General features: G+C 41.8%; 1 protein-coding gene across 1 annotated transcript; it reads left to right on the top strand.

Moving 5' to 3' along the window:
• Positions 1 to 3002: 3002 nt before the first annotated feature.
• Positions 3003 to 17482, top strand: LOC129640421 (ARL14 effector protein-like). The gene is made up of 3 exons (XM_055565776.1): positions 3003 to 3125; positions 11568 to 11636; positions 17017 to 17482. The coding sequence occupies exon 3, from the start codon at positions 17027 to 17029 to the stop codon at positions 17480 to 17482; it is 456 nt and encodes a 151-aa protein (XP_055421751.1). The 5' UTR covers positions 3003 to 3125; positions 11568 to 11636; positions 17017 to 17026.
• The last annotated feature ends 54607 nt before the right edge of the window (positions 17483 to 72089 follow it).

Genomic DNA, 72089 nt, shown 5'->3' on the forward strand with positions numbered 1-72089 from the left:
TTTCTCCTCTTAATATAGGTAGCATGTTTTTGTGAACACAAGCTGATCTGGCTTAAAAATCCAAGCATTCTTTTAGCTCTACATAAATTAATAACTCAAAAGAAAATTTTTAAAGAACAAACTTCCATTTTGCTAAAATTACAGTCCATTAATGGATGCCTCTAAACTTAGCAAGCTCTCCAGCTGTCTTATCGGTGGGTTTTTGTTGTCTCCCTCAAATGCACACTGATAGCCAGATCTCAGCAGCATCAGATGGAATGAGATGGAGCTAGCCAACATTCCAGGACCACCTTCTTCCTGGGCTAGATATTAACCCTGCTATAGTGGACGTTTAATCCATTAACTAACAATGAAAAAGGAGGGATAAGAGTGTTATATCCTGACATCAATAGTTTCAAACAACCTAATGAGACTGTTTGGAAGGCATACTAGGATGCCTTCCAAAATTGATCAGCTCAACCATTGATGGGAGTAACTGAAGAAAACATTCAGCACACTTTGATTCAACAGTTCTTTACTGAACTGCCCATGAATCCTCAAACTGAAGTTCATTTGGAGTTTTTTTTATACCATGTTTACAGAGATCCTGAACCATGAAAAAGAACAGCTCCTTATCACCAACTGCTCCATCTGTTCATCTATTTATCCATCACTCTATCCATCCATTCATCCATCACCGATCCATCCATCCAGCTGCCCCACAAATACTTATTGAATGTTCTTCCTCTCATGGAGCTTAACAAGAATGATGAGATATAATATAGAGCTATTATTCTAGAGATAACAATAAATAAAATAAATGGGGAGGGGTGAAGGAATACAGTGCAGTACATGTGTGCAAATTTAAATAGGAGAGAAGGGATGGTCTCAGTAAGTAGGCAATATTTGGACAACGACCTGAAGGAGGTGAGGGAATAAACCATGCATATGTCTGAAAGAAGAATGTTCCATATAGAGAAACAGCATGTGCAAAGCTGAGTGTGTACTTTGTGAGATGGAGAAATACCAAGGAGGCCTAACATAGCACAATTCCACTGGTCTATGAGACCAGAAAGCCCTGATATTTTCCCACACTGTGTTATCCTGGGTTCCCTGGAAAACAGAGCCTGAAGAAAGGTTTAAATGCTCAAGCTTTCATGGGAGGTATAATCCATGGATCAAATACAAGGTGAGGGACTTCCCTGGTGGTCCAGTGGCTAAGACTCCACACTCGCAAAGCAGGGGGCCTGGGTTCAGTCCCTGGTCTGGGAACTAGATCCTACATGCCTCAAAGAAGAGTTCACACGCCACAACTAAAGATCCCATGTGCCACAACGAAGACTCCGAGCAGCCAAATAAATGAATCAATATTCAAATATAAGATGATGTCCTGTGATACTGGCCACTGCTTCCCAACAAACTTTCCATCAAACTCTATGAGAGAAACAGCTGCTTCTCTCAGGTGTGTCCACCTGGTACCAAGATGAAAAGAAAGGACTGTGCCCCATTACAGCCCATCAGAGAGGGAACGCATAGGGAACTTAGCTGCTGACTCCCTGCTGTCTCCTGTCTCTACACTGATCAGAGTTTGTCCCACAGGCACTAACTTCCCTGCACATCTACACAGAAAATCATAAGACCTGTGCACTTTATTCTCTGTAAAAATAAAGATAAATTTCTCTTGAATACTAACAAATGACAAATAGTCTGTTGCTTCAGCCTAGGTCCCAAAGAGAAGATGATGTGTGGCAGGACTAGTGAAATAAACCTTTGCTGATATACGCCACTGAAATTTTAGAGTCAATTTTTGTTGCAGCATAACCTAGCATATCCTGATTCACACAAGGAGTCACTGCCCCATTAGCACATTAATGACATGAGGTTTTCAGTAAAGACTCTACTTAATGTTATTTAATCCAGTATTCTCAAACTGTTCTGATTAGTGAATATTCTTTCCACAGAGCACCTTAATATAATGGAAGTAGTTTGACAAAACACCATCTGTATAATCTTCTGCAAGGAGATTGGGCAACACACCCTACTGTGCAATAATTAAAATATTCCCAGATCTTAGCAGTTTGGGAATGAATGATGTCACATTTTTATGCTCAAACTGGACTTCTCTGGTGACGTAGTGGAAAAGAATGCATCTGCCAATGCAGGGACACTGGTTCAATCCCTCCCTGTCCGTTTGCCCTGGAGCAACTAAGCCGGTGAACCACAACTACTCAGCCCACGTGCCCTAGAGCCAGTGCTCCGCGAGAGAAGCCACTGCCAGGAGAAGCCCCGGCTCTCCCCAGCTAGAGAAAGCCCCTGAGCAGCAACAAAAATCCAGCACGACCAAAAGCTAACTAAATAAAATTTTAAACACACACACATTTATGCCTAAATTAAGGATTCCTAGCCCAAGACTACTGTTCTGCTGCATCCCACAGGCAGCAAGGCCTCACTTGCCCAGTTTCACGACCAAAGAAAAGGCCCTAAGTCAGCGACAGAGACGAAGACATCATGGTTTACCTGATGGAGGACCCTGCCTGTCTCAAGCAAGGTCCTGGAACAACATCCCATCGTGTGCAACGCTGGAGCAAGCAGGCAGGACGGACACGTTGGCAGGTTTCACTGCTGGGGGCTGGGGAAGCCAGGATTACCAATTGTATGGGAATTGACCTCAGGTGATTCCTGCCAGGCAGACGCCCTGGAGAAGGAAATGGCTATGCTCGGCTGGAGAATGCCTGGCAGGCTACAGTCAAAGACTGGGACATGGCTGAACATGTACGTGTGCAAGCACGCAGGCACCCACGAACCCAGTCGCCCATGCATGCAAGCACTCAGGCACCCGCTTACACACGTAGGAGGCCAAACACGCAGCCACGCACACACGCACGCTGCCACGAACGCACACATGCACACACGCACGCAAGCACATACGTAGACACACACCCATGCACGCATTCGGGCACCCACAGATGCACGCGGACGTCCACGAGAGTACGCATGCGCACACAACACACACGCACACAAGCGCGCACTCACCGCGCACGCATGCGCACATAAGAACCCATACTCCTGGGCACCAAGTCTACCGTTGCGCAGAAACAGCTGATCGCGGAAACCAGTTGAGGTGCCGATTCCTCATCAGCCGTTTGGTAAGCTATAGTTAGCTGGGCCGTGGGGCAAGGAGGTGGGAAGATTAGTCCTGCTGGTAGGGTGTAGGTGAAGTAGGCACTAGGCAGACAGAGGAGAGACAGAGAGCAAGAACACAGCCATTTTGAGTGGCTCGATCTTCCTACTGCCACTAGAAATTGCTCGATGCCCATGGGACTTCACAGGGCAAGTATCTTACAGGGAGTTAGGAAAACGCTTGCCCATGTTCTTCTGAGCTGTGTTTGTTGTCACGTACCTATTGCTACTTCGTGGTTGCCAGGTAGGCACCTATTTCTCTTCTATGACTTGCCATTCCCCAGCACTCTCTTTAAGGTCATATAGCCCCAGTAGGAGGAGCCTGGTAGGCTGCACTCCAAGGGGTCGCTAAGAGTCGGACATGACTGAGCGACTTCTCTTTCACTTTTCACTTGCATGCATTGGACAAGGAAATGGCAACCCACTCCAGTGTTCTTGCCTGGAGAATCCCAGGGACGGGGGTGCCTGGTGGGCTGCCGTCTCTGGGGCCGCACAGAGTCGGACACGACTGAAGCGACTTACCAGCAGCAGCAGAAGCCCCAGTGTTATGTGATGGTCTCAGGAAGAGTAGGTCTGGGGAGCATAACCCTTCTTGCCCTTTTTTACTTTATCTTGAGAAATTTTCTTTTCATGTTGTATCTCCTCTGCACAATAATCACATAACCCTTTCTTGGGCCCAACATGTCAGAACCTCTGATGAACAGAGCACCTTCCGCCATTAGGCACTGACCCCTCCCTCTAGGAGGCCACAGAACTCGCATCAGATGAGGCCCAGGGCAGACACCAGGTTAAGAATTTGTCTTCGGTCACCCCTCTATCCAGAGATCTTTCCTCTTTTGCCTCTCAGATGAAAGGGACCTTAAATCAACTCAGGTAAGGCCAGGACGGGCTTCCCTTGTGGCTCAGTGGTAAAGAACCTGCCTGCCAATGCAGGAGATGCAAGAGACACAGGTTCAATCCCTGGCTTGGAAAGGTCTCCTAGAGAAGGAAATGGTAACCCACTCCAGTATTCTTGCCTGGGAAATGCCATAAGCAGAGGAGCATGGCTGGCTACAGTCCATGGGGTCCCAAAGAGTCCAACACCTCTCCCGCTCCCACCCTCCCTTATTGCTTCTCACTGGAAGTCTTTCTTTCCCACAAGGGCTTAGTGGGACTAAGGGTAATCCCAGCATGGCTTCTGTGGTGGGAGAGGTGATGAGGAGAGGGAGGGGGGAATAAATCTGATTCTGAAAATAGATTGAAATTTAAAATGCAACTGGAAATAAGACCTAGAGCAAATTCACTAAATGATTGATGAATAAACTTAGTAATTAAGTCAACCTAGTTTCTTTACATACGACTTTCTCCCTGAGAATAATCAGCAGAATTCTAAGAAAAGTATTTGCCAAAGTTATGTTATATTTAATTATCCATAATTCTGTGCAGTGCACAGAGGAAGAAAAAGAAAACCTGGTAAGATGGCCAGGTTCATGTCTTGCCTGATAATAGAGGTGAATTTTGTGGCTGTTTTGATGATAATTTTTGAGCTAGAATCAAAAGTCCTTCTCTGTAGAATTTACCAGAAAGAACTTGGCTGACAGCATCTATAGTGATAAAAGGTTTTTGTAGGCATACTTTTTAGGCAAACAGAAGGTAGTGCTTTGACTGGTAAAGCATTGCCTTTGTGACAGTTAATGAAGTCTTTCTCTCCAAGGCAGAAGTGGGATAAACAGGCCATGGTGGATTGGGCTCTACCCCTCAAATATAAAGGGGTGGCTGATGAGTTGCTTACACAGGTGAGCAGGAGTAGTGAGAATTCCTACTGTGAGCTGGTCCACCTGCTCCCAGTGACTCTCTCCTCAGAGGGGATTGCCGTTAGGCAGAGTGTCATGTGGAGTCAGTCACTTCTTAGCGGAGACCTCAGTTTCCTCATTCTTGCAGATTTCTACAAAAGAAAGCTATTTCCACACCCTCAGGAGCGCTCCAGGAGATGCAAAGGGAGTGAGCCAGGGACCCTTTGTTTGATACCTCCTACCAACTGAAGTCGCTCAGTCGTGTCCGATTCTTTGTGACCCATGGACTGTAGCCTATCAGGCTCCTCCGTCCATGGGATTTTCCAAGCAAGAGTGCTGGAGTGGATTGCCATTTCCTTCTCCAGGGGATCTTCCTGGCCCAGGAATCAAACCCGGATCTCCCGCACTGCAGGCAGATGCTTTACCGTCTGAGCCACCAGGGAAGCCCCCTTACCAACCATACCTTCGTACAGCTCTCATTAGTTACCCTGCCTTTGAACTCCTGTCTGGAGGCAAGCACACAGAACCCGTTCCCGATACCTGACCCAGTTGGTCATTTCCTCTTATTATTAGTAAATCATCAGGTTGGCATTTGTGATGAAAAGCAGGAAAGTGGGGGAAGAACTAGAGATAGCAGAAACTTACTCTTTGATTGCCTGGAATGACTACTTTCTTTAAATATGCATTGTTTATTTGAAAGTATTTAATGAAATCTCCTAGGTAATATTTGATCACAAGTAGTACCCTTGCAAATTTTTTATTGATAGGTAGTGTACATACAGAAGAGTGCATGTAACCTAAATGTAAAGCTCACTGAACTTTCAGAACTTTAAACATGCTGTGGCCAATAACCAGATCAATAAAGAGGACTTGGGATTTCCCTAGCAGTCCAGTGGTTAGGACTCCATGTCTCTACTGCAGGGGGCACGGTTTCAATCCCTGGTCTGGGAACTAGATCCCACAAGCCACATAGCGCAAATAAGTAAATAAATCTTTACCCACAACCCCAGAAGCCCCCTCCCCCAAATACTCATTCCAGACACAGCTTCTCCCCCTTGGGGTAACCAATAGCCTGACCCCTAATAGCAGAGATTCCTTTTACCTGCCTCTGTACTTTACATAAATAGAAACATATAGCCTGTGCTCTTTTTTCCTGACTTCTCTCAGTCCGCATTCTGTTTGTGAGAGCCTTCCTTATTACTCTGTGTAGTGATACATTGTTTCTTCTCATTGCTGCACAGCAGTATAAATACACTAGAATGTGTTTATCCGCTTTCCTGTTGATGGACCTGTTTGTGAGAGCCTTCCTTATTACTCTGTGTAGTGATACATTGTTTCTTCTCATTGCTGCACAGTGGTATAAATACACTAGAACGTGTTTATCCGCTTCCTGTTGATGGACCTTTGGGTAGTTTCCAGTTCAGTGCTGTTGCAAACACCCAAATTCATGTCCTTTCATCAACACACGTATGCACTGCTTTGGGATATGTGCCCAGGGATTACTGGGTCTTAGGGTAAGCAGGTGTTCAGCTTTAGTAGGTATCAACTGTTAGCAAACAGTTTCTTTGTGCTTGTACCAGTTTGCACTTCCACTAGCATTGAGGAGACTACTGGTTGCTCTACAGCCTCTCCTAAAATGTACTCAGATCAGTCCCCTACCTACTAAGGGATGTGGTATTTCTAATGGCTCAAAATCCAGATTCTGGAACTAGACTTTCTGGGTTCAAATTCCTGCTTCATCCTTTAATAGGTGTGTGATCTTTGACACCTTACTTAAGTTTTCTGTGCCTCAGTTTTTTTCTTCTGTAAAATGAGGACAATAACTAGATCATCTACCTCATAGAGTTAAGGATTAAATGAGTTAATGCGTGTAGAACACTAAGATTAGTGCCTGGCATATAGACAATACTCCATAAATCTTAGATATTATTTTCATTCAAATGCATCGAAAAAAATCAGTTGCCACCAGTGCTGTAAGAGAGTCGTGTATCTTACTGTAAAAGAAATAGAACGTTTCCCACATATCCTGGGAGGCAGTCAGATAAGTGCCACAAGAGGTCTCTGTATGCAGGAGCAAGATAGCATGCATGTCTGAATCTCGGGCTATGCCAGTCACAGCTAATCCTTGGGAACTTGTATGTGCAAATTAAACTAGAATGTCAGTGCTCCAAAATATTCATAGGAGAGTATGAACCATGTATACAATCACTATAAATGACAGTCTGGGCTTTATTTATTTGGCCAATGAAGCCACTGACATCTCTCCTCTTTAAGTTAGCATATGAGAGTTTAGTGAATTCTTTACAAACTCTATAAACTTTTACAATCTCAGATCAGATCGGATCAGATCAGTCGCTCAGTCCTGTCCGATTCTTTGTGACCCCATGAATCGCAGCACGCCAGGCCTCCCTGTCCATCACCAACTCCCAGAGTTCACTGAGACTCACGTCCATCGAGTCAGTGATGCCATCCAGCCATCTCATCCTCTGTCGTCCCCTTCTCCTCTTGCCCCCAATCCCTCCAAGCATCAGAGTCTTTTCCAATGAGTCAACTCTTCGCATGAGGTGGCCAAAGTACTGGAGTTTCAGATTTAGCATCATTCCTTCCAAAGAAATCCCAGGGCTGATCTCCTTCAGAATGGACTGGTTGGATCTCCTTGTAGTCCAAGGGACTCTCAAGGGTCTTCTCCAACACCACAGTTCAAAAGCATCAATTCTTCGGCACTCAGCCTTCTTCACAGTCCAACTCTCACATCCATACATGACCATAGGAAAAACCATAGCCTTGACTAGACAAACCTTTGTTGACAAAGTAATGTCTCTGCTTTTTAATATGCTATCTAGGTTGGTCATAACTTTCCTTCCAAGGAGTAAGCGTCTTTTAATTTCATGGCTGCAGTTTTACAGTCTAGCCCTTGGCAAACACCACTTTAGGAATTAACATAGATGTGGATTTCAGTAAATAACTATAGATTCAGTAAATATTCCATGGAGGAAAGAGAAATGGTAAAGCATGATCACGGGAGAGTAGGTAAGAAGTCCAAAGACATGCAGAGCTGACACTGCAGTCTCCATGAGTGAGTCATTGGCTAGAATTGGCTTTTAATGTTAAATATCAGCAAATCAGCAAATACATTTTTTGTGTCCATCTTCTAGCTTTTGTTGTTGTTGTTGAGTCACTCCATCTTGTCTCTTTGCCACCCCGTGGACTGTAGCCCACCAGTCTCCTCTGTCCATGGGATTCTCCCGGCAAGAATACTGGAGTGGGTTACCACACTCTCCTCCAGGGGATCTTTTCAGCCTAGGGATTCAACCCAGGTCTCTAGCATCACAGGCAGAATTTTTACCCTCTGAGCCACCAGTGAAGCTTGCTGCTACTAAGTCACTTCAGTCGTGTCCGACCCTGTGAGACCCCATAGACAGCAGCACACCAGGCTCCACCATCCCTGGGATTCTCCAGGCAAGAACACTGGAGTGGCTTGCCATTTCCTTCTCCAATGCATGAAAGTGAAAAGTGAAAGTGAAGTGGCTCAGTCGTGTCCGACCCTTTGCAACCCCATGGACTGCAGCCTACCAGGCTCCTCTGTCCATGGGATTTTCCAGGCAAGAGTACTGGACTGGGTTGCCATTGCCTGCTCCACCAGTGTAGCTTAGGTGGGTCCCAACTCTGGTTGCCTATTAGAGTCACATGGGGGGAATTCCCTGGTGGTCCAATGGTTGGGACTCTACGCTTCCACTGCAGACAGGTGTAGGGGAGTGACCAGTGTTTGTTCCCTCATCTGGGAACTAGTATCCCACACACTACTCAGTGTGGTCAAAGAAAATAAAATTACCTGGGGAACTTTAAAAAACTCAAATTTCCCCCACCCGAAAAAAAAAAAAAATGCTCAGCTTCTAACCCAGAAATGTCGACTGAGTTTCTTTGTCATCAGGGCCCAGATTTTTTTTTTCTCAAGGTCTCCAAGTGATTCCAATGGGCAGCCAGAGACGGGAAATATTTCCTTCTGAGTGCCACTGCAACAATCCTGGCGCTGCTGTCTGAATGCTTGTCTCTTGCAGTGGGGTCACAGCGAGGATCCTGAGTAGTTTCTGTGGAGCCTGTCTGGTTTAGTCAAGAAAAGCTCAAAACACTGGCTCAACTGGTTTTTATCTGGTACATTTTCTCTCCTACCTATCACCTCAGAATATTCCAATCTATGTTAAGCCTTCCTGTGGTTTCTAAAGCACAATACTTTCTGAACTGAAGACTTACCATTTCCAATCTCATGGGCTATGATTCAATCTAGAGCAGAACGAAACAGAACTTAAGTATCCCAATCAGGAATTGGATTGAAAAAAGACCCAGGAAAGTGCCCTTCATAAAAGAGTGAAATTGTGCTTTATGTGGTGGTTGTTGCTATCACCTGTAGCTTCAACTGCAGGAAAAATAGGAAAAAGCCATGGAACAATCATTGTATTGGGTTGGCCAAAAAGTTCACTCTGGTTTTTCCATGAACTATCACAAGCAACCCAAATGAACTTTTTGGCCAATGCAATATTTGAACGTGGGTACACGTGAATTTGAGTTTCTGGCTCAGCCACTTGTTAGCTATGAGTCCTTGCCTTCTCTGAGCAGATGTTTCATGAAAGATGGAAGCAATAGCAGATCTCAGAAGGAAATTTTGTAGAGTAAAGGAGCTAATGTTAGTGGTGCTTGGCAAGGAGTGAGTCCCAAGTAAATGGCAGTTACCCTCATGTGTTATTTGGCTAAGGCTATGATCCTGTTGCATAGCAAACACCCCACCCCTAAATCTTAGTGGTTGACTAAGATACCACTGATGTTCTTACTCACGTGTCTGTGGGTCACTTATGGCAGCTCTGCTTAAGGCTATGAATCAGACTGAGGTCTGTTCATATGTGTCAGAGAATAGAAGGAAAAATTATGAACAAATAATACATTCTTCCACACTTCCCTTCTGCAGAGTGTCAACAGAGGAGACAAGAAGGGTGGGTAAGGAGGGAAGAAATAAATAGTTGGATCCCTTAGGAACTCGACCTTGTGCCTCATTTGTAAGTGCTTGGCTGGCCTCCTTTGTAGAACTGGTCCAGCACTCGTGGCAGGCACAGAAAAGCAGTTCTGTGGGCGTGGCAACTTTCTGGATCCTCCCCCACTCCAGGTATTTGTGATGAGGGACACACTACTCAGAGACAGTCTAGAATTCACCAGAAGCCTTCTTACATTCTGCTTGCAGGAACACATCTAATTTTATTTAGGAAGACAAACAGAAGCAAGAGCTGGTGAAATTCAGCAAAACAGACTATACTATATACCAGGTGTCAAAATAACCAGATCTTTGTCTAAATTCAACCCCTTCTCTTTACCCTTTCAACAACTTTTTAATGTATGGGCGCTGTCTCTTATGATTTGCTCCAAATGACATCTCTTCTCCAGTATATAATAAAGGGAAGTGGCTCAGTCGCGTCCCAACTCTTTGCGACCCCGTGAACTGTATCCTACCAGGCTCCTCTGTCCATGAGATTCTCCAGGCAAGAGTACTGGAGTGGGTTTTGATTTCCTTCTCCAGGGGATCTTCCCGGCCCAGGGATCCAACCCGGGTCTCCTGCATTGCAGGCAGGCACTTTAACCTCTGAGCCACCAGGGAACACCTCAGTATATAATGGTGGTAGGCTAAGAGTCCTTCATTTCAATTCTAATATTTCATTTGTATTTCAAATCTAGGTGAATAGGCAGCGCCACCTCTATTTAACCAGAGGGTTCTGGCTAAATACGTAGTATGGTTGTAGACAGTTACCAGATACTCCCTCATATATTCACTAATTTCAGGAGGAGTATAGTCAAAGGTGTTTAACTGTCATAACTGAAGATCACTCAGAATATATCTCAAGAGATCAAACTGTATGAAAGTCATCTCCCTAAAGATCTTTGTTGAAGGATATTTAGCAACGACTGTGTGAGTAGACGATGGCAGGCAGAGCTGGGCTCTTTTACAATCTCAGAAGGGTTACACAACCACCCTTCTCCGGGTGTGGTCCCTGGACAACCAACATCAGAATCACAGGGCTGTTTGTTAAAAAGGCAGAGTCACAGGCAACCCCCCAGACTTATTGAATTGGAATTTCTGGGTGCAGGACCTAAGAATTTCCACTTCTGTATACACCAAGGCTTTTGTATAACCTCAAATATAGACAAAGTTCCCATACATCTTTGATTCCCAGTATCAGTTATGGAAAATGTGATATTTTTCTAATGCCAAATTAATCATTCTCACTGTTAAACGAAAAGGATCTCTTTCATTATTACTATTACTGAAGGATTTTTAAAAGACTAAATTTGTTGAAACTTTCAGCCAGGGTACTACTGTAATAAGATTTCTTTTGCCCCCCTTCGCTTTTTTTTTTTAACATAATTTGAACATTTGAAACTATTTTTCATTAATACTATTTCAGTAATTACCATTTTCCTCCCATTTTCTCAAATACCAATGGCCTACAAAACTTGTATAAACATTTTTAGATGAAAGATGCAAGTTAAGAGACACAATTATTGGGAAGGACAGGAGATTTTATTCGTGTGTTACATTTAACACATTTTCCCCCTAATGAATAGATGATAAACTGCCTTTTGATGGTGTTTTAGGTAAAAGGACTGTCTTCGGTGAAAGTAGTGTAACCACCTAAATAAGGATTATCTTTCATCTTCCACTTAGTAAGTATATTTTAATATTTTTAATCTGTGTGCGTGGGATAATAAAAAGCATCAACTGCTTCAATAAGTGAATTAAACAAAAAGAGAGTTTTGAGAGCTGAGAGAAGTATGAAAAACATCAACCAAGAACAAGTCTAATGGACTCCTCCCTCCCTTTTCTACCTTCTTTCACCTCCTATTATTACATGTAAGTGTAAAGGGGTTCATCTTAACGGATTCCTGCTTCCAACTATGTGGAAAGTGAATTGGAATCATTTGGAATATTCTGAAAGCTTACTGTAATCATGAACACAAAGATGCAGAAAGATGTTGAAACATCTGTTTTCCAGATTAAGAATAATATCACCCAGATAGTTGGGGAAAAAAAAGTCTTCCGTTATCTCACCTTTAATTCAATTAGCAAATACATGTCATTCTAAAAGATTCTGGTAACCATTGCTCAGAGGGAGAACAATCCAGAAAAGAAACACAAAAAGGATATTTTCAGCACCATGACATTTAAGGACTAACAGAACTATGGTAAGAAAGATAAGACTTTTATGTGGTTGGGCTCAGAGTTTTTTCACTTTATTTTATGACAAGTAAATAAATAGTTGAGTGACAAGAAGAAAATAATGTTACCTTCAAAGTGATTTCAACAGAAAAAATATTTCCCTGTGAAAATACCAAGATCTTTCCTGACCAACAGGATTGGAATGTCAGATTCAAATGCATTCACCGAGCATTTATTTCTATTTTGAATCTCCCTAAACTGTTTGCCTCAACATATCCTCCCAACGTTTTTGAGAGAGGTCAACGGTTTAAGAGGCCCTGGGGTTTAAGCTAACAATTCTGGTTCACAAACATATCTCATGTCAAAAGTTGAGTGTGGTATAGAAAGTGAAGTTGCTGAGTTGTATCCGACTCTTTGCAAACCCGTGGACTGTAGCCCACCAGGCTCCTCTGTCCATGGGATTCTCCAGGCAAGAATACTGCAGTGGGTTGCCATTTCCTTCTCCAGGGGATCTTCCCGACCCAGGGATCGAACCTGGGTCTCCCGCATTGCAGGCAGATGCTTTAACCTCTGAGCCACCAGGGAAGCCCAATGTTTCTTTGAGCCCCTTTTTTGGGTGGGGGGCGGGGGAGGCAAGAATACTGGAGTGGGTTGCCATTCTCTTCTCCAGGAGATCTTCCCGACCCAGGGATTGAACCCGGGTCTCCCACATTGTAGGCAGACGCTTTACCGTCTGAGTTACCAGAGAAGTCTTGAGTGTGCTACAGCTGAACATAAAATGGCCACATCTGTTCAGCTGCCTGGTGATTTTACTTGCAGTATCCAGCAAATTGAGCTATTATAGTGGTCCTGTAGTAAAAGGTCTCATTGTAACCTGATTCTATTTTCTTTTATTGAGAATCAGTTTTGTGTTTGGTTCACAGCTATTCATAACTAAACTTTGAGTTTCTCCACCAGAGTCTTGATGCCTGTTTCTAAACCAAATACTGTGCCTTAAAATTGGCCTACACAGATATTTTGCTAAATTGAAGAGTGAAAGATTTTTACTCCAATTTATTCATTTTTGTTTCTATATTTTTTTAATGTATCTGACACGTGTGATCTTATGAGAATATACACCATATCTCTCCCCACAATCCTCAGGCATATCACATCTTCAGACTTCTACCAATGTGCTTGGCATATTTCCAGGCCAAGGTGAAATCTGAATTTGCATACTCAAGACTTCCTAGAAACTCTCAGCTGCTCTGATGTCCTCACTTCTTTACCCCCACCTCTGTATTGCTCTAGGTATCTGGGTCCATGAAGTTATCTGCATTTGATTAACTGAGTAGAAGAGGAGATAGGTCTCTGAAGGAGGATCTCAAATACATGAAGTTCATCTCTATTCTTTGTGTTTCAGATGCATGATATTTGTAAGTCACTATTTCTAGTTGCACATGTGAGAGAAGCTTTGCTTCCTCCCTATACACAAACACATTGTCATATATCATATCATGATGATAGAAATAATTGCAAAGGTAAAGTAAATGATGGCAGTGGTTACATTGTAAGCAACTTAGAGCAGGTCTTTGTTACGAGAGAATATGTAAGGAAAGGGTTTATTGAAGTATGAGAGAGAGTCGTATCAAAATCAGGGCAACCATTCCATGTAAGAAGACCAGGTATGTATGCCGAAAGGCATAAGTGGTTTCAACCTATTCATACTGAGGATAATTTTGGGGCATAGGAATGAAAAAGCAGAATAGATGGTGAATCATACAAATATCTTGGTAGAAAATGTCTCAGATCATCCTTTTGTTTAGTAAAATTAAATAATAAAAATCATTACACACATAAATATGGAATTTGTCATGTGATATGAATGAGTAAAGTGCTTAAAATAATCACAAAATGTTCTTTTCACCAGGCCATCAAGCTCTTGCCATTGTTTTTTCACATTTTCTTTTGTGTCCTTCAGTAACTTGGTTTTGGACTGTACTTGATTTATATCCTGTTAGTATCATGTTCAGAGGAGGCAATGGCACCCGACTCCACTACTCTTACCTGGAGAATCCCATGGATGGAGGAGCCTGGTAGGCTGCAGTCCATGGTGTCTCGAAGGGTTGGACACGACTGAGCGACTTCACTTTCACTTTTCACTTTCTTGCATTGGAGAAGGAAATGGCAACCCACTCCAGTGTTTTTGCCTGGAGAATCCCAGGGATGGCAAAGCCTGGCGGGCTGCCGTCTATGGGGTTGCACAGAGTCGGACAGGACTAGTAGGATTCATTTTTGTAAAGGCCACTGCTTGAAGGACTCTGGATTTGCGTGTGCAATTGTGACTGCAATAAATAGGGCACAATTCCTAGCATATATGATAGACTCCAGATCAATATTTGTTGAATGAATGAAAAAAAATAGTGGCTTTAGACTGAATTATGGTGGCAAATTTGCACATAAACACACACACACACTCACTTTTTTTTACCATTATGGGGATGAACTGGAATTTTTTAAGATGTAAAGCTTAGTTCTGGAGAAGGGAATGGCAACCCACTCCAATATTCTTGCCTGGAAAATGGACACAGGAGCCTGGAGGGCTATAGTCCATGGGGTTGCAAACAGTTGGACACAAATGAGTGACTGAGGACCTCACTAAACTGGGGGGGGTGCAGAAAAAAGATATAAAGCTTAGTTCTAAATAGGAATGCCTCTATTGATATTTGATTATTACGAACCCCACCCCCACCCCCACCCTCCATAGGGTTCTCTGAATCTGAACTGGAGCACCTTTCCCTGTCCTTGCAGTGAGCTGCAGACACTTGATCTCTCCAGTGGAGATTGCCAAAGCTTTGCAGGCAGAAACCTGGTCTTATATCATCTTTGAAGTTCTCACTGCACCTAATTTAGGGCATACCAATTGAGAAGCTACTATTAGTATCCCCATTTTTAGATGAGGAAACTGAGGTTAAGCAACTGAAGTCATCTGAAGTTAAAGTCAGATAGTTAGTGGTGAAGACAGTGCTAGTGTCTGATCCCTGGCAGTGTGATGCCTGAGGCTCCTCTGCCTAGGGTAATGTATCAGAAAGGTAGCTGCTACCCTTTTTCCCCCCCAAAAAAGTAAGGTAAGTAGTCAACTATGAAATTACAACTCAAAGAATAAGAGTAACAAAACAACTAAATGTTCCAGACCTGCCAAGACATTGGAGTAACTTAGATAGAAATTACGCAATGGCAACCCCCTCCAGTACTCTTGCCTGAAAAATCCAATGGATGGAGGAGCCTGGTGGGCTGCAGTCCATGGGGTCACTAGGAGTCGGACACGACTGAGTGACTTCACTTTCACGCGTTGGAGAAGGAAATGGCAACCCACTCCAGTGTTCTTGCCTGGAGAATCCCAGGGACGGGGGAGCCTGGTGGGCTGCCGTCTATGGGGTTGCACAGAGACTGAAGCGACTTAGCAGTAGCAGCAGATAGAAATTATGAAACTGTATTATTTCTGTCCTGGGTATTTACTCAACAAGATCCTGGCAAATAAATCCAATTAAAGAGACAGATTCAGGGGAATCATTTGCTTTTCCCTCTCTGTAGACACTACATCATTCAAGTGACGAGGAAGACCTAAAAGGAACCTGTTGTGTGAAATTAGTAGTATGGATCAAACAGAGTGTGGCCAGTCCTCTGGAATTGCCTGAAACTCTCCAGTGAGAAGCAAAGGGAATTTTTCTCTAGTATGGTGATCCTCTCACAGCTGATGCCCCATCCTCTCTCTTCCTTTTGGCCAGTTTGCTTCTTGAAGCTAGGCAGAACATCCTTAAAGAAATGGGCGTCCTCTGCTTCTCTACTTTCAATTATCAGTAGTTTGGGAAGCTTTGTGGAGTCTGTAGGACATGGGCCAATTAGGAGAGAAACAGAGGGATGGGGGCAGTGGTGAGGGAAGAGACATACACAGGGAGACAGTGAGACATGGAGAGAGGAGAAATGACACTGAAAGACCTTGAGAATGTACTGACTTTAGAAAGCCTTTTAAAAACCAATCACTAATTCAATATGATGAATTACCTTAAAGTAGCTTGTAGAGTGTTTCCTGAGGAGAATTGGAGGTCACGTCAAGCGAAATAAATAAAGCAGAGCTAATGTGTTGATGTTTTAAAGAGAAAAGGCAATCGCTAAAAATGCCCATCCAATTTCCATGACTTACTACAGTCATTAGAAACAAGGAATATGTTTATTGATCTGAAGTGGTTCAAACAGTATTTTCTTTGTTCAAACCTGTTTAGCTGGAGGAAATGTCAAGAGTTTGCCTTGTGTGGGGGTGGTGGTAGGGCATTGTGGAGAGAAAGAGATTCCTTACATAAAAACCTGTTGTTTTTCTATCCTAGGGCCACTCACCAAAGAACAATAACTGGGTTTCTATTAAAGCAAGGCTATTTTTGCCCCTGATCAAGCAATTTTTGCCCCTGATCACTATTGGTTCAGCTCTAGGCCCTTGAGACTCAAAGCAGGTTTGGAATTAGCAATATCAGTAGAATCTGGGCATACATTAGAAAGGTAGACTCTCTGGCCCCACCCCAGTCCTAACTGAATCATAATCTAGTTAATCATAATCATGAAATGATTCATATGCACATTAATGTTTGAGAAGTACTAGTCTAGACAAACATGAATGGTTATTTAAACATTTGATAGAAAAAAGAGATGGTTAAATAAAGGAGGAAATACTCTCTGATAAAAGCACTTTGGTCCAAAGATTTGTTGGTGTTGATAAACTTGGTCCTATCCACTTAAGCCAGGTTTGAAATAAAAACTTAATAGGCCCATTCTGAAATGACTTTTACCAGCTCCAGCGTCCTCATGGTTGACTGAGCTCCCACAAATGGTTGCTGATTTTGTTTGTGTCCCCAGGTGAGCAGAAATGAGTGAACAAGCAGAAAAGAGCAGTTCCGTGCGAGAGAGACCTGCACGTCAGAGTTCTCCTGAGAAACCAAGTGAGAAGGAACTGAAGCAAATGAAATGGTTGGATCGGCAGTTAAAACGGTTGTCATTTCAAAATCCTGGGCCTCGGGTAGCCAACTTTAATCCCGAAATAAGGCAGCAGATCAAGAAAGGGCAAATGGCAAAGAAGAATGAGTTTGTTTCTGTAAAACGCAAAGTCAACAAGTATGACAAAAAGGGCAGGCTCACCTTCAATAAGGCTGACCTGTGTGACTGCCTTGATGAAGGCTGCATGGGTTGCTTCTACCCGTGCCCCAAGTGTAACTCCACCAAGTGCGGGCCCACTTGCCGCCGCAACCGCCGCTGGGCCTACGACACCATAGTCGATGAGAATGGGGAGGTCATCAGCAAGATGCCATTCGACCTCTCCGACTAGGTGCAGCCCTCCGGGCTGATCAATTTTCTCTGCTTTGCAGTTAAACCAGCCTCTTTCTCCTGGGTGAATTTTAGGACTGGGGGAAAAAAGTTTTAAAAATATAATTTAGTTAGTGTTCTCTGAAGCCAGTAAAGCGTCTGCCTGCAATGTAGGAGACCCGGGTTCAATTCCTGGGTTGGGAAGATCCCCTGGAGAAGGAAATGGCAATGCACTCCAGCACTCTTGCCTGGCAAGTCCCATGGACGGAGGAGCCTGATAGGCTACAGTCCATGGGGTTGCAAAGAGTCGGACACAACTGAGCCACTTCACTTTCACTTTCTCTAACCTTCCTGCTGTGATGACTCAGATTCCTCCTCTGGTAACCAGCAACTCCATTGCTACTCTGCTCTCAGATTAAGAATCCCTTTCCTCCTTGCTGGTACCTTAGGAGATGGAGTTTAGGATTTTTAGAATTCTGTAGCTGAGAGCTTGTCTTGACATAGAACATATGTTTATAATAGCTAGTTATCGTTAGGATCCTACACATTATCCATTCTAAATCAGAACTGCTATTTGGATTGACTTGGCACTGCATACTCATAGTCTCATTTTTTAGTGTTACTGTTTTAACAATATTAAAATTATATTTGTTTTTTTAAAAAAAAAACCTTTAATAGGCCCCATGGCCCCGTGGCCCAATATATGAGCACAAAAGCAGAGATTCAATTTAAGTGATATCCAAAATGCCAGCTGGAAGCAGACTTCAAAGGACAAATTTTAATCTAATTGTTACATAGAAATGATTTAAAAGCATTTTTTTTTTTGGTGGCTAAGGTTACCAGCCACACAGAACTGGCCAAGGTGGTACAAAATTCCTAAGGCCTAAGTTGCATTTGGTCTTGGAGGTACAGGATTTAAGGAAATTCAGCTGGAGTTTCTGCTGACCTCAGTGAAGATACCATCTCAGAAGACTGATGTGAAACATCTGGGACAGGTTTGGCAGCTATTGTGCAAAACTGTTTTTAGGGAAAATCTCTATGAAAATGTTTACACCCATAGCATCATCTGGAAAGTTTCTCTTCAGTCATCTTTGATACCAAGTTTTATTCAAATGATCTGTAAGGAGAAAATTGCTTTTTCCACTTTTCCATGTTTACTTCTCATGAACATTTAATTGCTTCTTCTGAAGCTTTGGATTCGGCACAAAGAGACTTTCCACTGAACACAGTTGTGCATGCACTGGCTGAGGCTGCAGACGTAATGGGCTAAAAATAGACCAGAGGCCCCTATCTCCATCCCACCAAATGGCTATGTATGTTTACCCACTAGAAAATATTCACCTGAGACCACTTTTGCCTCTGACTAACTCACCCAATATCTCTGTGTGGCAAATTCATTAATAAAAAGCATTTAATTTTCCTTACTTTGATTTTTTTGTGTGTGAGAAAGTGTGTGTGTTTTAGACCCAAGAGAAAAAAAGAAAACTTTCCCCGCTTCCCTGAAGCAAATCCATGTTTTGTTCTTTGACAAACACCAATCACTTTACATCAGAAATTCTGATAGTGATATTAGGTTGGTGCAAAAGTTTTGCCTCATCCGCCATATTCACCTGACCTCTTGCCAACTGCCCACCACTTCTTCAAGCATCCTGACAACTTTTTGTGGGGGAAAGGCTTCCACAACCAGCAGGAGGCAGAAAATGCTTTCCAAGAATTTAATCAAATCCTGAAGCACAGATTTTTTTTTTAAATTATTCATTTATTTTTAAATTTTATTTTTTAATTGAAGAATAATTGCTTTACAGAATTTGTTGTTTTCTGTCAAAACTCAGTATGAATCAGCCATAAGTATACATATGTCCCCTCCCTCTTGACCCTCCCTCTCATCTCCTTCCCCATCCCACCCCTCTAGGTTGGTACAGAGACCCTGTTTGAGATCCCTGAGATATACAGCAAATTCCCTTTGGCTATCTGTTTTACATATGGTAATGTAAGTTATCCGGAGAAGGCAATGGCACCCCACTCCAGTACTCTTGCCTGGAAAATCCCATGGATGGAGGAGCCTGGTAGGCTGCAGTCTATGGGGTCCCAAAGAGTTGGACACGACTGAGCGACTTCACTTTCACTTTTCACTTTCATGCATTGGAGAAGGAAATGGCAAGCCACTCCAGTGTTCTTGCCTGGAGAATCCCAGGGACGAGGGAGCCTGGTGGGCTGCCGTCTCTGGGGTCACACAGAGTCGGACACGACTGAAGTGACTTAGCAGCAGCAATGTAAGTTATCATGTTACTTTCGCCATACATCTCACTCTCTCGTGCCTTCTCCCCATGTCCATGAGTCTGTTCTCTCTGTTTCTCCATTGCTGCCCTGCAAATAAATTCTTTGGTACCATCTTTCTAGATTTTGTATATATGCATTAGTATACAATATTTATCTTTCTCTTTCTGACTTCACTCTGTATAATAGGCCCTAGGTTCATCCACCTCATTGGAACTGACTCAGATGTGTTCATTTTTATGGCTTAGTAATATTCCGTTGTGTATATGTACCACAACTTCTTTATCCATTCATCTGTTGATGGACATCTAGGTTGCTTCCATGTCCTAGCTATTGCAAATTGTACTGTAGTGAACATTGGGTTACATGTGTCTTCCGTAGTGACTGTATCAATTTACATTCCCACCAACAGTGCAAGTGTTTACCCACACCGTCTCCTGTTTGTACACTTTTTGATGAGGGCCATTCTGACCGGTGTAGGTGATACTTCATTGTAGTTTGGATTTGTGTTTCTCTAATAATGAGCGATATTGAGCATCTTTTCATGTCTTTCTTAGCCATCTGTATGTCTTATTTGGAGAAATGTCTGTTTAAATCTTTTCCCCATTTTTTAATTGGGTGGTTTTTCTGGTATTGAGTTGTATGAATGAGCTACTTGTATATTTTGGAAATTAATCCTTTGCCAGTTGTTTGATTTGCTATTATTTTCTCCTGTTCTGAGGGTTGTCTTTTCACGTTTCTTAGAGTTTCATTTGCTGTGGAAAAGCTTTTAAGTTTAATCAGGTCCCACCTGTTTACATTTGTTTTTATTTCCATTACTCTAGGAGGTGGGTCATAGAGGATCTTGCTTTGATTTCTGATATCGAGTGTTCTGCCTATGATTTCCTCTAAGAGTTTTATAGTCCTTGGACTTCCATTTAGATCTTTATTCCATTTTGAGTTTCTCTTTGTGTATGATGTTAAGAAGTGTTCTACTTTCATTCTTTTACATGTAGCTGTCCAGTTTTTCCATCACCGCTTATTGAAGAGGTTGTCTTTGCCCCATTGTATATTCTTGCCTCCTGTCTTGTTCCATTGGTCTGTATTTCTGGTTTTGCGAAGCACAGATTTTTTTATGCTACAGGAATAAACAAACTTATTTTTTGTTGGCAAAAATTTGTTGATTGTAATGGTTCCTGTTTTGAGTCATAAAGATATGCTTGAATCTATTTATAATGATTTAAAATTTATGGTCTGAAACCACAATTACATTTGCAGCAAGCTAATACTTTGCTTGTTTTTACAGGTCATCTTAGACTAAGAGTTTAAGTAAAATGGGCTATCAGTATTTGTAGTTTTTCTTTTTAATGCTCAAACTGGTTTCTAGCTTTGCTGAATTGGTGAAGATGGGCTTGAGAAGTACAAACTGAACTTTCATTCTAGTCAGAGAACAATCTTGTGCTTCAAATATAGGAACCCAGGGACTTCCCTGGCAGTCCAGTGGTTAAGACTCTGTGCTTCCAGCACAGGGAATGTGGGTTCAATCCCTGGTTGGGGAACTAAAATTCCACATACTGTGCATCCAAAAAAAACATTTTTTTTAATTAAAAAAAGGATGGTAACCAAAACTTACTCAAAGCAATTTATCTGAACCGACCTGGAATCTTTGCAGTGCAAAAGTAGTTGTTATCACTGTCCATTTACCTGCTGAAATGCCCTTTGCATTTGAAAAGCAAAGAGGTAGTAGTGTTACCATGTTCGCAAAACTACGAGAGACAGGTTGATAAACAATTTATAACCACTTTCACAGCAAAGAACACATTTGTCTGAGCATTTGGAGGCTGCTATTTGCAGTCAGTTAACAATTCCCAAGGTGTGGTATGTAGCCCTCCAGGATGGTCCCCAGTGATCCTCTGATATTTTATAATCCTTTTCCCTGAAGTGGTGGCTGAACTTAGTGACTTGGTTCTAATGAACAGAATAAGGCCCAAGTGACGGTGACTGGAGACTTGGTCATAAAGGGCAATGTGGCCTTTCTTTTGCTTCATCATGATCATCTGCTCTAGAGCAGGCTGGCTGCCCTGTGTGAGCAACCCTATGAGGAAGCCAACATGAGAAAGAATTGGCAACTCTGGCCAACAACCTCGTGAGTATTTTTAGAAGGGGGTCTTCTTGCCTCATCAAGCTTGAATGACTGTAGTCCTAGCTGACACCTCGATTGCAACCTTGTGAGAGACCTTGAGCCAGAACCACCCAGCCACGCTGCTTCCTGACTCCTTACAGAAACTGTGAGATAAGAAATGATCATTGTTTTAAGATGCTAACATCTGGGGTAATTTGGTATGCAGCAATGGCTAGCTAGCACAGAAGGGTTTTATGCTTCTTCTAGATTTATGCCTTTATTTATTCAGTGGGTATTTATTGAGAAACTACCACATGCCAGGCATTGTGTTTATGGGATTCTCCAGACAAGAGTCTTGGAGTGGGTTGCCATTCCCTTCACAAACACAATGTGTATGCACAGGTTAATCATCTACTGAACATAAGAAACATATTTAAGGGGCCCCTGGTTTCTAGGCACTATATACATAGCATACAGAAAAAAAAATTACCCTTGGAAAACTGTGGTGGTTATCTTTGGAAATACCATCTACCACCTATAGTTACTACTGTATATTTGCTATTGATATATTAATGGCCCAACAAATGTTTATAGACTGAATACTTCTCTGTGAATTGTGCTCACCTGTTGAAACTAGAGATGACACTACAAACCTCTGTCCCTACTATGTCCCCTGAAAATTTGTGTATTGAAATCTAACTCCCAAGGTGATGGTAGTAGGAGGTGGGACCTTTGGGAGGTGATTAGGTCATTAGGGTAAAGCCCTAAGGAATGAGTCTCTTATAGAAGAGACCCAAGAGAGCTCCCTTACTTCTGTGAGGACCGTTAGGCCAGTATAATCTTTCTGGCATGCCATACATGTATATACATATCAAATGCCATTCATTTCAGCAATGAAAAATTAGCTCTCACATATTTATTAACATCCTCTGGCTATAGATTTAGATAATGACATTTGTAGTGCTTAAACTTCTCTGGAATGTGGGTTCAAATGCTATCTAACCACTTCTAAGGATTAGTCTAAGGATTAATTAATCTAAGGATTAGCTTTAAGGAGTAAAGTTCATTCATACATGTTTACACATTTACACCACACTGTTTATACCATACAGACAATATGTGGGCATGGATTGTCTAAACCCTAACGTTCTGAGTACAAGCTGCCCCAGTCCTTGTCTTCCAGTGCTCCAGGGGCAGGCTCTGTCCCTGGATGCTGGGTGGGTGGATCAGTTTAATTCTGATTGGGAAGCTCCCTTGTTGGCATATGAAACTGAAAACAAATGAAAGTCGCACAGTTGTGTCCCGACTCTTTGCAATTCCATGGACTGCAGCCTGTCCTCGTCTATCCGTGAAATTCTCCAGGCAAGAGTATTGGAGTGGGTTGCCATTTCTTTCTCCCAGGGATCTTCCCAAGCCGGGGATCCAACCCAGGTCTCCTACATTGCAGGCAGATTCTTTACCAACTCAGCCACTATGTTCTCCACTATCAGCTCTATCAAGGGTGAAGTTAACATTTTTCTTTCTACCTGCCAACTTCCTTTGTTTTATCTTTGTAAGTTATTCACATTTCAGGTTGGCCAGAGTTATCTATTGGGTACTTTCAAACACCCCAGCTGCAACCTGGCATGCTCCTGGCCCTTCTGAGAGGTCTTCCAAGAATCCTCTTGACAGACCTTGGAACTCTTGCCTGTTGACCTTCTCCCACTTACACCATGCTTCAAAGCAGCCTTTGACTCCACATCTCTGTATCCCCAGCATCTAACACACAACCTGGTACACGGTAGCTGCTCAGTGAATGTTTGTTTAATGATGAGTCATTGAGAGCAGGACATGCTTTTTGAGGGGCTTTTTAGGAGTGTTGGTCAATAGCTCATTAAAAACCTGCTTGAAATGACTGAGATAAGCAACCTTAGATGACTCGCACAAACACAAAGAATTTCCTAGAAACAATGTCTCTCTTTTCTTTTAACATATGCTCTGCTTTTGTCTTTTCCATTACTCATTGAAAATAGCAACTACCCTTTGCTGTCCACCTGAAACTATCACAACATTGTTAACTGGCTATCAGTCAGTTCAGTTCAGTTGCTCAGTCATGTACGACTCTTTACGACCCCATGAATCACAGCACACCAGGCCTCCGTGTCCATCACCAACTCCCGGAGTTCACTCAAACTCACGTCCATCAAGTCGGTGATGCCATCCAACCATCTCGCCCTCTGTTGTCCCCTTCTCCTCCCACCTTCAATCTTTCCCAGCATCAGGGGCTTTTCCAATGAGTCAGTTCATTGCATCACATGGCCAACGTTTTGGAGCTTCAGCATCAGTCCTTCCAATAAATATTCAGGACTGATCTCCTTAGGATGGACTGGTTGGAACTCCTCGCTGTCCAAGGGACTCTCAAGAGTCTTCTCCAACACCACAGTTCAAACCATCCATTCTTTGGCACTCAGCTTTCTTCGTGGAGAAAAGAACATGACTACTGGAACAACCATAGCTTTGACTAGACAGACCTTTGTCGGCAAAGTCATGTCTCTGCTCTTTAGGTTGCTGTCTAGGTTGGTCTTGGCTTTTCTTCCAAGGAGCAAGCATCTTTTAATTTCATGGCTTCAGTCACCATCTGCAGTGAATTTGGAGCCCCCCAAAATAAAGTCTCCCAACAGTTTCCATTGTTTCCCCATCTATTTGCCATGAAGTGATGGGACTGGATGCCATCATCTTAGTTTTTTGAATGTTGAGTTTTAAGCCAACTTTTTCACTCTCCTCTTTCACTTTCAACCAAGAGGCTCTTTAGTTCTTCTTTGCTTTCTGATGTACGGTTGGTGTCACCTGCATATCTCAGTCAAATGCTCCAAGTGAGTTTTTATCCTTTTGTTTCCATTTGGGTTCCCTCAGAAGCAGAAATTGAAACACTGTTGTTGGGGGAGTAGGGGTGGGAATCACACCAGCCCTGGACTGATTTCCTTTGGAGATTTTTGTTTAATTTAAGAAATGATTATACTTCCAGCTTATTTAAGGCCCAGTTATTCTGGATTTTGATAACTCACAACCAAACTTCAGTTCAGTTCAGTCGCTCAGTCGTGTCTGACTCTTTGTGACCCCATGAACCACAGCACGCCAGGCCTCCCTGTCCATTACCAACACCCGGAGTCCACCCAAACCAAACTTAATCCCAACCAATCCAGAATCCTACCAAGAGTGGCAAGATCCTGGGGATGAGTTCAACTCAAAGGCTACAGCAAACACTTAGAGGTGAGCCTGGGAAGCTGAGGTCTTTCCAAACCAAAGAGGCAGGAATGAAGTCAACGAAGATTCAGGGCCTGCAATGAGCCCAAATGGAGCCAACAGAATGTAGGAGAGAAATCTAGAAGTCCCTTTTATACCTAGACTGTGGTGCTTAAACATAGAGAACACAGAAAAGAGATTAGAGGTTAGGATGGCTAAGACTTTGTGATCAATTAGGCTCAGGGGTAAGGAGAGGGAAGAGTGAAGGAAAGATGGTCCCAGGTCTGTGGGTTGGGAAACTGGATAGATGGTGCTGCCATTTTGAGCGAGGGCACTCAGGGGAGAGAGAGATTTAGAAAGATGATCAGATTTGGGGAGGTGAGTTTTGGACCCATTGGGGTTAAGGTGCTCATGGGAAATCCAAGTGGAGATATTTATAAGCTGTTGGATGTGGACTCTACAAAGGAGAGCAGGGCTAGAAATATTCATCTAGACCACTCAGTCTACAGTTGGGCTTCATGTCAAGGATATGTTGAGGTCAATGAGGAAATTGTGTGGGATGAGAAGAAACAGTTGGCTTGTTACCAGCATCTAAACATAGGGGAAAAAGGCCAAGCAACCTATGAAGAAGAATGGGAGGAAGTGGCAAGAGAAGAGGGCAGAAAAGGAGTGGGGTGGTGTATTACCAGTATCCAAGTGAAGGAGGAGTTTCAAGAGGGGTCATCAGCAATGTGAAACAACAGAGAGAAATGTCTAATAAATGCTGTCAGTGCCGAGCCTGAATTTCCTCAGCTCTTACCAGTGTATACAGCCAGGTTTCCAACTGCCAGAACCTGCATCTCTTTGATTCTGGACTTTCTCTGGTTTCCAGAACCTGCTCTGTCCATCGACATGGAGGGCTGGAAGTGCCAGGGAATTAAGGCATACCACTTCCCCTCAAATAGCCATCAGCTGATGGTTGCCAGAAGCTGGTGTACAACTATTTCAGCTACCTTGCCCCTTGAGCAATGTAACTCTGAGATTCAGATTCTACACCACTTCCCAGAGTTCCCTGGAACAGGATTCAGTTCTGGTTGCACACCACACTGACTTGTTTAATAACACACTCTGTGTTGACTTTCTTCCCTTGCCTTCTCACTTCACTTCTTTACCTGTATTTCCTGGAATCTCCTTGCAAACAAACCACTTACACTCGAATTCTTGCCTCAGGTTCTACTTTTAGGGGAACTCAGATTATCTAGAAAGATAAGGCCTGGGAAACATCCAATTGGAATGGGTTTCTGATAGCTAGCTCCATTGGTGACTTGAGTGAGAAAGTTGGGAATGGAAGGAGAGAGGCTTCATTTCAGGGAGATAAATGAGTAAGAGAGGAATGATGGAGAAGATACTTCAGAAAGTTATCAGGACTTACCCGGTGGTCCAGTGGTTAAGACTCTGCCTTCCAATGCAGGGAGGCTTTGGTTCAATTCCTGTCTGGGTAAGTAAGGTCCTAAATACTGCAGAGTGTGGCCAAAAATTAAAAAAAAAAAAAAGCAAAGTTACCAACTGAAGAGACAGAATGGTGACTTCACATTTCGGGTCAATAGGATTTAATCCCTCTCCCATGATGCCCTGTCTAGGAGAAATGTGGTATTGCCTCTGATGGAAGTCAATGGGTCTGCTCCCTCACCTGATGTGGGCAGGTGACCTAGGCTAGACCATGGGACGCCCTCTCACAAGTGTTTGAATCCTGAGTGATATAAGAATATGAAGACTGGTGAAAGGTCATTTATCACAGCACGCTGGTGCTAAACAGAATATTCCAAACATTTTTGTTTCAAAAAACCTTGCAACAAATTAACCTTTGCTCCAGGTTGCCTTGGCAGTTTCTGTGCCAAGAATTCTGATTAATAAAACATGGGTAGAACAAAGGATTTCACAGAATGAGAATGATTTGTTTGTACTCAGAATCTTTGCTTTTCTGAAAAATCTCTTTAGTAATCTAAAGCTTGTTTTATTGCACTTTTTGCACCTTTCTCTCCCGCACACCTCAGTTTTATTGAGCTATAATTGACCTGTAGCCTTGTATGTGTTTAGGGCAGCAGTCCCCAACCTTTTTGGCACCAGGGACTGGTTTCATGGAAAACAAATTTTCCATGGACCAGAGTGGGAGTGGGGAGATGGTTTCAGGATGATTCAAACACATACATTTATTGTGCACTTTATTTCTATTATTATTACATCAGTTCTACCTCATACCTTCAGGCATTAGATGCTGGGGATTGGGGACCCCACATTAAGGTGTACAATGTGATTTTGTACATGTAGGTATTGTAAAATGATTAACACGGTAAGGATAGTTAACACACCTATCACCTCACATAGTTAACTTTTGTGTGTGTATGTGTGTGGTGAGAAACATTTAAGCTTTACTCTTCTAGCAACTTTCTAGTATATAATATAGTATTGTTAACTATAGTCAGCATGGTGTATGTCTCCCTATTTCTCCTCCTTCCACCCCTCTCCTAAAAGCTCCTGGCAACCACCATTCTACTCTCTGTTTCTCTGCAGTCAGCTTTTTTGTTAGATTCTAATGTAAGATGACACAGTATTTGTCTTTGTCTGACTTATTTCACTTAGTGTAGTGCTGTCAAGGTTGTCACAAATGGCAGGATTTCCTACTCTTTTATGGCTATGTATTGTGTATACCTGGAGAAGGCAATGGCACCCCACTCCAGTACTCTTGCCTGGAAAATCCCATGGATGGAGGAGCCTGGTGGGCTGCAGTCCACGGGGTCGCTAAGAGTCGGACACGACTAAGCGACTTCACTTTCACTTTTCACTTTCATGCATTGGAGAAGGAAATGGCAACCCACTCCAGTGTTCTTGCCTGGAGAATCCCAGAGACAGAGGAGCCTAGTGGGCTGCCATCTACACGGTCGCACAGAGTCGGACACGACTGAAGTGACTTAGCAGCACTGTGTATACCACATCTTCTGTCTCCACTTATCTGTGGATGGACAGTTAAGGTTATTTCCATCTCTGTTTGTTGTGAATTACAATGCTGCAGTGAACATGGGGGTGAACATATATCTTCAAGATAGTGATTTACTTTCATTTGGATGTAGAAATCCAGAAGTGGGATTCCTGGATCATTCAGGTTAGTCTCTCAGTTGTATCCAACTCTTTGTGACCCCATGGACTGCAGCATGCCAGGCTTCCCTGTCCATCACCAACTCCCAGAGTTTACTCAAACTCATGTCCATCGAGTCGGTGATGCCATCCAACTGTCTCATCCTCCGTTGTCCCCTTCTCCTCCTGCCTTCAGATCGACCCTGGGAAGATGCCTTCCCAGCATCAGGGTCTTTTCCAATGAATTAGTTCTTTGCATCAGGTGGCCAAAGTATTGGAGTGTCAATGTCAGCATCACTTCCTCCAATGGATATTCACGACTGATTTCCTTTAGCGTGAACTGGTTGGATCCATTTGCCATCCAAGGGACTCTCAAGAGTCTTCTCCAAGACCACATTCCAAACCCTGTGACTTTGGACTGTGAGTTTTTTCAATGCTTAGGCCTTCAGCTTTCTTTATAGTCCAACTCTCACATCTGTACATGACTACTGGAAAAACCATAGCTATGACTGGACGGACCTTTGGTGGCAAAGGAATATCTCTGCTTTTTAATATGCTGTCTTAGTTGGTCCTAGCTTTTCTGCCAAGTAGAAAGCCTCTTTTAATTTCATGGCTGAGGTCACCGTCCTCTGTGATCATTGTACTTAGTTTTAATATAAGTTTAATATTACATCTGTTACAAGTGTGTCAGCAAGGAAATTACCTCGAGTGAAGAAACTTCTAAACAAACGTAAATGAGATATGAGCCTTTAGATAAACTCTGCTAAGAATAATGATGCTTTAGGAATATCTGTCTAAAATAGTCTCTCCAGATTGGCGTAACCTGAACTTCTAAGGGTTGTTTGTGCTAAACTAAGTGTTGGAAGTCTATTACATTAGCTAAGTCATTTTCCAAATAACATAAGATTTTGAAACATTCACTACTGAACACTAATTTCCTCTTACAGAGAAACTAAAGAGATTTGGGATTAAAAATGAATGATATTTGGTGCCATCCTAAAATGTTCTCTCTAAGAAAACAAAGGTTTTAGAAATTATCACTGGTATTTATGCTCACCAATCCATAAAATGTTAATATAAAAGTCAATTTTTGGTTGCTAAGGGAAGTAGAATGGCACCACACTCCAGTATTCTTGCCTGGAAAATCCCATGGATGAAAGAACCTGGTAGGCTGCAGTCCATGGGGTCACTAAGAGTCGGACATGACTGAGCGACTTTACTTTCACTTTTCACTTTCATGCATTGGAGAAGGAAATGGCAACCCACTCCAGTGTTCTTGCCTGGAGAATCCAAGGGACAGGGGAGCCTGGTGGGCTGCCGTCTATGGTGTCCAACAGAGTCGGACACGACTGAAGCGACTTAGCAGCAGCAGCAGCAGCAAGGGAAGTAGGGAGTGTGTTTTCGGTAAAGAAGGTATGAGGAACGGAATTGCATTTTGTGAAGCGAAAAGGAAGTAAGCCTGACTTATAGGTGGCATTTTAGGATGGAAGAACACACTAATGGGTACAGAAAGCAATGAGGTTTGTGAAAAGGGAACCATGAGGAAAGAGTTTTGTATATGGTTAGGACTAAGTTTAAAATAAAGTTAATTAAGTTTACCTTTTAAGTAAAGTAAGCTGGTGTGAACACTTGAATTTAGCTTTTCTCTCTGTTAAAAGGACACCTTTTCTTCAGATACTGAACTGCCTTTGATAAAAGATTTAAGTCTCTTTGTCTCTTAAATGGTCTGGTCTGAAATCTTTTATTGTTATTTTGGCTAAGAAAATACCATTGTTTCACAATGACCTATAAGCCTATCTGACTGAGTGTTCTAAACCTTTTTGATATTTGTTGACAAAACTTCCTAAATCATTCTAATGAAGAAGATTTCTAGCTAACTTTGGGATGCTTCACAGGACTCCTGAAACATCCCAAAGAGAGACATTACACTAATTAGGTTCATTTTGTATACAGAATTAGATGGGAAGTATTGTCAAGTGAGTAAAAAGTCTCGGGTTATATTGTATGGTAAATGTTCAGTTCAGTTCAGTCGTTCAGTCGTGTCCGACTCTTTGTGACCCCATGGACTGTAGCATGCCAGGCCTCCCTGTCCATCACCAACTCCCAGAGTTTACTCAAACTCATGTCCATTGAGTCGGTGATGCCATCCAACCATCTCATCCTCTGCCGTCCCCTTCTCCTGCCTTCAAACTTTCCCAGTATCAGGGTCTTTTCCAATGAGTCAGTTTTTGCATCAGGTGGCCAAAGTATTGGAGCTTCAGCTTCAGTATCAGTCCTTCCAATGAATATTCAGAACTGATTTCCTTAGGATGGACTGGTTGGATCTCCTGGCTGTCCAAGGGACACTCAAGAGTCTTCTCCAACACCACAGTTCAAAAGCATCCATTCTTTGGGCTTTTTAACATGCTGTCTAGGTTGGTCATGGTAAATGTTATTAATATAGATATCCTAGAAACTGTATGGAGTTCTTAAAATTCTGTTATGTTTGGGTTAAATGTTATCAGTCATAATTCTAGTTACTATCTCAAAATATTGTCATAGCACTAACCAAGTTTCGCCTCTTCAAGATTTATAAAAAGGACTTTTGGATAAATACCAGTTTCTGAACTGGGTAAGGATTCTAATAGAAAACCTCATGACTTCACAAAGGTTAACAAAAGACTGAATGAATTGGTGAATATGCTTATAACTTTTATGGTTTCTATCTGAAAAATTACTGATTTGAATCTGTGTTTTCCAGGTGTAAGAAAAAAAAAAAAAAAACAACCTTCCTCTCACACTAATTATGACAGTAGTTTGGTAAAAATATATTTTAGAAACAAATTGAAACATTTATCTTTTCTCTCTATCTGAACCCTCCAGAGATTGGGAGCTGTTAGTTTCCAGTAACTTTATCAGATAAAAGTTCAGTCTGAGACTCTATAAAAGTCTCAGCAAAGCAAAAAAGTCCATGATCAATTATGGTTACATAAGTCATCAGGCCAAGTTTATTGAGACCAGACCTATTTTACAAACCAGTCTTAGTTTGGTTACATAAGTCATCAGGCCAAGTTTATTGAGACCAGACCTATATTACAAACCAGTCTGAGTTTGGTTATATTTGGTAAAAATGACAGTGATTTTAGGGAGAAAAAGATGTTTCGATGAATGTTAAATTTCAGCTTGTTAATGGAGGCCTGTATCTACTAAGACTCATTTCCTGTATATTTCTTTGATGTAAGGGTATATTAATGTAAAATTTAGTTGAATTATTAAAGGACACTCTAGGGTTGTTTCTGAAGCTTATCTCAGTAATCTGTCTTTTGGATGAAGATCAGATGCCTCACACATGACCTGCAATCAAGACTGGAAGAAGATATAATTTAAGGAACTGTCTCCAACCTGGAAGGACCTTTCTATCAGGTACTCTTCACTAGCTCATGCCCAATGAAACTAACGGGAAATTGACTCTTGGTTTAACTCCCACTTCCAAAGGTCCCTAAGGTGGGCTGGTCTACAGAGGGGCCTGCTGACCTCAAACTCACCTTAAAATAAAGCTCAGAGGAAACTACAATACATGAGGATGAGAAGAAGACAACATCAGAAGTAGACTGCTTGCCCAAGATGCTGATCTGACTTTTACAATCATTTATCATGTTTTCTTGATCCTTGGACCTGAGCACGCATATGCCAGCCACCTGAAACGCTTCAAACACAGAACAAACAGCATTTTGGATGTCAGCTTTTTGTCACAGGCTTACATCAATGTAACAGAACTATTCCTTTCTAAACGGCTCCCCGAGAGAAAGCGTACATTTGGTGGAGACTAAATTTATCACTGGACATTTTTAATCATGTTTTGTACACACAACTGACAGCTGTGTTTATAGAAAGAGTACTTTCAAGTTTTAACCTTATACCACCCAATTAGAAGGCTATTTTCTCCCCCTCATATTTCTTAACCACTTCTTTAAGGAAAACACAAATTTTATGTAAGAAGCCAAAATGGATATGGTAATTATTGAAGAGTTATTTCTAGAAACCAAAAGGGACATTTCAATCCAACTAATAGCATGGATAGGCGGTAACTCGGTGAACTCACTCGATAAAATTTACTTGAACATCAAGGTAATAATCCGTAAGAACTAGGGTAGAAAAATTTACACATTTCTCACCAAAGAAACTATTGACTTTATCATGGTAGATCTTTATCAAACCCATCTCTGAAATATAATTTTGATAAATGACTTCCAATGATAGTTTGAAGATGTTTTAAGTACCTTATCATTCTTAAAAGTTTCAAGAAAATAAAATGGTCTTGTCCCAAGTGAGGACCAGAGCTACCTGTCAAGAAATGACATCTCACTAGGCCCTCTCCCAGCAGGCATACGCCTATCACTGTGAGTCTGGGTAAGAACAAACCAAATGCAAGCTGACAGGGTTACAACTCGGCGCTGTGGCAGCCCCCTGCTCCTTACATGTTTGGAAAGGCCTTTTAAATGGCAGTGCAATTGTTCATAAACAGCCTGGATATCTCTTTTGCTGATCCCTTATACACCCACAGATCTATTTTTGCTTATTAGTTATTTTTCATTCACATATAGATTTCAGGGTGCACGGTCTGTAAATATTAGTTTCACAAATTTTTGATGATATTTTGACCAGGATTTTCAGATCGATGAAAACAAAGCTCTCCCCCATCCCTACTAAAACATACAGGAATGAAAGGGAAGTTGGTATTCTGTCAGAATAGTCTGTCCTTTCCTAGACTGACACAAAACGCTGTACACTCCACTGGTTCAGAACACAAGTCCTGAGCCAAGCTGAAATGGAATAAACATTTAATAAATGTCTGACAGGTTCAACACAAGAAAGATGCTCCTTATTTCCAAAAGGTTTCTGCATGCTTTGGTTGCATAAAACGATCCCCCTTTTAACTTAAGAATGTAGATTTTTACATTATTTGTAAATAATGGAAGAAAGTGGTATTAGAAGATCAGAAGGAACCTAGAAATAATTGAAGCCTATTAACATGTTCCAAGTCAAAAGGAGCAAGCTAAAATGGGATCTTCATTTATGCATAAGACATTATGCTGGATCTTCTTGTCCCTTGATTTTTATTTGCAGAAAACAAGATTAATTTGAACTTGAAAACAGAAAACGCAGAAACATCTACTTACACGTCGTTGGTGTAAATGAACTCGTTCTGGGAGCCCCTTGAGTTGTTGGGGGAGGTGGCATCGTGGGAGGAGTCAGCCTGGATGGGGTCTTCACATCCACAGGTGAGTCTGGCATCGTGGAGTGCTTCTCGGTACGATCTGGAGGACGCCACCACGATCATGTTATTTGACTCTTTAAGCACCTTGGGGTTTTCTTTTTTTTAGCACCTCGGTTTTATCCATGGGGCTCATATTTTTTTACAAGCAAGGTAACAGAAGAAACCCAGCATCTTCTGTCAATAAAATAGGTCTATCTACTGAGGCTTAAATCAAGACTTTATCATGCAAACCCCTCTGAAGAAGGTGTAGCACAGATGGCAGGACCTCATTTCTAACTGGGTAATTTTACATCCTATTGTTATTTCTGGCTTGGGCAGATGCTACCTTTGGTAGTGTTATATGCAACAGCACAACTTCACTTGAAGCTGAAGCCAACATTAGCAAGATGTAAAAAATAGATGAGGAAGTGGGCCGGTAATGAAGCCCTCAGGCAGCTCAGAAAGTACACAAATCTGAGGCTCTGTTATGCAGGTGGGATCCTGTTAGACGCTGATGTTCTGCGATAGCTCTTTCTGTATTACTTGCCATCCCCTTTCCATGCTTAGTTTTCCAGTCTAATAGATTAAGCAGGCTATGTCTCCTGGTCATAACCTCTCACTTCATTTTTTTTTTCTGCCCTGTTTGAAAAATCACCACTACATAAATGTCACACAATGAAGTTATTATTGACTTAGAATTTATGAGTTTATGATCCACCATTTAAAAAATATGTAACCAATACTTCAACCAACAATCTCTGGCAGAGTAAGAATGGAAAAATAGCAAACTGAGAACTCAAAAGAACTAAAGACCCTCCTAATATTTTTTTATGAGTATGTGACAGGGAGAAATTCCCTGACTACCCAATAAGGTACTTCAGGACTTTTATACTAAGTGTATTTTTCTCTTGCAATTTTAAACTTCTCAATCTAATCTACTCAGAGAAACAGATCTCCAGTAAAAAAAAAAGGGTGTTTGCTTTTTTTTTAAGATGCAATTTTCTACCAAATATGTGTACACATGCACACATACCCCCAAAAATGTTTCTGAGGTGCCTCTTGCAGCCTGAGGCACAGATAGCTACCAATTAGACTTTTTGAAAAGTAAAATAATATAGACTATTCATAAGAATGGGTCTCTTAAAACATCAATATGACCACCATAGTGAAAAGCTCTCAAAATTACTTGTCAATTATTAAAATGAAAAGCTCAAATTATTACTATGACAATTCCAAATCAACCTCACCTTTATTCAAAGCAATTTTGTAAGACTTGGGATGCAACAGAACATAACATTTGAAAGCTGAAATAGCACAGATACCACATAAGGAAAGGTGTAATAAAAGAATCAAAGTAATCACCATCCTAATAAAGAGTATTTTGAAAGATGAATCAGTGAACAGTACCAGGATCTCTATTTCTTCATCTCTACTGCTGGCTGAATAACAATGACTATCCCTATAGTGAATAAGTGTTCCGAGTGGAATGATGGTGAAACACTTGGAGAGCACCTCTACCTTTATCTTATTATTAAAAACTTGTCCTCATATGCTATTCCAGAGCGTTTTACAACCAGTGCCAGTGAATAACTTATTCTAGAGAAAAGCAGAAGTTAGGCAGGCTCAAAACTACTTCTTTGATAGTTAAATTCATTGCACAGTCTATTCACCTCAACCAACCTCAGCAACAAGGGAATAAATAGCTTTCCACTTATGCTGCAGCTTAGGGAAGAGGTACAGCAGCGAATACAAGTCTCCCTAAATAAAGGCAAATATTTCTGTCTTGCCAAGGAAGGAAGGATAAAGGCAGGCTTGCCAGAGTCGGCTGGGAGATAACAGTGGGAACTGCTGGTCCATCTGGTTTGCATTCTGCTAACACTCACACAGAGCTGTTAGCGAAGGCAGTCCAGACCCACAGATTTGAAGCACGTGGTTGCACAGAGAAAGGAAGGGGGAGGGGAGGGGAAGTGGGAATAACAGAAAATAAATAAATAAACATAGCAAGCAAGAGAAGGGAAGACGAGAAAGAGGGAACACAACAAAAAAGCAGGGAGAAAGGGGCCCGAGTTTACAGTGGACAGCTTCAGCACCCCTCAAGGCGGAGCCTTGGGAGGAAGTCACAGGGGACAGCTTCAGCACCCGGAAAGGCTGAGCCTTGGTAGACACGGGCCCTGCCTCACCTTGATGCAATTCCTGAGCAAGATCTAAACTTGAGAGTATATCGTACACCCACTTTTTACTACTCTTTCTCCAACAGCCTGCGCTAAGAAAAAAGGGGAAAATGAACCAGCAAGCTGACAATGGGTTTCCTCTTCAGACTCTTTTAAGATAAAACTTGCGTTTGTCTTCTGGCCAGTTTTAGAAAGATTTTTGATACATGCGTAATTTTAATCTGAACGCCTTTCGAATACCTGTCTTGGTCCACTTATGTAACATGATTCCTATGCAGAATTTAACCATAATGACAGCAGTAATTATTATAAAAGATAGATGAACAACGCTTTTTTTTTAAATTTCTGAAATATCATCATTTTAGGAGCAATAAGCACTAAGCCAGTGAAGAGCCAAACACACCACTTCTAACAGTAATATACACACTTTCACCAGAATGTATGTACATGTGTATGTGTATTTAGGATTTTGACATGGGCCACATTTCTGTGATGGTTAGTTTCACTCTGATGAAAAGGAGTTCCAACCCAGAGGTCCTACAAACTTTGACAAAGTGGGACCATATGTAACTCATTCTGTGCTGTTCACTGCAGTCAATCCAGAATTGAGATAGATGGTGAAATAACCAGCCAGGCCTAAGCCATACATACACACACAAAAACCCTCTGGAGCAGAGAGATGCAAGTAAACTCAGAAAATGTGTTTTAACTATGCTGAGTTCTGTTGCATTTGCTTTGGATTATTTTTTAAAAAAACATTCTGAAATATATATTCTTGAAATTTCTATAGCAAACAGTAAAAGAGCTATGATTCAATCATAGAAGTATTTCATTCCATTTCAAATTAGAGGATATAGTAAAACCAATATTAAGCTATAATATTTCTTAAGCAGTTTTCTAAGTCTATGAAAATTATATTGTTCTTGTATGTAATTTCTATTTTTAGTTGCTGTGGGGGAAAGCTGACATTTATTGACACAAAATGATAAACCCAAAAAGAAAGAAAAAAACGTTATCAGATCAGTAAATTATGTATTTTAAAAAAGAATCATCTACCTTAATGATTCACACCACTTCTAAACAACATCTTCCCTATATGGTAAGTTTTCAACTCACATGGCGAATATCCAACACATATGTACCAAAGATGGCTGATGCATGGAAGGAAATGTGGTATATATAAATATATTACTGATAGCATTTCAATACCCAATTCAATGTCAGGGCCTTCTAGAAGTGGTATGTTTTCCATTTCCTTTTTTGTTGTTGTTATTTTATGTGAAAAGGTATGGCATAATCCGCCACGGCACTTATTTTGCTTTTAGTTAGTTCAAATAGTTCCAGATGTGTTTTTAAAGTATGAAGAACAGGCCTTCTGCATTTCCCTTGTTTACATACCACTCTAGAGATGATTGGTGTAAAAGAATTCAGTATTGGTATAATGAATGGTATAACATTTTCTATCAGAGTTCATCACGTCAATTTTAAAAGAAGAAATGTCTGTTTCACAGGTGTTATGGACCGAGGAACTTTTCGGTCAATTAGTTGTTAGTTCAGAGTTAGTCTTATCTGGGTATTAGTTAAGAAAGCTACAAGGCACGCACCAAAGAGGATTAAGCCCAAGTGGAACCAAAGACCAAGGTACTATTAAATGGAAAGGCAGGAGGAAAAAGCTGGCACAGAGTTTGATTTGTATTTCTCTGGAAAATGGAGCAAATATGGTTCTGACAATGGAGCCATTGTCAGATTCCAGTGACTGGGTGTGAGATGTTACAAGCAATTGTCTGCAGACTCGAAAGGTAGCCGTTCCAGCCTCTACACCACCAACACCTCATTTCCTTGATAAACACCTCTGGCAAGACTCATTCCTGCTCAGAACCCTTCAACAATGCTTAAGAATAAAAGTCAAATGCTAACATTTCAGCCGGATGCAATTATACAGTGGGAAGGATATTTATTAACAGCGATAACAGAACTTCCAAGTTAAGACAGACGTGGTTGCAAATGTAGACTCTCTTGACCATTAGTAGTGAGCCTTCAGGCAAGTGAGTTACCCTGAGTGAGTTACTCTTCCCTGGCGGCTCAGCTGGAAAAGAATCCACCTGCAATGCGGGAGACCTGGGTTTGATCCCTGGGACGGGAAGATCCCCTGGAGAAGGGAATGGCTACCCATCCAGTATCCTGGCCTGGAGAATTCCATTGACTGTATAGTCCAAGGGGTTGCAATGACTGAGCGACTTTCACTTCCACTTTCTGTTTCCTTTTCAGTCCCTCTTAAGAATGGGGATGCGATCCTCTGCTGTGACAGGACCCCACCACAGTGCCTACTCATATCAGGCACCAACTTGTGTGAGCGTCTTCTCTTTGGCCTTCCTCTCCATGGTCCATTTATGGCTTTATTTCCAATGCCTTTTCCCAATTGTATGCTCTGCCTATGTAGGGCACCTTGACATTACTCCTTGACTTTTCTGCCTTTCTTTATAGAGCTTCTGTTTCCTTTATCTAGAACATGTCCCATCTTATACATTACTTACTGCTCATTATGGATTCCACATCCTCTTAAAGCTTTCCCCAGCTGCCCTACATATCAACAGTATCAGGCTTCCTCTGCGTCTCTCTTAGAATTTATTATAGCCTATTTGTACAACATCTGTATATGTGACTCTGTATTATACACTCAAACGCCCCAACCAGTGATAATACTGACAGTAAGCAGTGAAGTGTTAGTCGCTCAGTCGTGTCTGACTCTGTGTGGACTGTAGCCCGCCAGGCTCCTCCGTCCATGGGATTCTCCAGGCAAGAATACTGGAGTGGGTTGCCACTTCCTTCTCCAAGGGATCTTCACCACCCAGGGATCGAAGCCAGTTCTCCTACATTGCAGACAGATTCTTTACCATCTGAGCTAACAGGGAAGTACAGTAAGCAACTTGATAGCAATTTAAGTGCCTCCTTAGGAAGACATTTAAAAAATAAACACAAGCATGGCTTTCATCACTACCCAGGTGGCGCTAAGGATCAAGAACTTGCCTTTCAATGCAGGAGACATAAGAGAGGCAGGATCAAACCCTGGGTAGGGAAGATCCCCTAGGGAAGGGTAAGGGAACCCACGCCAGCCTGAAGAATCCCATGGACAGAGGAGTCTGGTGGACTTTGGTCCATAGGGTCCTGAAGAGTCAGACACAATTGAAGCTACTTAGCATGCACGCATAGCTTTCACAAGAAGGAATGTTAATTCATAACTTTTACAAACCCAGTCCCTATATTATAGCCAGTTTAAAGACAGCAACCCTAATTCCATGGCAAAAGACAAACACAGAATCATCAACAGCATATAAATACATGAGAAAATGGAATGCAGGTAATAAGTAAAGATTCTGAAAATCCAAAATTCAGTTCAACTGTGCCACCACCTTACGTAGACAAAGTGTAAGGATGACCTGTTACCTCATGTCTTACCATGTGTTATGTGAAGATATTTATTTCTGATATTCAAATCTGATCTGACCTATTATCTAGTTTAAATCCATTGGGAATGTCCCACTGACCACAGAATAAAATATAAGCTCCTTGGCTTACCTTATGTCACAGATAGTGCTGAGTTCCTTCTCACCAGCCCTTATCCCGGTCTTCCCCGTGGAAGAGCCCTAATTTTGTTCAGATACACAATTCTTAGGGGCAGATTCTGCTTGTTTTATATTACTCAGGTTATCACATTCCCCTTATCAGCAACAGGTTTCAGAGGTGAGAGATGTGCTCCAATTATGGACAATGGGTCATGAAGGGAGGCCTATAGAAAAGGTTCTAAGAAAGACTTCTTAACCCATCAAAGAGAAACCAAAGCAGAAAATACCCCTTTTTCTTCTGTCTGAAAGTGATTCCTTCACTTCTTTGGAGTTTACTTTTCTTATTTATAAAATTCAGCATCTTGGAATACATGACCTCAAGGATCTTTTGAAAACTCTAATATTCTCCAATTTCTTTCTCCACATGTGGCTCATGATAATCTCAAACAAAAAGGAGGCTACTCAGAGAAAATGTATCGACAATAAAGTGACCACCAAACTTCCTCTGTTCACATAAACATCTATGTCCACAAGTCAAGACTATGCCTGAACAGAAATCTTTTCCCAGAAACATTAAAATGAATATCTAGCTCTTGTTTTTAAATACAATTTTCAATTCTCATTACTAAATCTCTGTCAATGATTTGGTCACAAAATAACCGTACAAATGTCCAAATTTCTCTGTTTAAGCTATCATCAAAACACTCATTTTCAAAGCTCAGGTTCTTGAAAGCATCATCTACACTCACTTTCTTTATTTCCTTTTCCTCCTTACATGTACTTGGAGTAGACACCTATAAGACCCCTGCCTAGAAAGCTTCCCTCCCAGCATGGGGACTTGCCACGCCCTCTAATCTCATAGCTACCTTGGAAGCCACCGTGTTCTTTGATGACATCATACCCCAGCTACCAGCGGCTGGCCCAGGCACAGCACTTAGTCTGAGATGGGCCATCTCAGAAAAGAAAAGTAACTCCAATCCAGAGGCGAAAATCACACGGTCTGCTGCCTTTCATGTCCAGAAAGCAGGTGTGTGTTGGAAAAGAAGGCAGCAGGCGGGAAGAGACCAAGAAATGACAAGAGATTATCCTGATGGTACCTCACAGGAAACGTGCTCATTCTACTGGATTCTAGCTGCATCTCTAAAATTCCTATAATTTGGATCTTCCAAACATTCCTGGTCAATCAGCCCCTCCTTTACCTAAATCTTAATTTGAGCTGACTTTTTACTTGCAACCAAAGAATCCTGAGTAAAATAACCCTGGACTATAGCATCAATGTATTCTTCTCCTACTGAAACTTCTAAATTGTCTCTTATTAATCCAAGAAACACCTGTACCATTTATCTGGCATCTTTGTATCAGCTGACACTGTACACCACTTCCTTCTTCACGAAACATACTGTCCTCTGGACTCCATTATTCTAACATTTTCCTCATTTTTCCCAGGCCTCCCTGCATGTTCTTTCTCAGTCTCTTTTAAAAGTTCACGTTTTGACATCCCTATGATAACTACTCTATTTCCCCACAGTGATCCTCTTCAAACTTTCACTCTATACCTTTTCCTTAGTGACTTCATTGGTGCTGTGATAGTCACACCATGGCCATTATGTGGATGACTTGTACATGTAACTCTAGCCCTAATACCCCTTCCAAGTCCTAGAACCAAATATCTAGAATGCTACTCACTTCAAGAGGCTAAATTCAAACTCTTATAAAACTATCCTCTCACCTTGCCTAAGCGACACTCCATTGAATGGACTTTCTGATCTGACAGTTCATCTCTGATCCATTCTCCAAATCACATCCAAAGACCTTTTATAATGTTAAGCATAAAGTCCTTGTGTCTTACTAGGATGCAGAAAGACAGAGCTTTGTGACATATCTGGCTCCCATGTACCCCCAGCCACCTCTGAACTCTTTCCTGAATTACTACGGCCTCTGAAAGCCCCTGGGTCACACAGGGTTCCACTGCACCGCATCCCTTACCTGACATACCCTTCACTCCACCACTGTCTGCTTAAGTCCATCACTCCTTTAAAACTCCATCTGGGTCTCACCTCAGCTAGTACGTGCTAAGTCACTTCAGTTGTGTCCGACTCCATGTGACCCCATGGACTGTAGCCCACCAGGCTCCTCTGTCCATGGGATTCTCCAGGCAAGAGTGCTGGAGTGGGTTGTCATGCCCTCAGCCACGGGATCTTCCTGGCCCAGGAATCGAACCCGCATCTCTTACATCTCCTGCGCAGGCAAGTGAGTTCTTTACCTCTTTGTCACTTGGGATGCCCCAGCACAACTCTCCTATCCTGGGCTGTCCCAAAAACTACCCTATATTTCCATATTTCACTCTCTAGATCATCTTATGGCACTGATTGCATTTTATTTAGAACCGAGGTCAGTCTCTTCCACTAAACTGTAATTTATTTAAAGGAAATTATGATGACATATTATTTGTTTTTATAGCCCCAGTACTTGGCACAGTGCTTGACACATAAAAGGTGCTCAATAAATATTGTAAATGAATATATATTGCTATAAGGCCATGATGCAGGCAGATGGGATAGGGTGTCCTCAGAGAAAAAGGACCAGATGTAGCTTTTTGACATAAAAGAAGCCATTTCAGGCCTAAGCCCTTTTGTGACCTAAGCCTAGACACAATGCTTGTCCCTGAACAGGTCTCAGTGGTAAATGATCTTCAGGGAACAAAGAAATGCAGAACAGAGGAAAAGCAGTCAAGAAGCAACAGTTCAGCAATAAATCAGAGTCCCGGCTGTTCCTCAAGGGATACACATAACCATGTGATACACATCTTGGAGTTATTCTTCGGGAACTAAGACTTCCATCCTGGTAAGGATGGTAGCTACAGTTAAAGACACCCGAACCTAAGGTAAGATGATTCTGACCTTTTCTGACCCTCGTGACTTCAGTCAACTAAAGCTTGGATTCTGTCAACCTCTGCCCCAAGTCTATGCTGAGATATCATTTACTTATTTGGCTGCAGTGGGTCTTTGTTGTACCACCCTGGCTCCTCTTTGCAGAACGCAGGCTTCTCTCTAGCTGTAGATGCAGTCATTGCAGCACAGCATGTAGGATCTCAGCTCCCTAACCAGGGATCAAACCCATATCCCCTGCATTGAAAAGTGGATTCTTAACCACTGGACCATCAGGGAAGTTCCTTTATGTTGAATTCTTCTCTGTTCCAGTCCTTCATGAATATGCATGTGGCTTAAAATTCCCCCAATTTTGCTATTCGGGGAGACACTGCTTTGGATAAGATCGCTAGTGTTCTCCTTACTTGCTGCAAGTAATAAATCCTTCCTTTTCCTGGTTGTATCTTCTGAAATACCCACCAAGAGGGGAACCCAGTTTTCAGGTAAGAATAAAGCATGCCTTTAGTCACAACTTTGAAATACTAGAACTTTCAAGAAACATGACAAATTTAAGATACAATCTTCTACGCCTTTTATCCATCCTTAAAAAATCCTAAAAAGAGTATCTACACTCTGAAAACATTAAGTAACAAAAGATAAATTTTTGAATTGGATTACTGAGTTTACCAGTTTTAAAATGTCTTTCAGTAATCACAATATATCTCCTAAAGCCTTTTATATTAGAAAAGGAGATGCGTAAGGCAATTTATACACATGACATAGTCTCCAAAAGCTCCCTTTTTTTACAATAATACTAACAGTATAGTCATATATCATACACATGCATATTCAAAAAAAGACAAAATATATTATGAACCCAAACCAATTTTTTCCATGTTTCAAAGTTTTTCTGTTCTTGTCTATGGATGGTAGAATTATAGATTAGTTTTAGTTTCTTTCTGTTATCTTTCTTTTATTTAAATGTTATGCAATAAACATGTTTTATTTTTACAAGGGAAAAAAAAATCCCACAAAAACCCTTAGGATAAGTCAACTAAAATCAAGTAATTAGGCACTACACCAAATTCCCTGCATGCTTTAATCTTATTTTAAAATCTCACTATGAAAAAGTACTACAAAGTTGCCCGTCTTCTAAAAGGGAACTGAGGACAAGAGTAGATAATCTGTTTGAGGTTACAAGCTAGAACTTACTCCAGGCATTCTGAGTTCACTATCATCTAAAACTACTGCTATTTCATACAAGATCTGGAGTTTTATACAAGAATGTGTCTTGCTATTTTCTACAAGAAACACTCAGTAAATATTGTATCTAGAGTTAGCATTATACTGGAACTGCACCTTCTAAAACCACTGTACTAGTCACCATAAAGAAAGCTGAGCGCCGAAGAATTGGTGCTTTTGAACTGTGGGGTTGGAGAAGACTCTTGAGAGTCCCTTGGACTGCAAGGAGATCCAACCAGTCCATCCTAAAGCAGATCAGTCCTGGGTGTTCATTGCAAGGACTATGTTGAAGCTGAAACTCCAATACACTGGCTACCTGATGCGAAGAACTGACTCATTAGAAAAGACCCTGATGCTGGGAAAGATTGAAGGCAGGAGGAGAAGGGGACGACAGAGGATGAGATGGCTGGGTGGCATCACTGACTCGATGGACGTGAGTCTGAGTGAACTCCGGGAGTTGGTGATGGACAGGGAGGCCGGGTGTGCTGTGATTCATGGGGTCGCAAAGAGTCAGACACAACTGAGCAACTGAACTGAAGTGAACTGAGTCACACGCAGCCATTTAAAATTTAATTAATTAAAAGTAAATAAAATTTAAAATTTAATTCCTCAGTCACACTAGTCACATTCAAGTGTTCAACAGCCGTGGTGGCATGGCCACCATATTAGAAAGCTCAGTTATAGAGTATTTCAGTCATCACAGAAGGACAAGGCAGGGCTCAAAGAAACGGCTCTGCAATGTTACCCTAAGAAACAAAAGCTCTGCAGTAGGAGGCCATGGAGGTGACATGCAGCCTCAAAGTGTGGGGACTGGGGGAAGGAAGGAGAGCCTTTGGTCTCATCCGAAACACCTCCCAGTCCCATTCAGATCTTTCCTTGATTTATAGGTTGAACTCCAGCTTATGATTTTGTCTGATGGTTAAAAGGAAAAAAATGTTTGAAACCTAGTGACTAAGTAAAGTGAGCTTTGAGGAAGCAGGAGAAGTCATGCTCAGTCCAGGTAATCAGTCAACAATGGGATAACTGTGTTAACGAGAACAAGGCCACGAGTTCATCCTGGAACAAGCCGGTTAGCAGCTGCATCAGCAGCTGGTCCAGAAACTGGGATGACTACCTGAAGTAGGACATCAAGGCATTGAAAGAGCGTGAGGTGGGATGCAAGATGAAACAAGAATGACTAAATCGTGATTTCTAGTAAAATACTTCAAACATTTCTGGGTCATCTCTTACAGGGACAATGCATTTCCTTCCCCTTCCTCTAGAGTGCTTCAGTAGCTCCTTCTTGATATGTTCATCCTGTTTCTGAATGTTTCCCTAGTCACAGTGTCAGCTTCACAAACGCAGAAATTCTGACTGATTTTGTTACCTACAGCTTCCACAGCCGGAGAAGGCAACGGCACCCCACTCCAGTATTCTTGCCTGGAGAATCCCATGGACAGGGGAGCCTGGTGGGCTGCAGTCCATGGGGTCGCTAAGAGTTGGACACGACTGAGCGACTTCACTTCCACCTTTCCTCTCATGCACTGGAGAAGGAAATGGCAACCCACTCCAGTGTTTTTGCCTGGAGAATCCCAGGGACGGGGGAGCCTGGTGGGCTGCCGTCTGTGGGGTCGCACAGAGTGGGACATGACTGAAGCAACTTAGCAGCAGCAGCAACAGCAGCTTCCACAGAATTTAGTAGAGTGTCTAGAACAGTAGACAAAGTAGGTAAAGTTTTGCTGAATGAATGAATAAAGAACGTAAGCTAGGAAGAAAGCAAAGCAAGTTTCTGACAAAACAGGCAGAGATATTACCCATCATTTTATGGCTACCCAGAGGGGAGTAGAGGAGAGTCAGCAGGCAGGAGACATGCTGGAAGCACATATTCACTTCAATGGAATAGGCCCCAAACAGACTAAAACCATTCACTTATTTTTCAAAAAAGATGACGTGCAGGCCACCAAGAGAAAGTGCTATAAACATTAGTAAGTACCCAAATCGTGGTTCTAGTTAGAAAAAACAATTTTAATATCATAAAGTATGGAAAGAAATGTGGGTCTTATAAATACTGGTAGACTCCAGGCATTACTTATATGTATAAACCCTTCAGAAATGTCATATCTCCCATGTCTGTCATCACTGTTATTCAAGTGATTCTGCTTCAGAGTCTAATACCACTTCCTGGAGGTAGTTCCTGGAGTCACCAAGTGGCTATCAAGCAGCTTTGGATTAACTATGATACCTTAACCAGCATAGGTCCATAGAAATCTGTTTTAAGATTTAATATATTTTAAGATTTCCTTGTCAGACTTTATTTTTTTGGGCTCCAAAATCACTGCAGATGGTGACTGCAGCCATGAAATTAAAAGACGCTTACTCCTTGGAAGGAAAGTTATGACCAACCTAGATAGTACATTCAAAAGCAGAGACATTACTTTGCCAACAAAGGTCCGTCTAGTCAAGGCTATGGTTTTTCCAGTGGTCATGCATGGATGTGAGAGTTGGACTGTGAAGAAAGCTGAGCACTGAAGAATTGATGCTTTTGAACTGTGGTGTTGGAGGAGACTCTTGAGAGTCCTTTGGACTGCAAGGAGATCCAACCAGTCCATTGTGAAGGAGATCAGCCCTGGGATTTCTTTGGAAGGAATGATGCTAAAGCTGAAACTCCAGTACTTTGGCCACCTCATGGGAAGAGTTGACTCCTTGGAAAAGACTCTGATGCTGGGAGGGATTGGGGGCAGGAGGAGAAGGGGACGACAGAGGATGAGATGGCTGGATGGCATCACTGACTCGATGGACGTGAGTCTGAGTGAACTCCAGGAGTTGGTGATGGACAGGGAGGCCTGGCGTGCTGCGATTCATGGGGTCACAAAGAGTCGGACACGACTGAGCGACTGAACTGAACTGAACTGAAGATTTCCTTTGGGAAAAAAGGGACCTCCAGCTGAAGAAGTTTGAAACCCCTGACACCAGCAACCAGTTGAATGTTTGCTGAATGAGTGTAATGAAAACATGAAGGAAAAGCTGCAACTCCTAAATACATAGAAAAGTGACTCCTGCTTATCAGAAGAGCAGAGAAACACAAAGGCATCACCAAGGGCCCATAATCTGAACATCAGCATTTATGTTAACACCCTCCTGCCAAAGTGCATGGAGAAGGCAGTGGCACCCCACTCCAGTACTCTTGCCTGGAAAATCCCATGGATGGAGGAGCCTGTTAGGCTGCAGTCCATGGGGTCGCTAAGAGTCGGACAAGACTGAGCTACTTCACTCTCACTTTTTCACTTGCATGCTTTGGAGAAGGAAATGGCAACCCACTCCAGTGTTCTTGCCTGGAGAATCTCAGGGGCAGGAGAGCCTGGTGGGCTGATGTCTATGGGGTCACACAGAGTCGGACACAACTGAAGTGACTTAACAGCAGCAGCAGCCAAAGTGCAGATTATTTCAGAAGGTGAAAAAAATCATTCAATGGTGATCCAAATCTTCAACAGTCTTAAAGCACAGACAATTTTTATCCCATCAAGATCTGTCATATTTGCCAATAACAAAGAAGGCTACAAAGCCAGGCCCGAGACTGGTTACAGAAAAATGGTAGCAGGCATGTCCAATGCAATCAGTTATGGTTATCCAGGTAAGAGTTAGTAATCCTAGGCAGAAAATTATGAAGGTGCACAGAGTATGGCAGAGTATGTGCTGTGCTGTCCTTAGTCATGCAGTCGTGTCTGACTCTTTGTGACACTATGGACTATAGCCCTTCAGGCTCCTCTGTCCACGGGGATTCTCCAGGCAAGAATACTGGAGTGGGTTGCCATGCCCTCCTCCAGGGGATCTTCCCAACCCAGGGATCCAACCCAGGTCTCCTGCATTGCAGGTGGATTCTTTACCATCTGAGCCACCAGGGAACCCCAAGAATACTGGAGTAGGTAGCCTATCCCTTCTCCAGGGGATCTTCCCAACCCAGGAATCAAACCAGGGTCTCCTGCATTGCAGATGGATTCTTTACCAGCTGAGCTACCAGGGAAGCCCCATGTGACTAAATCTGCTAAGTCACTTCAGTCGTGTCCGACTCTTTGCGACCCCATAGACGGCAGCCCACAGGCTTCCCCGTCCCTGGGATTCTCCAGGCAAGAACACTGGAGTGGGTTGCTATTTCCTTCTCCAATGCATGAAAGTGAAAAGTGAAAGTGAAGTCGCTCAGTCGTGCCCGACCCTTAGCGACCCCATGGACTGCAGCCTACCAGGCTCCTCCGTCCATGGGATTTTCCAGGCAAGAGTACTGGAGTGGGGTGCTACTGCCTTCTCCTATGACTAAATCACAGGCAAGCAAATAGTAGGAGCTCAAATGAATATTTGTTTAATTTAATTGAATGTACAACCAAACAGTACTGTTGATGTAGACTTAACATTATAGGCAATGGGAAAGCACAGAGTTTTTAGGGAACTGAATGACATACTCATTTCTATATTATGGGTATATATGGACCGGAGAATAAATAGTGTAAGAAAGGCAAGCGGGCAAGAGGACTGGATATCAACAGCGTAGACAAGAATTGATATAGCATCCAGCACAGACGTGGCCCTAAGAACGGAGAATATGAGGGAAACTGAGGAGGTGCTGTATTAAAAGTCTACGTCAAATTCACAGAGCTTGGTAACAAAGTAAGATAAACCTTGAGTAAGTAGGAATCTAGGGTGCGTGGCAATGTCAAAAAGCAAACCCACACAGAGCAGGAAGAAGCATTTGGAAAGAGCTCAGTTAAGTCACAGTGACTTAGAGGGACCCCTGCACCACTCTGTTGTTCGTATATAAAATACCCTGATCATCTTTCGCTCCCATGGGGCCACCATCAAATTACTCTCCCTCTAGACGTGTTTCTCCTCCTCCACCACTGGCCAGCGCTACCAGCTTTCACTGGAGCTAATCAACACAACTCCTCCCCTATACTGCAGTCTGTTTACCATAAAACAGATGGAATAATCTTGTCAAGTACAAGTGTATTCATTCATTCATTTAACTAACAGTATTTATTCAAAAATATCTGAGCCATCTACAAAGTGCTAATACTATTTTGTACAACAGGGAGATGTCAATCAAAACAAAGGAAAATCACTGCCCTTAAGAACTTTATATTCGGATCCTCAGATGAAGTGACTACTCTACTTTAGACAAAGTAAAAAAACGCTTTAAGTAACCTAACATTGTACAGGAGGTGGTGACCAAGGCCATTCCCAAGAAAAAGAAATGCAACAAGGCAAAATGATTGCCTGAGGAGGCCTTACAAATAGCTTAGGAAAGAAGAGAAGCAAAGGACAAAGGAGAAAAGGAGAGAGATACCCATCTGAATACTGAGTTCTCAAAAATGGAAAGGAGAGATAAGAAAGTCTTCTTACGGAAACAATACAAAGAAATAGAGAAAAACAACAGAATGGGCAAGACTAGAGATCCCTTCAAGAAAACTAGATACCAGGCGACCATTTCATGCAAAGATGGGCACGATAAAGGACAGAAATGGTATGGACTTAACAGAAGCAGAAGATATCAAGATGAGGTGACAAGAATACACAGAAGAATACATGGATAACCATGATGGTGTTGTCGCTCATCTATAGCCAGACATCCTGGAATGTGAAGTCAAGTGGGCCTTAGAAAGCATTACTACAAACAAAGCTAGTAGAGGGGATGGAATTCCAGCTGAGCTATTTCAAATCCTAAAAGATGATGCTGTTAAAGGGCTGAACTCAATATGCCAGCAAATTTGGAAAACTCAGAAGTGGCCACAGGACTGGAAAAGGTCAATTTTCACTCCAATCCCAAAAAAGGGCAATGCCAAAGAATGTTCAAACTGCACAACTGCACTCATTTCACATGCTAGCAAGGTAATGCTAGGCTTTAAGCTAGGTTTCAACAATACAGGAACCAAGAACTTCCAGAGGGACACTGAAATTCAAAAAGGTGGAAGAACCAGAGATCAAATTGCCAACATTCGTTGGATCACAGAAAAAGCAAGGGAACTCCAGAAAACCATCTACTTCAGCTTCACTGACTACACTAAAGCCTTTGACTGTGTGGATCACATCAAACTGAAAAATTCTTAAAGAGATGGGAATACCAGAACATCTTACCTGCTTCCTGAGAAACCCATATGCAGGGGAGGAAGCAACAGTTAGAATCAGACATGGAACAACGAAGCTTCCAGACTGGGAATGGAGTATGTCAAGGCTGTATATTGTCACCCTGCTTATTTAACTTCTATGCAGAGTTGTTGTTCAGTTGCTCAGTTGTGTTCGGCTCTTTGTAACCCCATGGACTGAAGCATGTCATGCAAAATGCAGAGCTGGAAGCACAGAAGCACAAGCTGGAATTAAGATTGCCAGAAGAAAATACCAATAACCTCAGATATCCAGATGACACCACCCTTATGGCAGAAAGTGAAGAAGAACTAAAGAGCCTCTTGATGAAGGTGAAAGAGGAGAAGCAAAAACCTGGCTTAAAACTCAACATTCAGGAAACTAAGATCATGGCATCCGGTCCCATCACTTCATGGCAAGTAGATGGAAAATAAATGGAAACAGTGGCAGATTTTATTTTCTTGGGCTCCAAAATCATTACAGATGGTGACTGAAGCAATGAAATTAAGAGACACTTGCTCCTTGCAAGATAAGCTATGACAAACCTAGACAGCGTATTAAAAAGCACAGGCATCACTTTGCTGCCAAATGCTCATATAATCAAATCTATGGTTTTTCCAGTAGTCATGTACAGATGTGAGAGTTGGACCATAAAGATGGCTGAGTGCTGAAGAATTGATGCTTTTGAACTGTGGTGTTGGAGAAGACTCTTGAGAGTCCCTTGGACAGCAAGGAGATCCAACCAGTCAATCCTAAAGGAAATCAATCCTGAATATTCATTGGAAAGACTGATGGTGAAGCTGAAGTTCCAATACTTTGGCCACCTGATGCGAAGAGCTGACTCATTGGAAAAGACCCTGATGCTGGGAAAGATTGAAGGCAGGAGGAGAAGGGGATGACAGGATGAGATGGTTGGATGGCATCACCGACTCAATGGACATGCTTTTCAGCAAACTCCAGGAGATAGTGAAGGACAAGGAAGCCTGGTGGGCTGCAGTCCAAGGGATCGCAAAGTGTCAGACATAATTGAGCAACTGAACAACAAGTAACTCAGGACAGTAAACAGTCTCTGCTTACCTCTCCTATCTTAATCTCAGACCTCACTGGTTTAATCAGTCACAAGTTTCATCTCACATCAGGGCCTTTCACTCAGCCAGGAAAACTTACCTCAGCTCAAATTCACTTACTCAAAGGGGTCCTTGATACCCCTTGCCCCCTGCCATCCCCTGTATGATAAACTCTACTGTTCTGTTCTTTGCAGAGCTTACAGAAACTGTTATAATGCTTCATAATGGCAGGGAGCATATCATTTCAATATCACATATCAACTCAGTCCAGAATTTATCACACTGCTGAGAACCTAGTTCAAGTAAATGGTGGTTAAATACATATTTCCTATTTAAAAATACAGATCTGGAGGTACAAGTAGAGCAAAGCAATCAGATTTTTTATTTCCCTTAATAGGGATTTCAAAATTTCTTCAGTGATAGAAATAAAATAATGATGACAATTACAGAATCAGCCTCTCAAATGTATACTTGATCCCTACTGCAATGGGACCTCCCCCAACACCATTCCCTCCAAATCAACCCAGCATAGGGCACAAGCTTTTTTGTGGTTAATCCAAAAAATACAGATCGATCTTTTATTTTACTTGAGCTCTCAGCGGTCTTGGATCCATCCGGCTATTTCTCATTGCTTTTCTCCTGCAGTATCATCTGTCTAGTTGTCGCTAGGAATCTCCCTGAGTTCTCTGGGACCTGGCCCCTCCTGTGTGCCTGGGTCTCACCTTCTCCTCTAAACTGGCTTCAACTCCTACGCTGTCCGAGGCGGTCCCGCCAGGGCTCTGTATCCCCAGAGGACCCTCTCCTGGAAACCAGAGTCAGGAGTTATCTAACTGCTTGCTTAACAACTCTACGCAGATATCTGATTGACAGCTGCACTCAGAATCAAATCTAACATCTTCCTTAGGAAATCTGTGCCTCCTTCTGTACTTCAGTCTCTAGCCAACTGAACAGACCCAAAATACCACATCCTAAGACTCTTCCTCTGCACCATCCTTTTCCATGTCCAATCCGTTCGGTGTCCTATCAATTTCACTTCTAAGTATCTTTAGGATCCACCCTCCCTTCATCCCTGTCCTGGTTTTAGCACTTACAGAGTTTCTGGATGGTTTTCTTTATCTCTTGCCCCCCTCTTTCCTAAAATCCTCTCTGTGTTTCCAGGGAAGAGAAATTTATGAAACTGAGAAATCTTATACTCCTTCTACAGTATATAATCTATTTAAAAACACCCTCTAAAGTTATAAAAGTTGGTCAGGGAAAAGAATGAAGGTTCTTTTCTTAACCCTGTGTCTCCAATGTCTAAAAAAAAAAGGATCTTCACAGAAAGCAGCAGCAGTGTTACTTGCTCAGTTGTGTACCTCTGCAACCCCATGGACTGTAGCCCGCCAGGCTCCTCTGTCCATGGGATTCTCCAGGCAAGAATACTGGAGTGGGTTGCCATGCCCTCCTCCAGTGGATCTTCCTGACCCAGGGATCAAACCCGGGTCTCCCACATTGCAGGTAGATTCTTTCCCATCTAAGCCACCAGGAAAGCCCTCTTATACACATGTCGTTAAATAGCTTGATGTAGTAAGCCATTTAAAAACAAATTAAATTATCAAGATGCCCATCCTATCCACCTACCCTAACTCCCGGTATATACTGTAACCATGAAATATAAAGTGATCTGACTAAAATAGTAACAAGTTTTTTTTCCAGAATTTTAGAAGTGTTTTAAAAGTTGATTTGAAATGAAAAGGAAAACTAGCAAATGAAGTTTAATGAGGAAATTGAGCCTAGCATTTGTTAAAATGCACCACAAAACTGTATTTTGAACAATGTGCTACTGGTATCAAAATAGACAATACACCAAAATAAAAGCTGAAAAGCAGAAAAAATATAAAGCTCAGGAGTGAGTAATTAAGAATTCAATAGGTGATAAAGATGACTTCTAATGTTACTGAGAAAACAATAAAGCAATCCAATAAACTCTCTCTGGAACTATTAGCCAACAATTTGGAACAAAAATAAGTAAACCTGTTATATATCCAGTCATTCACTTCCTTTTAAATAAAAATTAAATGATACAAATGAAAAAATATACTAAATCGATAGGTACATACTTATTTAAACTTAGGATTTGAAAAGAGAGTCAAACTATAACAAAAGCAGAACAAATAATGACACTTATTAATAAATACTAATACAGAAAAAAATACCATAAACAAGGAGAGGTAACACCCAGGGAACAAATACTTGCTATGTGATAACAAGGAACTGATATCCTCACTACATCACCAGATGGTCAACACCGAAATCAGGCTGATTATATTCTTTGCAACCAAAGATGGAGAAGCTCTATAGAGTCAGCAAAAACAAGACTGGGAGCTAACTGTGGCTCAGATCATGAACTCCTTATTGCCAAATTCAGACTTAAATTGAAAAGTAGGAAAAACCACTAGACCATTCAGGTATGACCTAAATCAAATCCCTTATGATTATACAGTGAAAGTGAGAAATAGATTTAAGGGACTAGATCTGATAGACAGAGTGCCTGATGAACTATGGACAGGGGTTCGTGACATTGTACAGAAGACAGGGATCAAGACCATCCCCATGGAAAAGAAATACAAAAAAGCAAAATGGCTGTCTGAGGAGGCCTTACAAATAGCTGTGAAAAGAAGAGAAGCCAAAAGCAGAGGAGAAACGGAAAGATCAACTCATTTGCATGCAGAGTTCCAAAGAATAGCAAGCAGAGATAAGAAAGCCTTCCTCAGTGATCAGTGCAAAGAAACAGAGGAAAACAACAGAATGGGAAAGACTAGAGATCTCTTCAAGAAAATTAGAGATCCCAAGGGAACATTTCATGCAAAGATGGGCTCGATAAAGGACAGAAATGGTATGGACCTAAGAGAAGCAGAAGATATTAAGAAGAGGTGGCAAGAATACACAGAAGATCTGTACAAAAAAAAGATCTTCACGACCCAGATAATCACGATGGTGTGATCACTCACCTAGAGCCAGACATCCTGGAATGTGAAGTCAAGTGGACCTTAGGAAGCATCACTATGAACAAAGCTAGTGGAGGTGATGGAATTCCAGTTGAGCTATTTCAAATCCTAAAAGATGATGCTGTGAAAGTGCTGAACTCAACATGCCAGCAAATTTGGAAAACTCAGCAGTGGCCACAGGACTGGAAATGGTCAGTTTCATTCCAATCCCAAAGAAAGGCAATGCCAAAGAATGCTCAAACTACTGCACAATTGCACTCATCTTACACACTAGTAAAGCAATGCTCAAAATTCTCTAAGCCAGGCTTCAATAGTATGTGAACCGTGAACTTCCAGATGTTCAAGCTGGTTTTAGAAAAGGCAGAGGAACCAGAGATCAAATTGCCAACATCTGCTGGATCATCGAAAAAGTAAGAGAATTGCAGAAAAACATTTATTTCTGATTTATTGACTATGCCAAAACCTTTGACTATGTGGATCACAATAAACTGTGGAAAATTTTGAAAGAGATGGTAATACCAGACCACTTGACCTGCCTCTTGAGAAATCTGTATGCAGGTCAAGAAACAACAGTTAGAACTGGACATGGAACAACAGACTGGTTCCAAATAGGAAAAGGAGTATGTCAAGGCTGTATATTGTCACCCTGCTTATTTAACTTACATGCAGAGTATATCATGAGAAACGCTGGGCTGGAGGAAGCACAAGCTGGAATCAAGATTGCCGGGAGAAATATCAATAACCCCAAATACACAGATGACACCACCCTTATGGCAGAAAGTGAACAAGAACTAAAGAGCCTCTTGATGAAAGTGAAAGAGGAGAGTGAAAAAGTTGGCATAAAGCTCAACATTCAGAAAACTAAGATCATGGCATCTGGTCCCATCACTTCATGGCAAATAGATGGAGAAACAGTGGAAACAGTGGCAGATTTTATTTTGGGGGGCTCCAAAATCACTGCAGATGGTGACTGCAGTCATGAAATTAAAAGACGCTTACTCCTTGGAAGAAAAGTTATAACCAACCTAGACAGCATATTAAAAAGCAGAGAAATTACTTTGTCAACAAAGGTCCGTCTAGTCAAGGCTATGGTTTTTCCAGTAGTCATGTATGAATGTGCGAGTTGGACTATAAAGAAAGCTGAGGGCCCAAGAATTGATGCTTTTGAACTGTGGTGTTGGAGAAGACTCTTGAAAGTCCCTTGGACTACAAGGGATCCAACCAGTCCATCCTAGAGGAAATCAGTCCTGAGTGTTCATTGGAAGCACTGATGTTGAAGCTGAAACTCCAATACTTTGGCCACGTGAGGCGAAGAGCTGACTCATTTGAAAAGAGTCTGATGCTGGGAAACACTGAAGGCAGGAGGAGAAGGGGACGACAGAGGATGAGATGGTTGGATGGCACCACTGACTCAATGGACATGAGTTTGAGTGAACTCCAGGAGTTGGTGAGGGACGGGGAGGCCTGGGGTGGTGCAGTCCATGGAGTTGCAAAGAGTCAGACACGACTAAGCAACTGAACTGAACTGAGTATATATATAGTTTCATCAAAACAATAATTGAAAGTCGAAAAGCCCATCAAAGCCAAGACTGTAAAACAGAAATAGGAAAAATACTAAAGAAATATAATTGACCTATAACCCTATGGAGAAAAAAGTTTCACCTCACTAGTATTTTTATTATTATTATAACAATATACTCTTTTAATTAATAGTTATAAATTTTTTCAAATGATAATATAGTATTAATTATAGTACAAACTAGCATTTTAATACACTTTTGCAAAATGATACCAATTTTCCTATAGGACAATTAGGCAATATGTATCAACTGTCTCTAAATTATACATAACCTTTAATATTCCACTTCCACTCTTTAAAAATTACCCTAAGTAAATAATATTACATGTACAAAGACATTTATAATGAAGAAGATTGCAAATAACCTAGTTGTCCAAGAATGTTCATTTGGCAATTCAAATTCTATCAGAACCATACAGTACAACATAATGACATGTATATTTACATGGAAAGATATTACAAAGATACATGTTGTGTAAGATCCCATTTAAAACACACATACACACAACTATTTTAAGACAGTTATAGATGGATAGGTGTGTCCGTGTGCATAGGTAAAAGCTGGAAGGATGTGCATACAAAGGGTCTATATCCGAATACCAAGAGTGGCTATCCATTAAATCAGAGGTTCACACTGGGGCAGAGCTTTCAAATACAGTGTCCAATAGTCATGTTATACAAAGTCTTTTTCTTTCAATTTTTTTTTTTTTTGGTGTTTTAACGCTGTATTTAAACAATTCTAAGGGCCCTCTATTTTTTCTTTATATCATCTCTAAAACTGGTAAGTACTTTAAAACCATGGAATCAAAGCATTCTGTCAGCACTTTTTTCTGGGAGATTTGTAAATTACCACATGCCTTAAAATTAATTTAGATACACTATAGCATATCTAGATTTTTCTAGGAGTGGAACTAAATCCGAAAATAATTAAGGGAAGAACATACAATTCATTCTATTTGGAACTCTACCGAGGTTGTTCAGCTTTAGCTTGAAGAGCAAAAAACTGGTTTTGAAGACAACCAGAAGGCGGGGAGCGGAGAAGGCAAAGGCACCCCACTCCAGTACTCTTGCCTGGAAAATCCCATGGGCGGAGGAGCCTGGTGGGCTGCAGTCCATGGGGTTGCTAAGAGTTGGACACGACTGAGCGACTTCACTTTCACTTTTTACTTTCATGCATTGGAGAAGGAAATGGCAACCCACTCCAGTGTTCTTGCCTGGAGAATCCCAGGGACGGGGAGCCTGGTGGGCTGCTGTCTATGGGGTCGCACAGACTCCGACACGACTGAAGCGACTTAGCAGCAGCAGCAGCAGCAGCAGCAGCAGCAGCAGCAGCAGAAGGGGAGGGGAAGGGGATGTTCCAGGAGGTAGGGTTCTCAGCAAAGGAAAACCCTTGAACGTATCACAAAGGTAGACAAAAGAGCCTCATTCACCTCAGTATCCCAATTATCCGGCAGTACTTAGCACCAATGTTTGGTGAGTAAAGGGATAAACACTCTTTTAGTAACCGGAAGTCCACACACTGTATAGACAGAAAGGAAAAGACCTACAGATCACTTGGCAAGGGAGAATTCAGAGGTATAGTAGGATACCATGAAAGTAAAATCCCCAAATAAATGATCAAACTCTTTATAAAGTGTTCAAGGAGCACCACACAACATAACAAAACCCTCCCATGGAGAAGGAAATGGCACCCCACTCCACTACTCTTGTCTGGAAAATCCCATGGATGGAGGAGCCTGGTAGGCTGCAGTCCATGAGGTCGCGAAGAGTCGGACATGACTTCACTTCACTTTTCACTTTCATGCACTGGAGAAGGAAATGGCAACCCACTCCAGTATTCTTGCCTGGAGAATCCCAGGGATGGGGGAGCCTGGTGGGCTGCTGTCTGTGGGGTCGCACAGAGTCAGACACAACTGAAGCGACTTAGCAGCAGCAAAGCAGTTTCAGTAAGCTGTCTAGCGTCCGTCAGGCAGTTCAGTCGCTCAGTCGTGTCCAACTCTGCTACCCCATGGACTACAGCATGCCAGGCTTCCCTGTCCTTCACCATCTCCCGGAGCTTACTCAAACTCATGTCCATTGAGTCGGTGATGCCATCAACATCTCGTCCCTTGTCGTCCCCTTCGATTAAATCTTTCTCAGCATCAGGGTCTTTTCTAGTGAGTCCGCCCTTCTCATCACGTTGCCAGAGTACTGGAGCTTTGGCTTCAGGGTCAGTCCTTCCAATGAATATTCAGGGTTGATTTCCTTTAAGATTGACTGGTTTGATCTCTGTGCAGTCCAAGTGACTCTCAAGAGTCTTCTTCAACACCACAGTTTGAAAGCATCAGTTCTTCAGCACTCAGCCTTCTATATGGTCCAATTTTCACATCCATACATGACTACTGGAAAAACAACAGCTTTGACTATATGAATATGTTGGCAAAGTGATGTCTCTGCTTTTTAATATGTTGTCTAGGCTTTTCATAGCTTTTCTTCCAAGGAGCATCTTTTAATTTCATGGCTTCAGTCACCGTCTGCAGTGATTTTGGAGCCCAAGAAAATAAAATCTTTCCCTGTTTCCATTTTTTCCCCATCTATTTGTCATGAAGTGATGGGACCGGATGCCATGATCTTAAATTTTTTGAATGTTGAATTTAGAGAGGGGTTCCCAAAGACAATTTTGGACTGCCTGTGAATTATATTAGTAAATTCTTTACATACAATAATTTCACACCACAGCGGAAATGAAAGTATGTGTTTAAATGGACATTTCTCTCTGACTTAATACAGTCAATATATTAAAAGATCAGTTCTATAAATTCTACACAATTGGGTTAATTTCACATTTACCATTTCTTAATAGATTCTGCCTCAGTTAATATTTTGCATAATATAATTTTTCATGGAGGCCCATGACCTTATTTAAATTAATACAGTAATTCAGAGAAGGTACCCTAATTAATTAATTGCTAATAAATATTCCCTAAGGACAGAAGCTCAAGTTCTTTTTACCAAAGAAATAACTGCATGTATATATTCAAATGTCTAAGTAAGTCTATTTTCCCTTATCTCAAGATGCTTTAAAAACAAGCATATATTTTAATCTCAGGAAGACCACTGGGGAACCCAGAATTATAAAATTCTGTCTAACTACAGTCTGAATGACACATTTTACAATATACACCACCTTAAGTTTCAGGGACATGTCTCAAGTAGACACATAAATAAATTTCAAGTTCATAAGTCCTTAATGTAGCGTCATCTGTACATATAATTTAAATGTGGGTAAATATATTATTAAATTAAGATGACAATCTTAATTCCCATCCATTTACTAGGAATAATTTATATTTCATATAGCACTAGAGATGTCTTCTCTGAGCTTAAGAGGAATTATAATGGGGGGAAATCAAACCAAACATTGATAGACAACGGCAAAGAGCATTCCATGTACAAATGAAAAATGTTGCTTGCTGGAGATCTATTAGATCATTTTCAAAGACACAACCTTCTTGACACTGTCAGATAGAATAATCACAAAAGTAATAAATGTCTGAATACAAAGGAAGCTGTTCTCATTCAAGGTTCACCACATTACTATGAACTTCTTACTAACAGTAACTCGAATTAGGATATATCCAAAGTCACCCATGTAATAAGATCACTATTGCTACTTCCTTAAACAGCCAAGGAGTAGAATTTTTGAGAGGCGTGCACTGACACAGAATGTTGTCACTCCCGAGCAGCAGCAAGAAACAGGAAGATGCTGGGAAACCCTGTTTTGAGGGGTCAAACCAGTGCTTATTTTTCTATGCCTTTCCTTTCTCGAAAGCACTGCCCAGGAAACCTAATATAATAAACTATTTCATATACTCTTCATGTTCTCTCTCTGAGAAACAATAATTTACTTGTACAAGCTTAGATTTGCAAGAAAACACTCGCTTTCGCCCTGGGAGATCACGTTTTAGGTTTACTTGGCCTGACTCTAGGTGAAATTACAAAGTCAGCAAAGTTTATCTTCCATGTCTCCCCATTCTCCTTGGTTTTTCTTCCATGCAGTACCTCCCACTATTCCTCACCCACAGGAAATCTGGAACTCCGATCCCACCCCTGAGCTAAAGATAGTACACTGTGACACCCACCTAGGCCCAGCGTATAGAGCTGGAGATCCGTCCCAAGTGTCTACTTTCGGGACTAAAGTTGCAGTAATCACATAATGGTGGTGATTACGAACAGTGACTTTGCACACACTCACACACACACATACTCACACACACACACACTCACACACACACACACTTTTCCTCATTTTTGTGAACCAGAATTACCTGAGATGAGGGGGCAGGGGAAGGGTAGAGGAAATACAGAAAGAAATACTATGCAATTGAGTGTAGGGAATTTATCTTGTTCTGCCTCACCCTGAACACATTACTGGCTGTTCAGTAACAGCTTCATGGCAGGGAATCTCATTTTTTCTTTTTTAATTAATTGATTTTTTTTTTTTTTTTATTGAGCTAACTGGAATTTTTTTTTTTTAATTTTATTTTTAAACTTTACATAACTGTATTAGATTTGCCAATTGAAGGATAATTGCTTTACAGAATTTTGTTGGATATTCTTCCACGTAATATCCTTTAACAAACAAACATGGTCCTTCTCTACTTTGACTTGAAGGATAAACTGTTACAGGTCTTATACAGGGCCATCGGGAAGCAAGGCAGTATCAGTGGGAAGGACAGGACAGGATCCTATATGTTCTAAGCAGTTATCTACTGGAGGATATACTCCAATGTCTGTGAATATCTGTTTATGAACATGACTATGAATTGAATGAATTATGAATCTGTTTATGAATGCTATGCTAAGTTGCTTCAGTCGTGTCTGACTCTGTACGACCCCATAGACGGCAGCCCACCAGGCTCCCCCATCCCTGGGATTCTCCAGGCAAGAATACTGGAGTGGGTTGCCATTTCCTTCTCCAGTGCATGAAAACGAAAAGTGAAAGTGAAGTCGCTCGGTCGTGTTCGACTCTTAGTGACCCAATGGACTGCAGCCCACCAGGCTCCCCCATTCATGGGATTTTCCAGGCAAGAGTACTGGAGTGGGGTGCCATTGCCTTCTCCGTGTTTATGAATAGAAAGTTACTATTTTCCTTCTCCCTTCTACAAATGGTCGGCTCATTTTTACCTTTTCTATTTCAACATCAATGTCACCTCCTCAGTGTATTGATCTTTCCCTGGCCATCCAATCTCAAGCAGGTTGTTTTGCCCCTTTGCTCCCTTCACAAAACTTGGAAAACTCAAAATTCTTTTACATCCTTTCCCTTGGAGCTTAGGGAGCGCCCCCCACCTCCCCCCGCAGAATCCCGACCCAGCACAGTGTACTCCACAAGATCTGCTAAAACAAAATTCTAAAGACAGAATTCTAACTTTCAAAGAGGCAACAACAGAATGTGAACTAGTTATAAAACCAGTAACAAAAGAAGTAGGGAGGTGTCATGAACCAAAAACACAAAGGGAGGGTTAATAACCATGAGTTCAGGCTAAGGTCAAGGTTAGATGGGCGATGTGATAAAGCAAAGAGGAAAAGCTGAACAGGACAGAGAAAATGAAGAAACAAATTCCAGATTAAATGAGCCCAAGCATGTCCAGCCTGGTAGAGCCCCAGACAAGATGAGGCAAGAAAGAGTAAAAAATGAGGGTGCATTACTTAATCTTGAAGACATCATTTGACTTGCCTCATCCTCCAGCCAAATTCTGATAACTTCATGTCCTATTTAAGCAAATAAACTGAGGTTATCAAGCATCAGTTCAGTTCAGTCGCTCAGTTGTGTCTGACTCTTTGTGACCCCTTGGATTGCAGCATGCCAGGCCTCCCTGTCCATCACCAACTCCCAGAGTCCACCCAAACCCATGTCCATTGAGTCGGTGATGCCATCCAACCATCTTATTCTCTGTCGTCCCCTTCTCCTCCTGCCTTCAATCTTTCCCAGCATCAGGGTCTTTTCCAATGAGTCAGTTCTTCACATCAGGTGGCCAAAGTCTTGGAGTTTCAGCTTCAGCATCAGTTCTTCCAATGAAATTCAGGACTGATTTCCTTTAGGATGAACTGGTTGGATCTCCTTGCAGTCCAAGGCACTCTCAAGCAGAAAGCCCTGTAAATCTCACCCTCAGAACTCCTGCTTATCTTCACCTGAGTCTTAAGTCTCAGAAGAGGCAGCTTCCGTATCTGAAGGCTTCACTCTACCAGTCATTCCACTGTCTCCTCAACTCAGCTGGTCTGACTCTAGGTCTTTCTTTCTTAGAACCTGGGCAGGCTCAGATCCCCCACTCCAAGAACAAACAAACCCCTTTCTCCATGAAGATGGTGTTCCCTCCATCCTCCCACTGACAGCTTCTGAAGGGCAGACCGTAGTGGCTCCATCTATGTCATCTCTTTGATCCACTTTGCAACTCAACACAAACATGCTCCAACAAAGGGACAGAGGTTTACTGGCAACTATTTTTCTTCTAGATGGCCATATCTGAAAGGTCATCTTGGCCCCTCTCAGTTAACTACCGGACCCTCTGCAGCACTGCACACTGCTGACCACTCCCTCTGTGAAAATCTTCGCCTCCTGATTTTAAAGAGACCCGACTTGCAGATGCCCTGGAGGTCACTGCTGTTCTTTTCAAGGCTTTCTTTTCTTCACACTGCACATTTTCCTCCTGAGTGAGTCATTCCAAAGGTTTAAGCTATCACCACTGGTTTCAAATCAAGACATCCAGTGTACACATCTTTACTCAGCAAACCTATGATTTAGCTCCTCGTGGAATATCTCAGCAGTCATTTAACAGATAAACCTGAAAGTTAAAGCTTCAAAGTGAAGTCTCTGTCCTCTCTTGATGAATTTTTTCACCATTCTGATTGATGGCAACCCGTTGCCCAAATAAGAATTCTGAGTCATCCTAGATAACGACGACTACTCCCCAGTCCTGGCTCCACATCCAGCGCACTAGAGCCCTTTGGTTCTCTCTAGTTAGTACCGCTAAAGCCTGCTGCTCCCAGCCTCCTCCTCTTCCTCACTGATTCTGCAGCCAGTCATCACCCTGTCTCACCAAGCGGACTGCAGATTTCATCTTCTTCAATTCACCTTTGATGTCAGCATCCAACCTAACAATACAGTCCTTCTGCTTAAAAGCATCTAGTTACTTTCTTTCTGCCACTCCAACCTACAAGACAAGTATCTACTTCTGATACTTTCTCCTGCTGTCAGCGCTAGCCATGCTGGTTCATGCCTTAGTATTCCTGTTTTAGGTTCTTTCCTGTTTTTAAAATGTTCTCTGGCAACAAGAAGCTTGTGATCCTTCAAGGCACAGAGAACATGCCACCTCTTCCATGAAGGCTTTCCTCTTCGCCCTTGTTCCACATTCAGATTAGAGACAGTTGACCACTCCCTTCTCTAGTCTCTGATTTGCATATATTTATTACAGAGCTTAGCATCATCCATTACAGTTATTCTGCTTGCAAGTCTGTGTCCATATGTGTATACTATGCCCACAGGCACATACATTTCCTAGAAGGCTCAGCCTACATCCTATTGATTATTACCCCAGCATTCTGCAGAGAGCCCAGTAAGTACATGCTTAGAAACTGGTTCTGAATAAATATTTGCTGGCAAACTGCTGTAAGTAAAAAACACTAGGATTCTGGACCACAAAGTAAAGAAAGTTATCAAGTTTAAAAAAAAGGAAAACAAAGAAGGGTGAGAAAGAAAATAGTATTTGTTGTACATTAGACCCTGCCCTGAACCAACTGGGAGTTAAGAGGTCTGGCTCTCTGCACTCCAAAGCCCTCTGCTCCATCCTGTGTCATAACACAACACACATCTTATTGTAAATAGCTCTGTGGGTTTCTGTGATGAAATATCACTACTGTTATAAATACTATCAAAATATCTTAATAGCAATTATATGTACTGAGCATTTACCAAGTGTCAGATACCTTTTTAATGCTTTACTCATTTTAACTCATTTAATCTTCACAATAGGCCAGTGCTATGGGTGTTTTAGTATTACCATTTTACAGATGGAAAACTGAGCCTTAAAAAGATTCATCTATTTGCCCACTGTCCTGTAGCTAGTGAACAGGGTTCAGAGGCAAGGGGTATGATTTCAGGGTCTATGCTTTTAACTAGTATACAGCCCAAATACACAAACGGGCTTCCCAGGTGGCTCCAGTGATACGGAATCCACCTGCCAATGCCGGACACGCAGGTTCAATCCCTGGGTCGGGAAGATCTCCTGGAGGAGGAGATGGCAACCCACTCTCGTATTCTTGTCTGGAAAATTCCATGGACGGAGAAGCCTGGTGGGCTACAGTCCACTGCGGCTGCAAAGAGTCGGACACGACTCAGCGATTGAGCACACACATGCAAATACACAGATCAAGGCCAGCAGGGTTCTAGGAAGGCATGGACCATGTCTGGCTGATTTACTACTTGACACATAGCAAATGCTCAGTAAATACTTGCTGGCCAACTGGCTGGATGAATAAAAGATTGTTTAGAACTTGGAGCCTAATGTGCATTTTTTCCTGTAAGATACAGGTGATGTTCTTTAAGGTTTCTTTGAGCTGTAAAAATTCTATGGTTTCAGCACGCACAAAGGGGAGGCGCCCGCTGCCTGTGCTATGATGAGGACACGCTGGGCAGGGTGCAGACAGGTAATGGGAGCGTGCGCTGCACGTCACTAGGGCTTGAATGGAAACCTACATGCACCTCCTAACCTGGGCAAACTCCTCCATCTTTGAATCTTTATTTCTTCACCTTAAGATTCGGTGGTCCTACCAACTGCCTCAATGGGTGACTTTGAGGATTAAATGAGTAAATATGAAAGAGAAGCACTTATGCAATGCCTAGAACATATTCAAACACTAAATAAGTGGCAGCTATTAACTGCAATACTCAGAACCAGAGACCGACTGGTGCACTCACAATGAAGGGAAAAGATAAGCACCTGCTCCTGAAACAAACACAGAATTCTCATGGGAAGACTATGCCCTATTTCTCTAGTTTACTGTCTAAGGCTACACCTTCGGATTTAGCATGTGAGTTACAAACAGAAGATTTAGCAAACAACTATATTTCCATTCAAAATTGTGAGTTCTGTCTTATTCCTTTCTCCTCGTTTCCCTAACCATTCACATCCAGAGAATTCTCTCATATCACAATCTCTCTCATTTCTCATTTCTTTCACTAGAAGACATATTTCTTAAGTATCATAAAAAATGAAAAGTGAGTACAGAGGACTGTTCCTGAGGAAGAATTTTAATCCACACAAATTTCTCAGATCTCTTTGCTAGCTTATCTGATTAGAGCATCCCACCTCTTCTCTCCCAAAAAGTTTCCTTAAAAAGTTAAATTTATTCAATTGAAAATAATTTTAAGAAAATTGACATCCATTATCCAAGAGTAAATAAAATATCCTCAAAAGTCTCCAAACCAAGTTTGTGAAATCCTTTCCTAAAAAAAGAAACACTTAAGCCTGAGCCCCAGGATTAGCAAGTAAGGAAAATTTACTAAAAGAAAAAAACAAAAAACTGGGTTCTAGCAGGCTGTCATAAAACTGTAAGAAACAGTATCATCTCATAAAATTTAATAAACACACAATAAAACTGTTAAATGAAATAAAATAAAAAGCAGCATGACTATATTTTTTTACAGTAGCAGACATATAAGATACTGTATTAAAGATGACATATGTGAAATTTTTCAGTCATATTTTCTTTAGAATTTGGGGGAAATGATACTAAAAATTATAATATCTTCAGTTGAATTTATCCCAAAATTCCTAAATTCTTTATCAGATAATGCTTATTTGTTTTATTCCACTGTCAGTGCTTACTATCCATGATAACAGGAGTCAGGAATGGCATAAATAAATAAATGAGAACTCAAGACAAAGCTCATAGTAAATAACATCGTTTCTCTGCCTGCTCTCCAAAATGCTCATAAGCCAAAATTAACTAACTTTAATTTTATGTTTTATCACTGCTCTTGCCCATTCTCTTGTGCAGAAATTAATTAGCAGTGATAGGGGCAAAAGAGAAGCAGTGGGATAGAAAGGTCAAAATCAATTTACTCTGAATAAACAGGCTGGAACTGATGGAAGGCTGAATTCATATTTCGTGAATGAGAAAACCAACGTGAGTTCTGCAAGATCTCACAGAAAGGCAGCTGGGAAGAAGTCAAGGCCACACCAGGAGCAGCAACCATTAAAGCAGGGGCTGAACGGGACCAAGACGGGGTGAGTCAGGGTCCTGATCCCTCTTTTCAAGAGATGATTAAATAAGGACTGTGCAGAGGTGGTCCGAGTAACCAGCAAACTCACGTGCCCTGAAAGGACCCCATTCTAGTTCCTGTAGCCATGTCTGCAGGCTCTGGATACATCCCATGAAGTTTAGACAGAAGACACATCATTACCACTATCATTATCATCACTACTACTACTTGAGCAGTCACTGGGCAGGAGTGGATGGGCGCAGCGAGTGCTGAAAAACCTCTCATGATTTCGTTTAATACTCAAGGGAACCAGACGAGCAAAACCAAAGCACACAGGAGGAGCAGAGCAGGTGGGGAAAACACACCCAGTTTTGTTTGACTGCAAAACCCAAGCTCTTCAGCACTGTGCTTACCCTCCACCCAGAAGCCACGCTGGTTCAAGCAAAGATACTCAAGAGTCAACGAATTTCACAGTAAGGAAACTACACAGGATACAAGCAACAGGAAGTAGGGAAACGTGGGGCCTAGATAGGGTATTCATAATTATGAGATGTAAGCAGAGCTCTGGTGATAACTAAAGGAAACAGAAACGCTATCTCAAAAACATGAAAAATAAAGGCATAAAACACAAATGAAAGAATATAAAAGTTAACTTCAAAACTGGAATATATGCCTAGTCACGGCAAACCATAATACAATTTCGAAGCTTTGATAAAACATCAATTCAGTATTTTCCATTTTCTCAAAATTGTCTACACTTTGTAAGTCACATACAATTTAAGTTTTTCCACTTCAATTTGTATCTCAGGACTTAACTCCTCACCCAAGCTACACTCCCACATTTACAACTATCTGCAAAATGGCTTCTTATTATTAAAGAATCTCAAACTCAACAGATAAGTAAGAGCACTTTTTTTCACAAAACCACTTCTTCTTCCTGACTTTCTTATTTCCACCATGGCATGGCCTTCCTGCCAGTTACCCAGACTCAAAAATGCCAGCAGCATTCTTGATTCCGTCCCTTCCCTTTCACCCAAATAACAACAGACATTCAATGAACTCCTACCCTATAGAGTCTAACTCCTTGGTGCATTTAAATTCTTTCCATGATGATCTGGGCCCTCACTGACTCTTGCATTTTCTTCCCATAATCTCCACTTTCCTGCCTCTCAATCTCCATGGCAACCACTATTTCAACTTTACAGCCCCTGCTAGAGAGACTTCAAGTTCCTTCAGTGCTGGGACTATGTCCTCTCTCTGATTCCCCTGCAGTGCTCTGCACAAGTCCCTCCCAGAGTTACCAGCTAAGCAGCTAAAGACTTTTTATATCAAAACGAATCCCCTCTAAACATGCAGGCACTGAAATTCAGTTACACTTCAAGATGACGCCTATGAAGCAACTACAACTCAGCAACTTTAAGATGGGCAACAACCTCATGGAAGTCAGAAATTTTAAGTGGGTCCAAGGAAATTATTCAGAAAATTAAACTAACGTTATTGCTACACAGCAAGTTTTTTGTCCGTGGCTTGTCATATCTCAGATGACACAAATATCTCATCAATACCTTATTTCCATTTATGTATCATTCCAGATTGTCTCTGCCTTCATAAAAGGAAGAAATCAGATTTACTGCACAGTTGACTTTTCATATGCTAATAGATGTTGCCAGGGTAATTCATACTTGTGTAACTCATTTCTAGGATGCCATGACCTCAACGTGGGCACTACTAATTTTTTTTTTTTTTTTAAAGAAGAAAGCAAATAAGAAAATAAAAAAGAAGAAAGGAATTCCCCGGTGGTCCAGTGGTTAGGACTCTACACTTTCACTACCAATGACACAGGTTTGATCCCTGGTCAGGGAACCAAGATATCACACGTTGTGTAATGTGGCCAAAAATTAAAAAAAAATTTTTTTTTAAGAGAAATGTGGAAGGAGATTCTAAATTACAGCTTATAATAAGGAGAGTGTGTGTGCTTAGTCACTCAGTCATGTTCGATTCTTTGTGACCCTTCAGATTGTAGCCCACCAGGTTACACTGTCCATGGGACTTTTCAGGCAAGAATACTGGAGTGGGTTGCCATTCTCTCCTCCACGGGATCTTCTCAACCCGGGGATCGAACCCACATCTCCTGCGTCTCCTGCATTGCAGGTAGATTCTTTACCCACTGAGCCATCAAGGAAGCTTATAATAAGAGGAACAAATAATTTCCCTTTATACAAATACATTTTTGAAACAAAGATTTTTAATATTATTCCTGCTCCACTGTGCATTTACCTTTGGCAAATGCCTGTCTGTCAGCACGTCATTCCCAAAATGGGTCTAAAATTACCAGAGGACAGTGGTTAGGACGCAAAGAAGGCAGAACATGCAGACTTGACTAGCACTCTGTAGAGCGGGGCTCAGATTTAGGCAATCACCTTGTAATACAAAGAACAGGAAACCAAACTGGATTGAATATCAAGGATAGCAAAATAATCTCTATGATGCATACACAGAATAATCAATAATAGGAATATCCATGAAACGCACTGAGGACCTCAGATTGAGACATTATTATGTTATGGCATCGTGCAGAAGTGCTGGGCAGAGGTCACCTGGGGTGGGTGCCCAACGAGTCAGACAGAAAGTCTTCAACAGCCTAAAGAAATAATGGTATCCCCTTCACCCTCCCGGCCACCTCTCTGGGTTCCACGTCCCAGGGCTCATCCATGCCCACCCAGATCCAACCAAGCCAAAGTAGCCTCCTTGCTCTCCCTGAAATGACCCAGGTCACACTCCAGCCTTTCCACCTCTCCGCCTTTCTGTTGCCCCCTCATGCTACTGCTGCTGCTAAGTCACTTCAGTCGTGTCCGACTCTGTGCGACCCCATAGATGGCAGCCGATCAGGCTCCTGCATCCCTGGGATTCTCCAGGCAACAATACTGGAGTGGGTTGCCATTTTCTTCTCCATTACATGAAAGTGAAAAGTGAAAGTGAAGTCGCTCAGTCGTGTCCAACTCTTCGTGACCCCATGGACTGTAGCCCACCATGCTCCTCCATCCATGGGATTCTCCAGGCAAGAGTACTGGAGTGGGGTGCCATCGCCTTCTCCATTGCCCCCTCATACAGCCACGTAAAATCTCTGCTCAAAAGTCCATTCTCAAAGAGGCCCATTTCAAACACCCAAATTAAAACAGCAAGCTAACAGTCCTAAGAATCTTTTTTATCCTGCCCGATTTTTCCCATAATTATCACCCTTGAACATACTACAGAATTCACCTGTGTTTTATGTTTATCATTTATTGCCCACTCTTGACCACCGACCCCCTACCTACCCCACATACACTGGACTGTAGGTTCCACGAGGGTAGGGAACTGAACCTGCTTTATTCACTGACTCTTCCCCAGTGGCTAGAAAACGGTGCAGCAGATATTAAGAGCTCAATGGATACTTGCAGCATGGCCGATTAAATGAATGCATCAATCACAGAACTGTTATAATGAGTTACAGGGTATTTGTATGAAACACTGATCACCCATATTATGTACAAAAAACACTGTGCTAGGCTCCTATGGGTAAAACAGAAAAAGCAGACAAGCGTTCTTGACTTCAAACAATTTGTTCCAAAACTGCCTCAGCGGTTATACTAGGGCAAAGGATGCCACACCCACGTTATCTAGTCACACACTTCCTCCAACATCTGCTACACACCTGCCTGTATGCAGAAGTTTACAACAGAACAGAAACAGAGCAAGGGTCAGTATGTGTTTGGTTACGTCTGTTGCCAAATGTTTAGCTCACCAAGTGAACCAGCTCAACTGATACCTTTTTAATAAACAAGTAACTTGAAATGCAAACATTTACAATTAATTATAACATATTGTTGCTTAAATGAAACATTCAATATATTTTTTGGATCTTTAAGAAATTCTGATTTTGTCAAAAACATATAAGGTGCCCTTGAATGACGCCAAGGGCCTGCCCTTCCTTCATTCTTAAACTTGGGGGAAAGTGTAGTAAATCCTTATTAAGAGACTGTCTCTGCAACATGACTTTAGCATGACTAAAGCTTGTTCTGAGTCAAATGCCTAGAAATACTACAGCCTCTGTAAAGTATGTTGTGGAAGAAGAGAAGGAGGGAGAGAGGAAGAAAGAGACAGACGGACCCACAGACAGAAGAAAGCACAGATCTGACACCCAGCCTGGTCTATTGAGAGTGAAATGTTCATTTTACCCAAGGAGATGGTGTGGAGTATCTTTAAATATGTTCTAGAAAAACAAGTTTTGAGGTGCGCTGTTTCCATTAGAAATAAACTACATGTGATAGAAACTGGTCAAAAACAAAGGCCACCCTTGCAAAGTAAATGGAAATAATCACAAACTGGGTGATTATCCCATTACCCAAGATAACGCTCTTAGTCCGCAAAAGAGACATTCAGGAGTATCGCTTGTGAAATTGTATCTTGTAAGCCAAACAAACTGAAAGGAGGGGCATGGGACCTAGGTCAGAGCGGACGCTGCCCCACACAGGTTCTGCGTGTCGGGCTCCTGGCTGGTAGACCCAACACTTGATAATGTGTCCGCCTATCTCACCTGACCAGCCAGCTTTTCTTTGTCCTCTCTTTCTGGAGGAAAACAATCACCACCCGAGTACCTGTATTCATGGCATCCTCCAGGGCGGAAGGAGGATGCGCATGGGGTGCTGAACAGACAATATTCCGGATGGCCTACACGGTTTCTGTAAGGCTATTTCTCAGTGAGGAAACGATCCCGTCTGAATTTTCCTGGAGGCGTGCAGACCCCATCACTTTTGAAAGATGTGGCTGTTAAGAATGCAACCGGGGCTTAAGGAAGGAAAAGGATCGGTCTTAGGAGCTAACAGCCAGCTGCCTCCTTCAGAACTGTGATTCCACCTCCCGAACTTCTTCAGTTCTTCTACCTTCCCTCCTTCCCTCTCACACTCCAACCAGCACACAGCAGCAATACTTGTGACTCCTCTCACACAACATGCAGCTGTCAACAGCTCTGTACAGTGCTGTCGGACATCAAAAAACATTCCAAGAATCTGGTTAAGTGCTGATGAAACTTGCCTGAATTACCACGCTACCTCCCCCTCCACATTCCTTACGCATTATTTGTTTTCCTGATGCTGGGTGGAGGAGGATGGATAGTTTAAAAAAAAAAAATCTACAGATTAAGGAGTGGAGAATCTCTAGCCAAAAATACATATATAATTGCAAAAGTTGGTAGCGAGTTTAAAGAATAACTCAACTAATCTATATATCTGATAAAATTATATCCAAGACAATGGTAACTTGGAACTCTCTGTAGACATTCAGCCACAAGCAACATCTTGTTACCCCCAACCCCAAAATTTCTTCTGCAGAAAGTTTGAAAATCTTAACACTGCCTCACAGGCTAAATGAAAATCGTCACAGAATTGCTTCTTGGAATTAAGTTCCATTTGTGTGCATCAGAAATTCCTTTCAAAAGATTTATATCTAACAACTATGCAATTAATAAACCGTTACTGCTTTATGAATTAAAACTCTTTTTTATAATATCCTTGATATAACCACCATTTTCTCTCCAGAATTTCCTCATGTTAAAATTTCTCAAAACAATTTAAAAAAAGGAGAGACAAGAGAGATAAGAGTGTTACCTATAAAACTTTTTTAAATTAAAAAAAAAAAAATCCCAGGTTGTTTCACGGGGTATGGACTTTGCCACAGAATTCCTTGAGTTTCCTTCTGTACATGATTCTAGACCAAAAGGGACAGACCACAGATGCTGCGCATTGCCACCCTGGCAATATGTTAACAGTGTTTTATTAAGAAGATAACAGTACCAGAAAAGGATTTCCAACAAGATGATGCCAACTGTTTCAATATTCCTCGAAACCATCCCAAATGTTTTATTATGATCTGTGTGTGTCAATGGTAGAGCAGGCTCCTCTTGAGAATGAAGCCCTATGCTGGTTCTTTTAAATGAATTACCTCACTTAATTTTCACATTAATACCATGATTTTAGGTGCTAGCTTTCCCTTTCAACAGATGAGAAGACATGAGCTAAAAAAGGCTAAGAAGCTGCTCAGAGTCAAACATCAAGGTCAGAATCCAAGAAATGTTTCTTCTGATTGTAAAATTCATGCTAATTGCAATGCTACAAAGTGCCTCAATGGACTTAACGGCGCATCTCACTCCTCTGATAGTTGTTTAGTGCCTCAGAACATGACACGTAGCAGCTCAATTTACCCTTTTAAAAGGTACTGTTAAGTCACTTTTGATGGCTTCTGACACATTAAGAATAAAATCCCAACGCCTAGCAATGGACTAACCCCTGAACTTGGCTCAATCTACCTTTGAAAATGCCAATCATATTTTAACCCAGGAGTTTAGGACTTTCTCTTCCTCTGCCACTAACTCTTCAGATCCTTCAGGTCTCTGCAAAAATGTCACCTCCTTAAAGGTGCCTTCCTTGACAATGCAATCTAAATAAGCGCCCCATTCACCCACCCTGCAGCTAGCAAGGATATTCACTGTACTTATCCATAACTCTGGGCTTCCCTGATAGCTCAGTTGGTAAAGAATCCACCTGCAATGCAGGAGAAAGAAAGAAAGAAAGTGAAATCACTCAGTTGTGTCCGATTCTTTGCGACCCCATGGACACCAGGCTCCTCCATCCATGGGATTTTCTAGGCAAGAGTACTAGAGTGGGTTGCCATTTCCTTCTCCAGGGAATCTTCCTGACCCAGGGATCGAACCCAGGTCTCCCGCTTTGTAGACAGACACTTTACCGTCTGAGCCACCAGGGCAGGAGACCCCGGTTCAATTCCTGCGTCAGGAAGATCCGCTGGAGAAGGGATAGGCTACCC

Source organism: Bubalus kerabau, chromosome X (genome assembly GCF_029407905.1).
Source record: "Bubalus kerabau isolate K-KA32 ecotype Philippines breed swamp buffalo chromosome X, PCC_UOA_SB_1v2, whole genome shotgun sequence".
NCBI classification, from domain to species: domain Eukaryota; kingdom Metazoa; phylum Chordata; class Mammalia; order Artiodactyla; family Bovidae; genus Bubalus; species Bubalus kerabau.

Bases quoted from the DNA above. Each gene is read 5' to 3' on its own strand.
- LOC129640421 (XM_055565776.1), top strand. From the start codon at position 17,027: ATGAGTGAACAAGCAGAAAAGAGCAGTTCCGTGCGAGAGAGACCTGCA.